Source organism: Dioscorea cayenensis, chromosome 6 (genome assembly GCF_009730915.1).
Source record: "Dioscorea cayenensis subsp. rotundata cultivar TDr96_F1 chromosome 6, TDr96_F1_v2_PseudoChromosome.rev07_lg8_w22 25.fasta, whole genome shotgun sequence".
NCBI classification, from domain to species: domain Eukaryota; kingdom Viridiplantae; phylum Streptophyta; class Magnoliopsida; order Dioscoreales; family Dioscoreaceae; genus Dioscorea; species Dioscorea cayenensis.
In genome coordinates, this window is record NC_052476.1 from 16,980,369 (window position 1) to 17,041,567 (window position 61,199).

General features: G+C 36.7%; 1 protein-coding gene and 1 pseudogene across 1 annotated transcript in view; both read left to right on the forward strand.

Moving 5' to 3' along the window:
* Positions 1–2,908, forward strand: part of LOC120263348 (UDP-glycosyltransferase 87A2-like) — a 5,538-nt gene extending 2,630 nt beyond the window's left edge. The window contains exon 2 of the mRNA XM_039271203.1: positions 1,939–2,908. Coding sequence (XP_039127137.1) covers positions 1,939–2,792 — 854 coding nt within the window. The 3' untranslated portion in view covers positions 2,793–2,908. The remainder of the gene's footprint in view (positions 1–1,938) is intronic.
* Positions 2,909–39,446: 36,538 nt separating this feature from the next.
* LOC120263183 lies at positions 39,447–40,287 on the forward strand (annotated as a pseudogene).
* Positions 40,288–61,199: the final 20,912 nt, after the last annotated feature.

Here is a 61,199-nt window from a genome sequence, read left to right on the forward strand (position 1 = left end):
ACGGCCCGCCAACCACCAAGGTCGGCCCAGCACGTGGTTCGGCCCAGTTATATTATATTTATATTTTTTATTTTAAACCCCAAAAATATAAAAAAATACTCTAAAATTGCTAAAAAATATAAAAAATATCCTAAAATTCAAAAACATTTAACTAAAAGCCTTATTGACTAAAAAAACAAAAAATATACGAAATTTTTTTTTTAAAAAAAAAGAAAAAACTTAGATTTGTCGTGCCGGGCCATGTTGGCCCGAAGCGGACCGCAAACCCCTCGCCCAGCAAGGCCCGGGGTTTGGGCCGTGCCTGGCCCGAGCACAGTACTGTAGCACCGTGCTTGGGCCAAGCACAGCCCAATTCATGTCAGGCCGAGACCGGCACTGCTAGTTTGACACCACTACTGTCACTCATACTTCAACAAAAGGTGTCCAGGAGAAAAACTAATATCTTACTATATTTTTTAAAAAAATCCACTCATCAACTAGTGATGACATGACTTGATTGATGGATCTGTGGAACAAAGAATATTATCAATGATTATAGCCTTCATACAATACAATGTCACAAGACAAGAGTTGGGCAAAATTGCATGATAAAATGAAAATTTCTCAAAGTTTGGGTTCCGGTCAATTATGTAATATATATATATATCCTTTTGGGTAATTATGAGGTATTTTGGGTTAAGAGCCATTTTTCAAAGGATCAATTAATTAATTAATTAATTAATTAATTAATTAATATCATTCATAAATAACATAGTTAACTTAAAAAGCTAACAATTTACGCCACTTGGGTATGGTGCTCATTTTTGGAAGCATCTGAGATCATATATTCTCAAATCTATATAAGGACACAATTGTGTCAAATTATTACTTCCATATTTGTGCATGTGTCTTAAATGGAGGTTGGAGGCACTTGTTTGTTATTTGTAAAAAAACAATAATTATAACAATTAACTTCAAAGATATAATTGTAGGCGTGGGGATTTGGGATATATATGGTTGATTGTTTGAAATTATTTTGAAGGAAAATTTTCATCTACTAAATTTGACTTATCTAATAAGATAATAATTTAAAAAATAATTTGCTTTTATAATTATTGGTAAAAGTTTGTAAATATTAGCAATCCAGTTTATATTTCAAGCTATAAAGATATTTATTTCCTCCTCTTTCAATTGGACAAGCCATAACCCTCAACCATTATTGTCACATTGTGGGAGTGAGGTGAACAGTCTCAACCTTTCACTCTAAAGAGAAATGAGTTATGGTTCATCTTGACACCCTCCATGAACTTTTCTACCCGCACTTGTTCAAAGTCATTGTTTTACGAATTACTCACCTTAACATGATATCTAAATTATCTTTTCGAAATTTCGAAGAACAAAAAAGATGTAGGTATATATAAAAGTTTATGGAATGATCATTATCTCAAGTGTTATGTGTGGAATATTAATAGAGTATACATGAAAATTTTATTTTAGTCTTGAAAAACAAAAAGAGTTCTTTTACAATAGCGAGTGTTTGGATTCAACATTGTAGGACATTGTAGGATGAATGCCCTTGATTTACTGAAAGTGATTTACAGAAGAATCAGATAAGAAAACACGCAGCCTTAAGAAGAGGGCATTCACTCTTATCTCTTAACCTTAGAATCCTCACCAATTGATGAGAATATATATACAGATATATATTATACTATATGTTTACAATTGGGCTTAAAGTTGGTTGTAGAGAATTGGGCCTGAGATGGGCCTATTATATTCTTAACAGCGATCAATAGTAGTTACTGTCTTCATAGTTTATGGGTCGCACCTGCAATTTCTTCTCAGTCTAAAGACCAAAATGAACCTGTTTTGCATTCACGAACAAAATAGACCATAGAAGTATAGTTTAATGACAAAAAATGCACTTTTACCTAGCAGAATGCTCTATGTATTTTGCAGAAATAGACAAGATATTGGAGCAGCATGTCAAGGGTCTAAATTTAGGTGATGTGAGTTTCGTAATCTGCTCAGCCACAATAAAGAAGTGGGTCTTAGACACTCTCTTTTGGGCAAGAGGAGCAAAAGGAGTCGTCTTCGCTTCAATATATGAGTTGGAGCCACACATCATAGACTCATTGAAATCAAAGCTCTCATGTCCTGTGTACACTGTTGGTCCTTGCATCCCTTACTTGACACTCAAAGATAAACCTTGCAATTCAGATTACATGCAATGGCTCGACTCTCAACCTATCAACTCTGTGCTCTACTTATCTTTAGGAAGCTTCTTGTCGGTCTCCGTTGCACAAATGGATGAGATTGTAACCGGGTTGCATGAAAGCGGCATTCGATTTTTAATGGTTGCACGAGGCGACACTTCGCATGTGCAGGCAAAGATGGGCAGCACAGGCCTTGTTGTGCAATGGTGTGATCAATTGAAGGTTTTGTGCCATCCTTCTATCGGCGGTTTTTTCACACATTGTGGTTGGAACTCAACTTTAGAATGCCTGTTTGCCGGTAAGCCAATGCTCACGTTTCCTTTGTTTTTGGACCAACCCCTTAATTGCAAGCTTATAGCAAATGTATGGAAGGTTGGCTTGAATGTGAAGGAAGAGATCGGAGACGGGTGTTTGGTTGGAGGAAAAGTGATTGCTAAGTTTGCAAAGAGGTTGATGGATGTGGAGGGGATGGAGGGTAAGGAGATGAGGAAAAAAGCTGTTGAACTTAGTGAAGTAGTTCATAGAGCTGTTGAAGAGGGTGGTTCTTCTTATTGCAGTATTAGTGCCTTTGTTGAAGATGTTTGTTCTAGTTTTTGATTTTTCATTAATTTTGAGAGTTTGTTTTGGCACTTTTTTCATTGTTTGTCATGGAACTAATTCATGGACTTGAGATGCATTTCCACGTATTGTAATAAATTTCTATTTGTCTTCAAGTTAGTACTTATTGTCCTTATGTTTGATAGTTTTTATTGTTTGTTGTTGGTTTTCTTTTTAAGTAAAATGTTCATTATGGCTTTAGTTTATGTGAAAGAAATAGGTTTTCTAAATAAAATGTGGACAAGCTAGATTAATCTTGACCTTTAAATGAAAAATTAATTTTATTCTAAGAAAATGCGGATATAACAAGGTTAAATCTTGACCATTGAACTTGGAGAGGAGTGAAGGTTAAAAATGATTTATTTTCTGTTTTAATACCATAATTTGTTTTCCTGAGCTTACACGGTGAGATAAGCTTTATATAATAATTTTATAAAGATTTTATTTTTTTTTTTCTCCATCTTTGGTGGATTTTTCAAAATTGGTTCTTTTATTTCCTTCCTTGTTGTCTATGTCAGTAAATGTATTATGTTTTTTTCCAGTTAAATATATATGGTTTATTCATTTTTATAATTTACAATAACTTCAATTGCTCTTCTTCTCGATCTTCATAACAACTTTAACAGTAATCCCAACTTCTATACTGTTAGTGTAAGCCATATCTCCAATACATTGTATGAACTCTTATTATTTGTATAATTATAATGAGGCATCGTTTTATCTATTATTATTTCTGTGCATAGTTAATAAGATAAAATATCCTTGAATATTGGTTCCGCTCAAGTTATCAAATGCGTGATTTTGATAGTAAAACCTTGAAAATAAATTATACAAATAAATCCCAGGTGAGTGGGGTATGTCTTTCGTGAGATGGCCTTGTTTTACGGGTCATAGGATATGGGATATCAATAAAAGGACATAGATACATGTTAAGGAATAGCATACCTGGATCGATCCGCTCTTGAGAACACTGCATGGTTGTAAAGTCATAAGTGTTTTTTTCAAGCAATTCTTGTACTCGAATCTTTCGACCTGAAATCACTATGGATCTTGGATGAATTCTTACATGCTTTAACTTACATCTAACATCATTTGTAAGTGAGTGGCAAGTACGGGTATGTTTGGGCATGTCGCGGTTCATGCTGAGAGACATGAGTGAAGTGAAGGGATTGTCCCTCTCTATAAAGTGAGTGAATATCACTGGCCACTTGATTAATGAGACTGAGTAGTGTGTGGCCACGCCCAAGGGAAATGATAAGAGTTATCATTTACTTGACCTAGTTAGTCCACTAAAACATCAAGAAATTAATTAGCATTAAAATAAGGGTGACTGGCTCCATGCCTTATGCTAATTAAGATATTCAGTGGCAAAGGATTGTATGAGATTGCAATAGGTTCCGTTAATTCTTGAAATTGACCTTAATTTAATATTGGATAATCGTATTATCTTGCTAGAGAATAATTATGATTTATGAGCGTTAAAATTATTTAAGCTCATTGCCAATGTTAAATAGACCTACAAGATCGTATACTAAGAATGCCGAGATCGAGATTCAGTATTTGTTACTTCTTGGACCACCTATTTAGGGTTTTGATGAAAACTCTAAATTAGGTGGAGCGAATAGCTTATTCGGGTTAAGTCTTATTAAGTGTTGATCCAATCTAATCGATTTGGTTAATTAAAATGGTTTAATTAATAAAGTAAAGAAGAGATTCCTAATTTGATTAGGAGTTAAGGGGGTTTTCGTAAATTTAATCCTAGTTCTGGCATGCGCTAGGGTTTTATCATGTTTACTTGCCCTTAAAAATTTTGTTATCCGCTTCATTTTGACATGTATTTTTCGCATGGTAATTCCCTTATTAGAGTGATAAGATCCCAACAGTGGTATCAGAGCCAGGTTTTGCATGCCTATAGGATTAGATGTTAGATCTATTCATAATGTTATTTTGATTGACATTGCATGTTAATAGAATCGGATGATAGATCCGTATTATGTTAATTTTGTTAATCCGATTAACTAGTTAATATTTCATTGGGAAATAATTGATCATGCTCGTTTTTAGAAAGATTTTATTTCCTATTTGCAAATCTTGATTTAATTAGGATTTTAAAATCTATTATATATATATATATATATTAAGCCATACGTCCATTTATAAGTTTTTTAAATTTTTTTGTTAGGCTTATTTTGCTATGTGCCATATATATATATATGTGTGTGTGTGTGTGTGTGTGTGTGTGTGTGCGTGTGTTCTTTTGGTATGATTGTTTTATTGTTTTTATTATAATTACTATGTCTTAAAGATTAAAATTCTATGTAAGGAATTGATTAGTTTGATTGATAGCACAAATCAACTAATAGTGAGTTTTAGGGGTTTTAAGAAAATTTCATTTAATGAAATAGATCAAAGGGTTTGATCGTTTGGGTTAACACCCAAGCTCGTCACTGGGTTAGTTCTTAAAACCTAAACCCACAATTGCTGTATAACTTAAATTAAAAGTTAATTAAAATTCGGATTTCATGTCTTTCTAGCTTGGTTTATTTAATATGCGTGTGATAAATGTTGGTTGGTGCGTTCATGGGCCTTAGCTGTTTAAACGGCATGCGTGTCATTTTATTTTTATACGGCCTACGAGTTGTTATATTTTTGTGTACGGCCTACGTGTCGTTGTTAGTTTTGTGACAACACCCCTTCCGTATATCCCGCAAGTGCACGGGTTTGTCGAAGTAATAAATCCCAGGTGAGTGGGGTATCGTATCCACAGTGAGTAGAGAATAAAAACACTTAAATTGTTTCTTAACTAAGTGAAAGATGAATAGTGATATGTGTGACAAGATGTGAAATAATAAAAGTAAAAGAACAAGAAAGAGAGCACAAATAAAGGAGAAGGTAAGGCAATCGATATAAATGGGGTACCCGGATATTGTTCCGCTTAGGACAATCGTTTCAAGTGCAAGAACCCTCTATTATACTTTCTAATTGATGCAATAATGAGTCGTGGAGATCTTTAAATACATGGTCCCAAATCTAAGATCAACCATGCCTAACTCTATACATGTCCCGGAGGAGAAATTTAATAACCTCTCAACCTCACACTCGTATAGAATTGCAATGAGTTCTAGGGATTCCAAGTGATAAATCCTCTTCCTAGATGTAGAACTAACCTTTTGGTCCATGTGGAAGGTCCCTAGCCACAATTAAGCCCTAGGTGCTAAAATCACTTCAACATTTCACTCCGTTGCACCTGCAACTAAGCCCCAGCGGAAGGTCATCCTTTAGCCCATTCACTCTACTATGACAGCAAAGAACTTGAGGAAATAGAGGAAGGATAAATCACATCGGAGGGGAAAGGGGGCGCTCCGCTACCTCTCGACTCAGCCTCTCAACCCTCTCCAATCTTTGTCTAACTCTCGTGGTGTGTCACTTACTCACAAGGGTTACCAACAAGAACTCTCAACCCTAGTGTTACTCTAAGGGAGTATTCAAACCATCAAGCGTTCAAGATTGGAACTCAAATAAAACATCAATTAATTGAAAGCATAATAAAGAGGTTCAATGAAACGAATACATCCTAGGGTTCACAAATACCCAAGTACCCACTAGGTGGTTTAGCTCTCCATGGAACTAATTACAATCAATAAAATCAAATGTAAAAGCAAATAATCCATTGAAAACCCGCTCGATAGTGGTGGTGATGGTCTTGTGGAGAGTCCTCTACTTGTCCAAGGGTCCCTTTGTCCGGCCTAGCATACACCTCGCCGGATCGGTGCTGACGAAAGCTCTCCCACTAACCTTCTTCCAAATGGAGCATGATGTTGGAGCCGTAGAACCTCTCCTAATCCCTAGCTAATACCTCTCAAAACCCTAGCCTCGCCCTCTCTCAAGTTGGGGAAAAGATGGAGATAAGAATTCTGAAATCGGGTCTGAAATTGGCCTTAAATAGGGCTGGAATCGGGAATCCACACGCCCATGTGGGCGCCCCTGTGGATTTTTCACACAGGCATGTGGAATTTCCACACACCGTTGTGGATTCTTTATTTTCATCCTTCTTCGGTCGGCTATAAACAGTACATACTGCAATGTTTTGCTACAGTATTTGCTACAGTACCCTGCTATAAACACTCCCGAATCCATGCTTTCATTGAGGTAACGTAAACGGGCACATGTTTACGTCGTGGATCGCTTTGCTTCTTCAATAACGGACATATTGGTGGAGATCTTGCTATACATGCACAAGCCGGAATGCTTGAATGTGACTGCCCTTGTGCCCCTCCAAATCGTTGTGCTAACTTGAATACGAGAAGGTTGGCACACATTCCCGCATTTCGAACCCGACTTATGTTTCGCGTTTGAACTTTCTCAATATTTCCTCCAAATGGTGCATTTACGATCCACATTGGCTCCTTTCTCTAATATTCGGACTCACAACCCTATCTGCATGAAAGTAACATAAATACACACATATTAGCGTTAAAACCCGATAAAAGTAATGCTCATCATAAGGAAAGAACACTTCGTATTGTTATCACACAAGCACTTATCATTTTTTTTTATTTTATATTGTATAAAAATTAAAGACAAGACGACTTGATGAAAACGGAGCCCCAAAGGTTGGTGGGAGAGCTTTTTGTGGTACAACCAGAAGAGGAACCTGCCAAAGATAGTCTCTAGCTTAGGATTTTTTTGGCCCATGAATGTCATATTTATTTTTGTTTTTTATTTATTCCTTACATATGTTTTGGATGAATGGAATTCTGCTATTGCCATGTAAGCCGTAATTAATCCCAACAATAGTAAGTCATGAAAATGCCTTCCCTTACTCGAAACTTGTCAAGGCATCTATCATCAAAACGCTGGTCATGCCAAAGCTGAGCACGCTAGATTATCTTTGTGAGGCAAGTGTTGGGATAATAGTTATGGCCAACACTCGAGTAAAGGTTTGACTTAACATGGGTAGTGGGGCGGTGCTAGCCCTAGGCACTGAAAAGATTGGGGTGTGCTTTAACACTAAATGTTAGTCCCATTATATTCAAGAATCACATGTGATGTGATTGGAAAGAGTGCCTACCTAAATAACCTAGTCTAAGGTATACAAGCTCAACTTGACCAACATGAAGTGAAATATGGATTTTGGCCCTCAAGAAATCACTAACAATGAATTATTTACATTGGGATATTAATTCGTAATTGTGGGAAAATTTTTTAAAGACCTCATAACTAAATCTTACTTTTAATTCTGTGTAGATCACAATGACAACCAATAATGCAAATCCACAAAATTTTTCGTTGCGATCTGTCCTTGAGAAAGACAAGCTCAATGGAACTAATTTCCTTGATTGGTCTTAAAATCGAGAATTGTTCTTAGGGCAAGAACGGAAATTAGAATCCATTGAGAAACCGTCTGCACGAAGCGGCAAGGAACTCTATAGCTATCTGTCAAAAAGGCATTCGACAAGTCAAAGAATGACTCTAATGATGTTACTACCTCATGCTGGCCACCATGAGTCTAGAATTGCAAAAGCAGTTCGTTGATATGGAGGCTTATGATATTATGGTGCATCTTAAGGAAATGTTCCAAGAACAAGTCATGCATGAAAGGTTCATGACCACAAAAGCGTTGACCTCTTGTAAGATGGCCATGGTACTTCCTTAATTGCCCATGTACTCAAGATGAAGGGGTATATTGATACGCTCAAGAAACTTGTCTAAAAGAAACTTGCGGTGGACCTTATCTTAGGGTCCTTGCCAGATAGTTATGATCAGTTTGTCATGAACTATAATATGCATGGTATGGATAAGACACTTACCGAGCCGCATGGGATGCTTGAAAATGCTGAGCAGAGTATCAAGAAATCCATCCCGATGCTTATGGTATGAAAGAACAAGGGAAAGAGAAAAATGGAAGGGTAAATCCAAGTCCAAGCCAAAGGAGATGGTTGGACCTTATTCCAAAAGGCAAGGATGCTAAGAAACCCAAGCCCAAACCTCGGAAGGAGGGTATGCGCTTTTCATTGCAATGAAGTCTGGTCATTGAAAGAGAAACCATCCACTCTACTTGGAAGAGTTAAATAAGGGAGGCAAGCCCTCTATTTCGGTATCTATATGATAGAATTCAATCTCTCTATTTCTATATCATGGGTATTTGATACGGATGTGGTTCTCACATTTGTTCAAATGTGTAGGGACTCAGAAATAGGAGACATTTGACTAAAGGCAAAGTTGATCTAAGAGTAGGAAACGGAGTAAAGGTTGCTGTAATAGAGATAGGAGACTATCCATTATCTCTGTCTTCTGGACTTGTTTTGAATTTAATAAATTGTTATTATGTGCTGTTATGAGCAGAAACATTATTTCCATTTCTTGTCTGGATAATGATGGTTATAACTTCATTATTAAGAATAATGAAGGGTTGGGCCAAAACCTAATATGACTTTTATACGAATTTAGGGTTGCGAGTCACATGTGAGAAGGTTAACATCGGACAATCTTGCATCCAAGACCGATAAATGCTTATTTGTGGGGTATCCCAAGGAAACTAAGGGATACTATTTCTACAACCCTAACAAGAACAAAGTGTTTGTTGCTCAGAATGCTGTTATCATGGAGAAGGAGTTTCTTCTCAAGAAGAACAGTGGGAGTAGATTATAACTTGAGGAGGTTCAAGTGCCACAAATTCCTATAGAGGACAGTTTGGAAATGGAAATGGATTCACAAAGAGTTGTGGAACCCGAAACCATTATACAAGAACTAAGAAGGTATGGTAGGATTCGTCACGAGCCTTAGAAATATGGTTTTCTCATTACTGACAATCAAATCTTAGAGCTATTGGATCAGGATGATCCTATCACCTGCCGAGAGGTAATTAAGAGTTCTAATTTGGTTAAATGGCTTGGAGCTATGAAATCTGAAATGCAATCGATGTATAATAACCAAATATGGACTTTGGTTGATCCACCGGGAGGTGCTAAGATCATTGAGTGCAAATGGATTTTCAAACATAAGGCTGATAACACCTTCAAAGGTAGACTAGTGGCGAAAGGTTTCAGACAGACTCATGGTATCGACTATGACGAAACCTTTTCACCAGTAGTCATGCTCAAATCCATTAGGATTCTTCTTGCCATAGCAGCGTATTATAACTATGAGATATGGAAAATGGATGTCAAAACGACTTTCTTTAATGGAAACCTCCTTGAGGATGTGTACATGACACAGCCTAAGGGTTTTGTCGATCTAAAGAACCCTAACAAGGTGTGCAAGCTACTGAGGTCCATTTATAGACTTAAGCAAGCATCCCAAAGTTGGAACCTTTGTTTCGATGAGGCAGTCTGTCACACCTACCCCTTCTACCGAGGTAAATGTGGCTCCCATTAGTGAAAATTCCCTTTTAACTGTAAATTGACACCCTGTTTTAAACAAAATCAGACCTACAAATCACAATTTACAATTTTTCACCAACTACAGGTTCAAATACATAAATACAATAAATATAATCACTCTAATTTGCGGGTACAACCGCTACAAGATCACAACACAAATAAATAGAAAGAAAGGAAGGGGGACCCACTGCAATCCTAGACTCATCCCTAACTAGCTCTATACTCATTCAGGCAATCTAGGGTCCTGCTCCTACAGCTACAGCACATTCAGTTGGTCGGTAGTGGCTTAATAATTTTAAATACTTAAATATAGTATATATAAAGTGTATAAATACCAACTTCTCAAATAATTTTCCAACTTTACCAAATACCAAAATTCTAGCAAAATACATCTTTAAAGAACTCTTGAAACATAAATTTATTATAAATCAATGTAAAAATAATAGATAATATAAAACCATTCTCAAATCCACAGCCTGAAAACTCTCCCCGACTTAGCCGTCGTTGCGACTAGGTTGGGAGCCGCTAAGGTCTTCGCACCCTTGATGTTGGCCCATCGGTCCCATGTGGTGACTCTGGGATCCCGATGTATAATCCAATCAGGGCTCTACGCTCCCACCTGATCTGGACAAATCAACACTCAGGTCCACCACGACACCTCTAAAGGCTGGCCCGTGGGAACCCACTACTGCAGTAGTTGGGCCTTAGCCCGCCGTCACCATCCAAACCAATTTGTAAATGCAGCAATAATACAAACTGTATAAATCATATCACAGTGTCCTTATCCAGGACAAGCATTAACAGTACAATACATGCATAATACTAGAAAAGTCCAAATCCAGGATACCATTCCTATACTAAGAATGAAAACCAGTTAAACAAATATTATCGGTAAAACATTTTAATACGCGCACATTTTTTCACAAATGATTGGGTGCCCGCAAGTGTACGTGATCGCCAAGTAATACCGTGTGAGTGACACAGGGGTCGTAGTATTCAACGGGGCTAAGGAGCTCCTATTACTCCTCCATCACTTATTTTCTAACCTTACAACTCAAACATGTTCTTACTCTAGTACGTGCAATAACGTAATTAAGAATACAAGTATAGCAGCCCCACAACAAGCAAGAAAATCACAAGAGCAATAATGATAAGAACAGACCTAGGGATGAGGATTTCCAAGAGGGATTCATCATGATGTACGGATGCATAAGAATAGATGACATGGGTGATTTAGGCCGACGGACCTCAACAATAGTTCAACCCCGATTTCTCGGTAGTCAAACCCTAATCCCATACAAATGATGACAAGGATTTCTCATTAGTTATATTCCTATTATTGCATTAAGCATATGGAGATCGCGAAATAAAGATGCACTTAACCTAAGTTCATCCTCATGGTTCGGAGGGGCAACCTACATCCAATTTCTCGGCATGTTGGTCAAGGATCTCCCCTTTTAGCTCAATGATGATCTAGTACACGTGAGTAGGTCACGTCTACGTATACAACTCAAATAAGAACTAAGGATTTCTCCATATTATAGTTCTAGGCATGAAACAACATGAGCTAAACCACAAATCACACCAATGCATTCCAAATAAAAGTGAAGCATCCAAAATACATGATGAACCCCCCAAGGTTCACCTACATCCAGTGGCCTTGGGGGTCTAGTGTGCCATCATACAAATAAATGTCTCAAACACAACAAAAGCAAGAAGTAAATGCATAACTGACACTCCCTAGTCCGAATAATGAAGAGGAAGGAGAATGCCGGCCGAATGACGCTTCTTCTAGCCCTAAAGGTGCCGAATGCTTCTCCTCCCTTGATGATGAAGCTTCCCCTTGAAGTTAGAGCCCTTGATCTTCCCAAGCTTCAAGCCAAATCTCCCAAGAATATGATGTCTTCGTTTTCTCTCCTCTCTCCCAAGTGGTGGCTGCCAAGAACCCTCAAAGTCTCTCCCCAAAAGTCCTCCTTTCTTTCCCCAAAAATGCCCTTTTTATCCCTCCTCATTACTCTAAGATCCATCAATCCCGAGGTGGTAAACTGGCTCAACGAGGACCTCATTGAGCTCCTCATTGACACTGTTCGGGGCAAGAAAACTCCTCATATGCACTCCAAATAGTATTCATACTGGCTCAATGAGTACCTCATTGAGCCAGTATACCTTCAATCAATTAATTTCCTTTGTGCTACAGTGATCATCCCGGGCTCTATACCGGGCAGCATTGAGGCCGTATGCCATGATTCGAATTCTGTCTTGAAAACTCTCCACGTGCTACAGTGGCAGCTACAGTGATTTTCTTCTCCTTTTCGCCCAAATTATATCTTCGTGCCCTCCATGGCGTTTTCGTGCCCTGCAAAGTAAATAATACACGATTAAGCACAAAACGGGCATCAATTCTTATACAAATATATGCTAGAAGCGACAAATACATATACAGAAATATGTACATTTAGACACTTATCAACAAATCATTCCAAATCAAAGCAAATGTAACCATCCAAAAATAAATACATGAACCGAATAATTAAATCACATATACATGTATTTTTTACTATTTATAAAATATGTATACTTATACAAAACTGATGTATCAATACGGTTATCATGAACATCAACGGCAAACAAATATACGTATATTTCAACAATATACGAAATCAAACATGATAAAATGAAATACTTAAACCATTATTTCTAAAATACTATCTATTAAATAATTATTTCAAAATAATAATAATTAATCAATTATTTAAAATAATAGCCACTACCAACTCACCTGGTGTCCTTGGGTTCTTAGCTAGACCTGGAACTCCCTCCCAAGATTGAACAACACCTAACAGAATAATATAATAAAAATAAATAACACATTTAAACCCAAAATAAAAATACAAAAACAATAATAGACTCTATTGGGCCCACTCACTCTAATCGGTTAAAACCGGACCTTGTATAGTCCAAATGGCCTTCAATTGCACTTAAACCAACTCAGTTTAAGGTAAACACTGCTGAATCAATCTTAACCAACCTTAATTCCACTGAACCAAGCTTAATTGCACTGAACCAAACTCAATTTCACTGAACCAGCTTGAACCAACCCAATTCTTATTTAAAATCCATTGAACCAACTTGATTCAGCCCAAACCCTTAACCCAAATCAACTAAACCAAACCCAAACCATCTCAACTTGATTTGATCAAGCCCAACTCAACCAAATCAAACCCAACTCAATCAATTCAATTCAACTCAACCAATTCAATTCCAACTTGGTTTGATCTAACCAAACTAACTCAACCCATTTCAATCCAATAATCATCATTAATACCTTAATCATCATCATCGTCAATTTAATTAACCAAACCAAACCAAACCCTAAACTCGGTGCTACAACAACTCAACCAATTCAATTCCAACTTGGTTTGATCTAACCAAACTAACTCAACCCATTTCAATCCAATAATCATCATTAACACCTTAATCATCATCATCATCAATTTAATTAACCAAACAAAACCAAAACCTAATACGGTTATCATGAACATCAACGGCAAACAAATATACGTATATTTCAACAATATATGAAATCAAACATGATAAAATGAAATACTTAAACCATTATTTCTAAAATACTATCTATTAAATAATTATTTCAAAATAATAATAATTAATCAATTATTTAAAATAATAGCCACTACCAACTCACATGGTGTCCTTGGGTTCTTAGCTAGACCTGGAACTCCCTCCCAAGATTGAACAACACCTAACAGAATAATATAATAAAAATAAATAACACATTTAAACCCAAAATAAAATACAAAAACAATAATAGACTCTCTATTGGGCCCACTCACTCTAATCGGTTAAAACCGGACCTTGTATAGTCCAAATGGCCTTCAATTGCACTTAAACCAACTCAGTTTAAGGTAAACACTGCTGAATCAATCTTAACCAACCTTAATTCCACTGAACCAAGCTTAATTGCACTGAACCAAACTCAATTTCACTGAACCAGCTTGAACCAACCCAATTCTTATTTAAAATCCATTGAACCAACTTGATTCAGCCCAAACCCTTAACCCAAATCAACTAAACCAAACCCAAACCATCTCAACTTGATTTGATCAAGCCCAACTCAACCAAATCAAACCCAACTCAATCAATTCAATTCAACTCAACCAATTCAATTCCAACTTGGTTTGATCTAACCAAACTAACTCAACCCATTTCAATCCAATAATCATCATTAATACCTTAATCATCATCATCGTCAATTTAATTAACCAAACCAAACCAAACCCTAAACTCGGTGCTACAACAACTCAACCAATTCAATTCCAACTTGGTTTGATCTAACCAAACTAACTCAACCCATTTCAATCCAATAATCATCATTAACACCTTAATCATCATCATCATCAATTTAATTAACCAAACCAAAACCTAACCTCGGCGCTACAGTAATGCTACAGTAAATCCACCAATCTCATCTCCATTTCACGCAAATTCCATCACAAATACAAGGTTTTTTCCAACCAAAATTGAAGCAACAACTCTTATTAAACTCATCATTTTCATCATAAATCCTTTTTCTTTCTCAAGAAAAAAAATTAGATTTCTCAATCCAAAATACACACACATACATTCAAGTATACCAACAAATAAATCATCAAAATACTTACCAAATAATACTTCATCCATTCTCCCCTCCAAATACCAAGCTATATATCTTCCAATTTCTCTCCAAATCTCTCACTCTTTTCTCTTTTTTCTTTTCTTTTTCTCTCGGGTACTGTAGCAGTTAGTTGAAGAAGATGAACAAACATCAAAAATCTAGATTTTTCTCTAACTTAAGCTTTCAGCCGAAATTCACTTTCAGTCCCTCAAAACATAATATTTTACAAAACAGTCCCTACAAAACGCACAAATGGTCCCTGAATTATGAAATAGTATTCTTAAAAGTACTTTTAAATTATCCAATGGTCCCTGTATTATAACACAACATTTCAAAAAGGTCCCTTCATCTTACCTTTCAGTCCTTAGTTTTCAGAAACATTTCATATCAATCCTTTTTCTATTACTCTAATCCAAAATCTTTTATAAACTTTCCTATTTAAGTCCTTAATTTTCCACTTAGGGTTTTTCAACAAGATTACCCTGTAGAAAAATCTTACTGCAACTGTAGTAATACCCTGAATATATTTTCCAACAGTATCCACTGGTTCAGGGTATTACATAGTCAGAGGGTTTCGCTTTCTCAAAAATGAGGATGAGCCTTGTGTGTATAAGAAGATTAGTGGGAGCGTAGTCGTTTTCCTTGTGTTATAGGTCGATCACATCTTGCTTATTGGAAATGACATCCCAACATTATTAAATGTTAAGTAATGGTTAGGGGAGTGTTTCTCAATGAAGGACTTAGGTGAAGCTAAGATTATACTTGGTATAAAGATCTATAGGGATAGATCACAACGGCTTTTGAGACTAAGTCAAGAAAAGTACATAGATACGATACTGAAATGGTTCAATATGTCTAACTCCAAGAAAGGATTTTTACCCATGTCTTAGGGAGTTGTTCTAAATAAAAGGAATTGTCCTCAGACTAAAAAACAAAGGGAACACATGAGTAAGATCCCTTACGAGTCTGCTATAGAATCTATCATGTATGCCATGCTATGTACTAGGATGGATGTTGCACATGCACTAAGCATAACTAGCAGATTCAAATAGGATCCAGGGGAACACCATTGGTCTGCTGTCAAGAGTATTCTTAAGTACTTACGAAGGACTAAAGATTACTTCTTAGTGTACGGTGGTGAGAATGAGCTCATTATAACAGGTTACAGTGATGCTGCATTTCAAATCAATGTCGACGATAGTAATCACAATCTGGTTATGTATTTTGCTTGAATGGAGGTGCTGTAAGCTAGAAGAGCTCAAACAAGACACTATCGCTGATTCTACCACAGAGTCTGAGTATATAGCTGTATCAAATGCTGCTAAGGAGACAGTTTGGCTTAAGAGGTTCCTTACTGGATTAAGAGTTGTGCCAAGCATCCTAGATCCAATAAACCTCTTTTGTAACAACAACGGGGCCATAGCACAGGCCAAGGAGCCCTAGTCACACTAAAAGTCCAAACACATACTAAGGAGATTCCATTTCATTTGGGAGATCGTCGATAAAGGAGATGTGAAAGTTTGCAAGATTACTGGAGAAGACTATGTAGCTGATCTGTTGACCAAGCAGTTGGCTAGGCCAAAACATGATTGTCATGTTAGGTCTTTTGGTCTTAGATTTATGCTTGATTAGGGCTAGTGCTAGTGGGAGATTGTAAGTGTAAGCCCTAGCCCCAATACATTGTATGAACTCTTATTATTTGGATAATTATTATGAGGCATCATTTTATCTATTACTATTTCTGTGCATAGCTAATAAGATAAAATATCCTTGAATATTGATTTTGATCAAGTTATCAAATGCCTGATTTTGGATAGTAAAACCTTGAAGCATAAACTAGAACAATATTCTAAATGTCCCTAGTCGATTATTTTCATGGGAATGAAAATAAATTAAGACTAGTATGTCTTTTGTGAGATGACCTTGTTTTATGGGTCATAGATATGGGATATCAATCAAAGGACATAGATACATGTTAAGGAACAGTGTACCTGGATCGATCCGCTCTTGAGAACACTACATGGTTGTAAAGTCATAAGTGTTTTTCTCAAGCAATTCTTATACTCAATTCCTTCGACCTGAAATCACTATGGATCTCGGATGAATTCTTACATGCTTTAACTTACGCCTAACGTCATTCGTAAGTGAGTGGCAAGTATGAGTATTTTTGGGCATGTCGCAGTTCATGCTGAGAGATATGAGTGAAGTGAAGGGATTGTCCCTCTCTGTAAAGTGAGTGAATATCACCGCCCACTTGATTAATGAGACTGAGTAGTGTGTGGCCAAGCCCAAGGGAAATAATAAGAGTTATCATTTACTTGACCTAGTCATTTCACTAAGAGATCAAGAGATTAATTAGCATTAAAATAAGGGTGACTGGCTCCATGCCTTATGCTAATTAAGATATTGAATGGCAAAAGATTGTATGAGGTTGCGATAGGTTCCGTTAATTTTCAAAATTGACCTTCATTTAATATTGGGTAATTGTATTATCTTGCTTGAGAATAACGTTAAAATTGTTTAAGCTCATTGCCAATGTTAAATGGACCTACAGGATTATACACTGAGAATGCCGGGATCAAGGTTCAGTATTTGTTACTTATTTGACCACCTATTTAGGGTTTCGGTGAAAAACTTAAATTAGGTGGAGCGAATAGCTTATTCGGGTTGGGTCTTATTCAGTGTTGATCCAATCTAATCGATTTGGTTAATTAAAATGGTTTAATTAATCAAGTAAAGAAGATATTCCTAATTTGATTAGGAGTGAAGGGTTTTTTCGTAAATTAGGGTTTTGGGTTTCCAATATAAATAAATGGTCTAACCCTAATGTGAAGAAGAGGGGGACAAAATAGAGTGATTGAGAGATTGTCTCTTAAAAAACCCTAGCCGCAACCACTCTTCTTCCTTGGCCGCCACCGTCGGATCCCGCCGCCGAAACCTGCCGGCACCGCCCTTGCAGCCCTTTTTTCTCTTAAATATCGGGTGGCTATTATTCAAACCAAGAAACAAGTGTTGTTTCTTGAAGTACTAGCATACCTGCTTGATTCCCAATGGCGTTCGTGTGTACGTGATAGCAGAGAGGAGTCGCGATTTGCAGTCCCTTTCTATTTCTGGAAAACAAGGGTGCATTCAGAATCGTCATCAAAAGATAGGTATAACTTTTATTTATCTATTTATTTAGAATTTAATCCTAGTTCTGGCATGCGCTAGAGTTTTATCATCTTTACTTGCTGTTAAAATTTTGTTATCCACTATGTTTTGGCATGTATTTTCGCATGGTAATTCCCCTATTAGAGTGATGACATCCCAACATATACCTCATTAAAGCTATATCTTCATCTTCTATTGTCAAAGCAGTTTTTAACAAAGATACATGAAATACAGCATGTATGGTAGAAGAGGTTGGAAGATCAAGTTTGTAAGCACACTTGCCAATTTTATCTATAATCTTGTAAGGACCATAGTATCTAGCTGCTAACTTGGGAAATTCTCTTGCAACTACTGAACATTGATTGTAAGGATATAACTTTAGGAATACCCTATCTCCTATTTGAAAATTTCTATCTGTCTCGTGGTTGTTGGCTTGCATTTCCATCCCTTGATGTATCTTTGTGGGTGGATGCTTAAGTAATTGAATAACAACTTCCTTATCTTTGAGTAACAAATCAACAGCTTTAACAGATGAATCTTTTGAAACATATGATAAGTGTATTGGTGGAGGAATCCCATACAATGCCTGAAAAGGGGTTAAATTTATTATTGTATGGAATAATGTGTTATAACAATACTCAGCTAGAGTCACCTAAGCACTATAACTCTTTGGTATATTACATGTTATACGAAGCAATAACTCTCCAAACACCTATTTACTACCTCGGTTTGTCCATCAATTTGTGGATGGAATGTTGAAAAATATTTGAGTTCCACCCTTTGAGTCTTAGTGTGTGTTTGGTTCACGAAATGAGAATGGGAAAGGGAATGGTAATGAGACTGTAAAAATAGGAATATATATGAAAACTGTGTTTGGTTGGAAGAATATTTCATTGGGAATTGAAAAATAAGTAAGAGAAATTAGTGACAAAATTACTTTTATACCCTTGATACACATAAATCTGATTACATGATAAATAAATTTTTTATTTAAAAAATATTTTGAACATTATTATTAAAATTAATGATTATAATTAAATATTTAAATTAAATATCTCATTTTATTTAGTATTAGTTTTAATTATTTTAATTAACTATTTAAATAATCGATTTTTATATAATTAAATCTCAATAAGAAAACGTTTTACTACACTTTAATTATTATAATTAATAACTTCACTAAATATACACAAATGCAAAAGAGTAATTTGAATAATTTAACTTAATTGAATCTCATTTATGTGCAAAAATGTCATTTTACTATTATTATTATAATCATATTATATAATAATTTTTATTTTAATTATTATTTAATTTAATTATTAAGGTTAATTATTTAATTTTATAAATTTTATTTAATTAAATATTCTAAGGGTCATAAGTATCAATTCAAAAGTTGGTACTATTCATTCCTCCCCAAACATTGTCATTCCTCTCAATTTTGGGCAGAATAAATATGCCTCTACAATACCACTATTCATTCTTTACACACTCCATTCTCATTCTAACAAATGTGCATTCAAACATGGGTATAAAGTACTATTGACAATAATACCCATTCTAATAGTGTTTATTACCTCCATCCAAAAACAAACTTAAAGAATTCCTTCCAAAATTTACTCATAATGATTGGATCCCGATCACCATTACTTTAACAAGAAATCCATGCAATTTGACTATATTCTCAAGGAAGAGTTGTGCCACACTTGTTGTTGTGTAAGGTTGAGATAAAATAATGAAATGTGCATACTTGGTTAGCCTGTCCACAACTACCATTATAACATTCTTCCCATTAGATCTTGGAAGTCCCTCAATAAAGTCTATAGAATATCTAAGAAATTAGTTTGAGGAATTAGTAGGGGTTGTAATAAACCAGGAGAAACTACTAATTTCGGTTTATGTATTTGGTAAATTCTACAAGTCCTCACCAATTCCCTTACATATTTCCATAAAATTTTCCAATAGAATACTGCAGAAATTCTTCTATATGTAGCGTTTATTCCTGAATGTCCCCCCAAAGCACTGTCATGATAGTGTTGTAAAATCTCCCGTCTTATTTTATCATCTTTCCCTACAACAAATTTTCTCTTCCTTTTTAGTTGGTCTTGAAACCAAGAGTAATGCTTGACTATTTGACCCCTCTTTAGTTGTTGAATTACAACCTACAAATGTGAATCTTTCTCCCAAGTTCCCCTAATTCTTTCCATTAAATCAGTAGTTATACTTGGAAACAGCTTGTAAATTCACCTCTAAAGCATTAATTCTTGACAATGTATCGGCTACTACATTTAATTTCCTATGCTTGTACTAAATTTTATAGTTATATGCCATCAATTTTGCTAACCATGTGTATTGATTGGGTGTAGATAGCTTCTTTTTCTCTATTAAGAATGACTTTGTATAGTATAGTTTCCAATGAACGTGTGTAATAACCAAGCCAACCCTAAAAACCATCTCAGTTGTTTAATAGTAGATAGTCCTAGCCATTCTTAAATACAACATATCATAAAAAAAACACTGGGTCAAACTCCCTCAAGTATGGTTTGAAAATCAGAATCATTAGATGATGAAATGTTGATGGTTCATTCACCATTCCAAATGGTATCACCAAATATTCATAATGTCCCATGTAGGTCTTGAAAACAGTCTTGTGTATATCCCTTGGATCCATCTTGATCTGGTGATAATCATCTCTCAAATCCAATTTTGTAAACATTGCTGCTCCATGCAATTCCTCAAACAACTCTTTAATAATAGGCATTGGAAACTTATCCTTTACTATAATGTGATTTAACCCACTGTAATCTATACACGTCCTCTAAGAATTATCCTTCTTTCTTACTGCAGAATGTGGTGAATGACTATGGTGTACTACACATGAACCCAAAAGCTCTTAAGTCAATTTTTCTATGACATCTTTTTGTAATGCCCCATACATGTATAGTCTTAAGCAGATAGGTTGTGCACCCTCTTTCAAATTAATTTGATGATCAAATTGCCTATGTGGAGGTAATTCCTTAGGTTTACCAAAAATATGAGCAAATGGATATAAAACTTTTGCAATTCCTATAGGCATAGTTTTAGTTAACACAGTCAATTCTTCTTCAATTGTTTTGTTCGAAGAACCTGAAATCATAGATTGAACAGTTATAGTAAAACATTATGTCAAAAATAATTGAGTCTCTTTGACCAACAACATATGCATGTTTGCTTGACTAACAAGCTTTAAATCTTGCCTATTATTTCTGTGTAACAGACATTCCTGACTCCCTATGTGAAACTTCATTTACAATCTCTTAAAATTCCACATAATATCTCTAAGTTTGAATTCCTAAAATCATATCAAAGTTGTCCAAAGGTAGAATCAGAAAATTAGCTTGGAATTGGTTTTCCTGCATGGCCTTTTGAAAATGTTTATAAATTTCTTTGGAGACTAACTCATTTCCATTAGTTGCAGAAACTTTCACTACAAGGATTGGTTCCAACACACACCCAAGTTTCTTAGCAATTCTATTGTCAATGAAATTGTATGAGCTTTCAGAGTCAGTTAATAAAAGCAAAATCCTAGTACTTTAACTCTATCTGACTCTCATAGTTTAAAAACTAGCAATACCTATCAGAGCATGTACAGAAAATTGAGGTATCTCTAAATTCTCCATCAATAGTTCCTGTCCAGTTTCCTATTCCTCTGCCACTTCCATATCTTTATTCCCATCATTTTCTATTGACAATGAATGCAACTGCCTCTTGTTACATCTATGCCCCTGAACAAACTTATCTTCACACCAAAAATATAAATCCTTTTGTCTTTGTTCATCCAACTCCCTCAATGCTAACATCTTGGTCAATTTGGAAGGAACATTGTCAGCATTAATTAGAGCCATGAAAACCTAGTACTCTATTTCTTGGTTTATTGGAATCCAAATTGGTATTTACTACTATTCTTGCCATAGTTTTCTACAACACTCCACCATCCGATGCATTAATTCTATTCATTGTCCAAGAACCATTCTTAATCCATAATGCATAAGTTGACTATAGTATAGTGCGATTGAATGACCTCACGAGGGGGCAAATAAAAAAATAATAATGATATAAGAAAGAAGAGGAAAGAGAATATATATATATATATATTTGAAGATGTCGTTTGAAATTTAAAAAAAAAATATTAATGAAAAAATAAAAAAAGTGGGAAATTCAAAAAATAAATACTAATAATAAAATAATAAAAAATATATGTAAAAAATATATAAAAAAAAAGAAAAAAAGAAGGAGATTAAGGATAAAAATCAGAAAATTATGAATTCAAATTTTCTTTGAAAAAAGTCACCTGGAGTTGAGTATTTTGTGGGGGGAGTTCGTGATTTGGTGGAACGAAAAAAAACCAAGAGGAGAGACAGAAGAAAGAGAGGGAAAAAAAAGAAGATACTAAAAAAAAATATAGAGAGTGTTTGAAAAAAAAAGTGAGGAGGAAAAAAGAAGAGAAGAGGACGAAGAGTAGAAGAGGCCTTGGTTCTTTACGGGGAAGGAGAAAGAAAATTTGGAGAAGGATCATCGGACGGCCAAAATTTCTCCCACAGTGTTCAACAAAGTATTGCACCCATCTTTCATCCAAGAAATACACAATAAGGGAAATAGATATATATATATATATATGGTAAGAGAAAGTCTTTATGTATGCATGATGAACATGATGCCTCCATGCCTCTACACACACCGGGTCCCACCTTTTAATGATTTTTTTTTTTGTGAAATTGAGTGCATATAATGCATATTTCATGCCCATGATGCTTTTCTCATGCATTAAAAAGGAGAATACAATGAGTCCCACAGGCCCATGATTTATTTTTCCAAAATTAATGCATGCATGTATGTTGATGCTCTTAATAATTTAAATGCATGGATATGCTTCTCTCTCTCGTTGTGAGCTTCGAACCATGCATATATATCTGCTTTTCTCTCTCTCTCTCTTCGTTTGCATGCCGATCAAAGCCTGGTCGTCTTCTCTCTCAAAAGCATCATCATCGTCATCACCAGCGACATGGGTGGTGGTGGTCGGATGAGATCTCGCTTCGACGAGGACCACAATTCAATCCGACTCAACGACGCCACCGTCCGCACCGGAGCTAAGTCCGCCGATCAGAACCTTAACTCCAACACTGTTGCTGTCGGTGGCAATGGAGATCCTACCCAAGCCATATCACGACCAACCCGCATAATTACAGCTTGAAATCCATTTTAAGGCAAGTCAAATTTGTCAAGTTAATGACCTAACCATGATAAGGGTCACAACTTAAAGATCTAATGGTCAAGGCTCAAAAGCATTGAAGAGTGAAGACCTAAATGCATCATGCAAACGACAAATGCAACTCTGAAGTTTTAAGACAACAAGAAGTCAAAGACTTAAAGAGTTTCACAAGTCAGAAAGCTGAAGATTTTACAAGCACAAAAGGCCAAAGTTTTCAGTGATAAAAGAAACAAAGATGACCAAGTGGGAAAAGAGAAGAAAAGAGAAGAAACCGAGGAGGGCCACATTCATAGAGCTAAAAAGGGTCTTCCGACATATGTTTAGTAAAGGAGTTAAGAGCAGCCAAGCAAAAAAGTTTGAAGGGCATGATTAAAATAGCTCTCTCTTTAAAAAAAACTCTCTTGTTAAACTCTCTTAGAGAATAGCTTTCTTACTTTTGTATTCTCGCCTATGATTATGTGTTCATATGCATCTTTGAAATAAATAAAAAAAATTATTATGTTTACTCAGTTACTTCTCATTCACACTCATTTCTTAATAGGAAGTTCCCGTGACATTGTCTGGGGTAATTAATATTAGGGGCTTGCCCCTAATAGAAGTCATGAACCTGCAATCATCTGAAATATAAAAAAAATTAAAAATTTGATTTGTGAGCCATGCTCTTCAACTGGTCAATCCTAATCAAAGGTCGAGTTAAAAGAAAAGGAGTTCACAAAGTCTAGCACGCCTGGTGGGGACCGACTTCTCCTCCCATTTTTGAAACAAAGTGTGAATGAAAAAAAAAGTAGATAAAAAAAGAAGAATTATCCAGTGTTGTTAACGTATGGGTTTTCCTTTTCAGGTTTTTGCAATGGCACCAACAAACAACACCAACAATGCAACTGCATCATTCACCATTTTCCTTGGAGAGGGTACACAAGTGAAGTTCCCTATGCTTCCGTTTACACAGGCGTTGTGGGAGCTGAGGAATATGTCCACTTCGTGCCAAGCACACCGTCATCACCAACTGAGGTTCAAGTCCCACGCTTGCTATCAAGAGGACGTCGCCTGAATGTGGTTCTACCTGCTGAGATTGAAGAGGACGTCATTGTTGCTAAAGCATCTATTTTTGACCGACTCCCCTTCCCAAAGAAAGTCATAAACATTAAGGAAGGAGACGATAAAGAGGAGCCTTCATTCAGAATTACTGCTAGAGGGAAGAAAAGTGGTATCTTCAAGAAGCCCAAGACTACCCAAAGCAAATCCTTTATAATGGGGTGCCCAAGATTGACCAAGAGGAAGACATCCTCACCTAAAGAGAGGCGAGCTTTGTCTCATTCCAAGACTCAGGGAATGGTTCTTCAAGTTCATTTACTAACTCTTTCACACCGCTGAGAATGGTGAAGGAGAACTCCACAACTGGAGAGCTTCGATCTTCACAAAATAGCATGATAAAAAGTGGCAGGCCATTGAAATCCTACAATTCCAAGGGCACTTTTTCCAAGAAGATTTATAACAACTACACCTCCTACAAGAAGCTACAAAATGAAAAGATGACACCGAGGGAGTTTTACCTAAGAAAAAGGAACTTACTCTCAGAATCACGAGCTTCCGTGTTTGATAGGCTTGCACTGCCGAAGAAGCAAGCTTACAAGAAGACCACACCTTTCGTTTCTCATTCAAAGTTCCAATGGATAAGGAAACGAGATGAGGAGATGAAAGACCTTGAAGTACACACCGTAAGGGTAATTACTGAAGGGTCTGAACACCCGCCTAAGCCTGAGTGTCCCTTCACTAGGCTGATCAAGAACACAACAGTTGGCACAAGTGGCATACAACAAGAAGATTTTGATCAAGTATTACAAGAAAGGGCATAAGAAAAGGCAAAATCCTTCTCCCAAGTAGCTGGGTTTCAAACAACTCCTAGGAGGAATAATGATTCAAGTGAAGAAGAAGATGACAACCTTATTTTTACATCGAACAAAGATCCAGTATTTGTAAGATTAAAGAAGCAATTGGATCAACGAGAGAAAGATCACAAATCTATGATGCAGACTGTTACATCTCTACCTGGTGTGATATCTTGTTTAAGTGATCAGGTCCAAAACCTACTCCATGATAATTCAAGGGTTCATATGCAAGCACCATCTGTACAAGTTATTCAAGAGGAAGAAGATGATGAAGAAGAAGTACTTGGGTTACATGAGCAAGCTGGAAATATCGTCAGGTGCTCGAGCTAGCTGGTTTCTTGAGAAGAAATAGAAAAGATAGTTGCTGCACAATTAAAGCAAGCCAAGAGTGCTACTCTAAAAATTGATGGTGATAAGCCCTACTCAAGCTTTCAAGATCAAGTGGCTTATCCTAAAGGATACAATGTTCCTAAGTTCAAGCAGTTTAATGGCTTAGGGAACCCTGATCAACATTTAGTTCATTTCATAACAGCATGTGGGGACACAAGCAACAATCCGTCGTTGTTGTTAAGACAATTTGCTGCTAGTCTAACTGGTGTGGCTTTTGAGTGGTATGCAATCCTACAACCTGAATCTATTTAGACATGGCTGCAAATGAAAGACTCCTTTAGGGCCAGGTTCAGCGGAGTTACTGATAAAATCACCATAGCTGATCTGGCCAACATATGATAGAACAAGGATGAGAAGGTCATAGATTATGTGATGAGATGGCGTAACTTGAGCATCAAGTGTGAGTAGCCACTCGATCAGGTGCAAGCAGTGGCTATTGGTGGGGAATATTGATAATTAGATGGCTCCATTCCTCAGCTCATCCAATATTCATACCTTCCAAGACTTGATCTCTCAAGTCAAAAAATTGGAAAGAACTAGTCCAAGGGTAGTATCCACAATGCAACCCACCAAAGTGGACAAAGAAAAACCAAGAAAACCAGAAGGTGTTAAGCATGTGGCCTTTGTAATTGATAAAGTAAAGGAGGGCATTACATCAGCAAATTATGATAAGCCAAAACCACCATCACTCGGGAGTGGAAGTGAACCACCCAAGTCTGTAAGTTCTCTTCAAGAGAATGAGCAAAAAGTATTCCTTTAGAAGAGATAAAGTGATGAAGATATTCAAAGATGCATTGAAGATGGGTTTTGCAAACTGCTATGTATTCAAAGATTAGATCGGCGATGATCGGGAAGGAAAGATCACCCAAATTTCTGTCCATATCATAGAATATTGGGCCATTCGATTAAGAACTGTTATGTATTTAAAGATTGGATCAAGCGGCAGTATCAGGAAGGAAAGATCACTTTATCTAAAAAATATTACTCGATCAACCAGTAGAGCATACCAATTATGTGTCAGTCATACTTGGAGAAGAAGCTTCATGGAGGCAAGATGCATGGAGCATATCAGAAGGCATGCAAGTTTATGGAGGTTTTCAAATTCCCAAGGAGTTTGCTCCTCTTGGAGTTCCAGAAGGCTTATGGGAAATTTTCATCTCAAAAAAGTCAAGAAAGATGTTGAAGAAGTTGAGAGAGCTCCCTGGTATCAAGTGGCGGAGAGCTCAAGAACCAGATGAGAAGCCCATGCAAAAAACTAAGAAGAATAGAAAGATCAAGAACAAGAAAAAGAAACATAAGCAAATAAAGCCAGCTGAATTCCATCATAAGAAGTCATTTATTGAGGAATATATTGACTCCTTGGAAGATTATCAGCAAAAAGAGAGAGCCCTAATTACATTAGGTGATTATTACCCTGATGAGGTTAAGGAGCTACTCTCAAACTTAGATGAGTCTCAAGATGAAAGGCCCATAGTTGAGACTTGTCGAGTTATTACCATATATGAAGAAGCATGGGATGATGTTGATGATGAAGATGAACTTGAGCTCTACTACCCAGATGAGGATGATTCTCTACCTGAGCAGTTATATGATCAACATGGGAGACCATATGTGAGTAAAAAACAGGAAAAGAAACAAGCTTTTAAAGAAAGGGTTCGAATGGCAAATGCGAGGTTACAGGAAGCTTCAACACAATCTTATCAAGCAAACCAGCATTATCCAAACAAGAAGGCAAGAAGAGCGCCTAAATATAAAATACTCAGAAAGGTGATGCCATATGAAGAGATTCGGTCCTTCATCCAAGAGGTGACATATGATCTCACTCATTGAAAGCCACATGTTCCAGATAGTGATGCTCCTTGGAATGAGTCTGGAATCATGAAACCTGTGAATCCTTCCTTTTTTCCAAGAGGAGATACATCCTCAATATAGTGAAGATCAAAGAGTTAACATGGAATAAGGAAGAGCAACTCAACTTTTAAGTAATGTAAGAGGTGGGAGCTTTTCCATAAGAAGAAACAAAATTCAAGAATTGTTTCAGAAGATGGTAGAGAAAGGAGTATTGCTTCTAAAGAAGAGAAGGGATGCTACAAAAAAAATATGAAGAATCATCCTAAGTATTGTCCTTTTCATTATTTAATAGGGCATGTACTAGAAGATTGTAATGGTTTCAAGAGCTAGTTACATAAATTACTCAAGTCGGGTACCATAAACCTACCTGAGGAGTATTTTGAGATGTCAGGTACATGTTATGCCTTGACAATCAAAGAAAGGCATGATAATGAGTGCATACATCAAGATGAGAAGGAGGATCCTCGAATGATTAATAACGTGCGAAGGCTTCTCGAGCAAGCACGTGGTACTAAAGATAAGGGAAGGAGAAGGTGATTGACGTAAATGAAGACATTGTACAACCACGCAAGACTTCTACTTCGAAGACACAAGATTACAATATTACTACCCACTTGAAGAAAATTCCAGCTTAACTAAGTGTTTTTGACGCGTTGATGATGTCATAGGAGCTCAGAGACACATTGATCCATGGCTTGCAAAACCCAGAAGAGCACCAAGCTTATTTTGCTGAAGCTCATATGACGGAAGCTCTCTATGCATTTGGTTCTTTGGCGATTAACTTCTCAGAGAAGGACTTGTTGTTGGGGACAAAGGAGCACAATAGACCCTTATATGTTACCGGGTCTTGTAATGGGACAAGAGTCAATCGAATCCTCATTGATCAAGGCTCATCAGTAAATCTGATGACACTAAAGACTTTGCATGCCTTGGCGTTGGAGACATATCACCTATCAGCTGAAAAGATTGTTGTCCAAGGCTTTAACCAGCATAGTCAAAAAGCCCTTGGGTCAATTACTCTCCCTTTTAAGATTTGGAAGCTGACATCAGATGTGAAGTTTCATGTTATCAACACTGATGTTTCCTATAGAGCATTGTTGGGAAGACCATGGCTACATGAAAACTATGTGGTTCCTTCCACTTTGCACCAATGTTAGAAGCATATAAAAGATGATGATGTATACCTCATAGATGGGGAGATTCAACCATTTGGTGTGCATAAAATCAACTATGAGGATGCAAGGCATTTTGTGGATACACCAAAACAGAACAAGCTTTCTGCAGCCAAAGATGATGCCCTTATGAAAGTCACTAAAACTACCAAGCTCACTCAGAAGAAGGCTTTGTTTTTGCCTTTGAAACCGCACTTTGGATGTGACACAGAGTCTTCAGAAGAAGAAAAAGATCATGAAGATATACAAATCATTCACTCACCTGCTCATCGTCACAAGAGTAAATTTCATTCCTACCAATTAAAAAAGAAGATGATGATGATTAAGTTCGGTTGAAAGCTCTCTTCATGTTACAAGAATACCGGAGGGCCTTTACAAAGCTCTTGATGAGTTACATGTTAACTCAATATAATGGCTCATTATCTTCTATGTGCCTTCTCGCCATCAAGAGGAGAGAGGGATTCTCTTCTATAAGTCTGATCCCAATAAATCTAAGGATGAAGATATTTTGATGAGTAAAGCAATGCAAGATGAAGAACCTTGGCCTTTGAGTGTTCCAGATTATTATCCTTCTAAGCTAAGAAAATTAATAAAGCAAGCCGGAATTAATTTGAAGCATTCAAAAGACAGACATATTCTCTTTGAGAGACTCTGGCACCCTTTTAAGATTGCTATGCAAGGTCAAGGCTTAAGCAAAAAGGGACTTGGGTTTCAAGATGAATAAATATGTGAATGTCGCATGGTGTCAGCTATTGAAGGGTCGGATACAAAAGATGAAGATCCACTTGAAGTAACATTAAATGATCATCTCGTAAAAGATATAAAGTTGAAAGATGCACCCCCTGAGCTCGAAGACGGAGGGAAAGCGAAAATTGATGAGTTGGTGGAAATCAACTTGGGAAGTGAGAGTGATCCTAAACCCACTTTCTTAAGTGCACAACTAGCTCAAGAAGAGAAAGAAGCCATTCAAAGCATCCTTGCAGAGTATATTGATTGTTTTGCATGGAGTTATAAGGAGATGCCAGGGCTTGACACAAAAATAGCAGTGCACAAGCTCGCCATTGACCCAAGTTTTCCACAAGTAAAACAAGCACTAAGAAAGATGAAGTTTGATCTGGAGGAGAGCGTCATTAAAGAAACAAAGAAACTAATGGAGGCTAGTTTCATAAGGGAAGAAAAGTACCCTAATTGGATTGCCAGCATAGTTCATGTCAAGAAGAAGAATGGGCAAATCAGAATATGTGTGGACTTTAGGGACTTAAACAAAGCATGTCCCAAAGATGATTTTCCACTACACTATGGAGATCATGATTGATAATACTTCCTCTTATGAGATGTTTTTCTTTCATGGATGGTTTCTCTAGGGTACAACCAAAATCAAGATGGACCTAGAGGATGAAAAACATATCTGTGTTACGGACACCAATAGGCATCTCGCTATCAAAGTTATGCCGTTTGGACTAAAGAATGTGGGGCAACATATCAAAAGAGCCATGACGAAAATTTTTGATGATTTGATTCACCAAGTCATGGAGTGCTATGTAGACGATTTGGTGGTGAAGACACAATCAAGAGATTGACATCTCAATGACTTGAGAATGGTGTTCAACCGTATTAGAAAATACAACTTGAAGATGAACCCTATGAAATGTGCATTTGGGGTGCTATCTGGAAAATTCCTTGGATTCATCGTGAGGCACCGAGGAATAAAGATTGACCCCTCCAAAATTAAAGCGATCATAGAAATGCCACCTCCAAAGACATTGAAGCAGATGAGGTCCTTCCAAGGATGTCTTGCCTATATTCGAAGGTTCATCGCCAATCTTTTGGGCAGGTGTAAACTGTTCTCAAAGCTGGTGAAAAAGAATGCTCCCTTCAAGTAGGACGATGAATGCCCAACTGCTTTTGAAGAAATCAAGCGCTACTTACTGAATCCCCCAATGTTAACGACACCAATTGCAGGAAAGCTATTGATTTTATACACAACAACCTTGGATGGATTCCTTGGAGCTCTACTAGCCCAAAAGAATGAAGAAGGGAAGGAGAATGCACTATAATACCTTAGTAGAATGTTGGTCGATGCTGAAAACAAATATGCACCAATAATGAAGCACTGTCTCTCCTTGGTGTTTGCAGTAAAGAAGTTTCGGCATTATTTGCTCTCACATAAAGTTATTCTTATCTCAAGAATAGAACCACTCAAGTACTTGATGACCAGACCACTACTTACTGGAAGATTAGCAAAATGGGCATTGATACTCATGGAGTTTGACATAACTTATACTCCACAAAAAACAATCAAAGGTCAAGCATTGGCAGATTTTCTCGCGGAGTATCCTTTACCTGATGAATATCCTTTGAGGTATGATCTCCTTGATGAAGAGACTTTGGGAATTGAAGAGGGAAAACAATGTTGGAAGATGTACTTTGATGGAGCTTCTTTTATCCAACCAGCTGTTAGAACTAAAATTCCTCAAGTTAAAGCTGGTATTGGACTCATCCTCATTTCTCCTGAAGGTGGGAACCTGAGATACTCTCTTTCTTTGTTGAAGCCATGCACTAACAATGAAGCAGAATATGAAGCTCTTATTACTGGATTGGAGCTAGCAGTCAATATGGGGGTTCAAAGCTTGCATATATATCTAGCGATTCACAACTCATTATAAATCAAGTTGAAGGAAGTTTCAAGACTCATAAGCAAAAACTCCTTCAGTATCATCAGAGAGTTATTGAATAATTGAAGCAAATTCCTGATGTTAAGCTGGAGAGAGTTTCCATGTCGATTAATGGAAAAGCAGATAGTTTAGCCAAATTGGCAAAAGAGTTGGCTGATCCAGATCAAGAGGAGACCCAAGTCACCATTCAAAATAGGCGAGTGTTGAGTTCATGCTTTGACAAAGAATTAGAAAACAAGAAGCTCAGAAAAGAAGAAGTTCTGAAAGTGTTTGAAGATGATTGGAGGGAGCCTTTCATTAAATATTTGAAGTATGGCGAACTCCCAGATGAAAAGTCTCGGGGGACGCAGTTAAAGAAAAAGGCGATGAGGTTTACCCTTGTTAATGATGTTCTCTATCGAAGATCATATGATCAACTCCTGCTAAGATGTCTCTCGAAGGAGGAGTCTGAAGAAGTCATACATGAAGTCCATTTTGGTATTTGTGGAGCTCACCAGTCAGGACCAAAGATGCGGTTGAAGATTAAACATATTGGGTACTATTGGCAAAGTATGATCAATAATTGCCAACAATATGCAAGACGGTGCAAATTGTGACAAGCTCATGGGGATTTTATTCATCAACATCCCAATCCTTTACACCCTACAATCTCTTCATGGCCTTTTGAGATATGTGGGACTGATGTGATAGACCCTATTGAGCCTTCATCATCAAGAGGGCATCGCTTTATATTAGCGGCCACTGACTATTTTTCTCGATGGGCAGAAGACATTCCTTTAAAGGAAGTAAAGGCAGAAAACATCATCAAATTCTTCAAAGACCACATGCTATATAAATTTGGAATGCCTCAAAGGATCATCTCTGACAACGGGCAAGCATTCAAAAGCTTCAAGGTTGGAAGGTTTGCTCAGTATCACAAAATAGATTGGAGGTATTACTCTATCTATAATGCTAGAACAAATGGTCTTGCTGAAGCATTCAATAAAACATTATCCAAATTGTTGAAGAAAGCAGTTTCGAAAAGTCAAAGGGATTGTCACGAAAGGCTTCCTGAAGTTTTATGGGAATACCGAACAACATATCGAACACCAACTCAATCAACACCATACTCGTTGGTTTTTGGTACAGAAGCTGTCCTTCCACTTGAAGTCCAAATTCCATCTCTAAGAATTGCCTTAAAAAATGAACTCACAAATGAAGATAGAGTTCGCTTGCGGTTGGATGAGCATGATGCTTTAGATGAAAGAAGGCTAGAGGCCCAACAGAATCTTGAAGTCTACAAAGCAAGGGTGGCTCGAGCTTACAATAAGATGGCTCGCATTCGAACTTTCGACAAAGGAGAGATGGTGTGGGTGTTAAGAAGACCAATCATCACCAACAAGCATGCTGGGGGCAAATTCAAGTCAAATTGGGAAGGCCCATACATTATAGAGGTTGTCTACAAAGATGGAGCTTATCAGGTGGTTGATGCCGATGGAAGAAGACCTATGCCACCCATCAATGAGCGTTTTTTGAAAAAATATTATCCATGATGTACATGTAATGCATGATATGAAAATGCTTAAAAAACAAACAAAAGCAAAAGTAAAAAAATAAAAAGAAGGAAGAACTTTTGTTTGTCTATGACGGAATGTCCAGTGCTCTTGTCTGAGCAAGTTGGTCAAGCATGACATATGCTTCTCAAGACAAATTACAAGTTCTATTATCTTGTTTCTTTTCTCCATTTGAATGAAGGCATATTGTAAAATAAAAAAAATTGTGTTTGCCTATGACGGAATGTCCAGTGCTCTTGTTTGAGCAAGTTGGTCAAGCATGATATATGCTTCTTAAGGCAAAACACAAATTCTATCATGTTATTTCTCTGTGTCAAATTGAAAAAAGATATGATTCCATGAATTTTGAAATTGATTCTTATGAATTTCGCTCTAAGAGATTACATGCAAATCTTATAAGAAGCTATAAGATCAAGTAAGGGAAGAAAAATAAGAAAATAAAAAGTAAAAAAAAAAAAAAGAACAATCAAAGAAATAAAGAAGTTGGAAGGCAAAATCTGCAGTTTTTCATAGAAGAGCTATTTTGATCAAGTAGCTAATCGGGTATTGAAATCAGCTCTGATCATTATGAAATTTTAACCACATCATAAACACATGATAGTAGTTAATATGAACGGTTGAAATTAAATTTTGAGTTCCGATGATTTTCAAAGAATTCTAAACTTCAAGCTAAGATTCAGAAAATTTGTCCTCCAAAAACCTGAGTTGATGAAAGCTTAATCGGACTATGATAACTTCTCTGATTAATCTGAAAATTTTATTAAAGCTTTGAGACATTGTGATTTTTCATGTGAATGGTCATGATTATATTTTAAGTTTGGAAATTTTCAAAACAAATTCGTGACTCAACAATGAAATCCATTGATAATTATCATGGAAATTATTTGTAATCAAGTTGATGATCGAATGGTTAAATATTTTGGGATATTTTTGGAAATATTTGTACATGTTCATAACGTTATCATCTTCAATATGGACGGTGGAGATTAAGTTTAGAGTTCATTTTACTTCTTACAAAAAATTCATAATTTTAAATCAGATTTTGTTAAGTATGGTGGTCTCTATTGTTGATTTTTTTTAAGTTGACGATTAGGTGGTTGAATCTTTCCTAATAGTCATAAAATTTATTTGGGTTGAATGGTCGAAGTCATGTTTGGAGTTTGATCAATCGTAAAGAAAAGAAGAAAAGGAAGAAACGAAAAAAGTGGTCGAAAAGAAAATTTTTATTACTAAGGAGAAAAGTTGAGAAGACATGGGCTACATCAAGTTAAAGTTGAATGAATAAAATAGCTATGGCCTAAAACTAAGCAGTGGAAGTAAGCTAAGCTAGATTCAAAGATAAAAAAATAAGCTAAGCCTAAAGTTGAGATTTTGCTCTCTCAAAGTTGGCAAGAGCCTCCTTATATGACAATGAGGGTTGTGATTTATCGCCGCCACCTTCAAGTGCTTCAATTTGTTGATGAATATCATCGAGGGACTTGTTCACTTCTTCAATGGGAGGAGTATCTAGTAAGAGACTCATTCCAGAGGAGATGATTTGTTCTTTTTCTTTTTCTTGCGCTTTTAATTCTTCCTCTAGGGCTCTCAATTCTTGCAATTTCTTTCTTATCTGTACGAGCTCCATATTAGCCTCATCCATATGTTGAGACATTGTTGTGAGAGACAATTTGGTCTTCCTTAGCCTTTCCTCTTTTGCCATCAATTCCTCCTTTTCTTCCAAGCTTAGGTTACTTCCTCCATTATTTGTGCCATGGGCAATCTTGGCCATATCAAGTACTTCATATATCTTGTTTCTTGTGTTTGAAATGTCGGCTCCATGTGTCATCAAGTTTTTGTGCAATTTTGTGGTTTCCTCCCTCAAAGATTCATGTTCATGAGGACGCGATGATTTCACCTTTTCAATGAGCTTATTTACCCAAAAAGACTCCAAGCCTATGTCTTTTCTCACAAGTTGAGGAAGAGATGAGCTCATAGATGCAACCTCCATAGCTTTTGGAGTAGAGTCTTCCTTTGCATGTTGAGGAGAAGGGTTGACTTGCGGTGACTTTGAAGCTTCTTTTGAGAAAGGTCTTTCTATGGGAGGATTAGCATCAAGGATGGGCGTGTAGTTGTCGTCGTGTGCAAAATCTGAAGAGAATGAGTCATGTGCGTAGGGGCTCGTCTTTGGAGAAGAAGCTTCATGAGGACATGCAATAAAAGGGAACAAAAGGTTAAAATAAAAAAGAATGACAATTGAGAAGAAATGGGGTGAGAAAAGTTTGTTAAGTGGCATACCTATTGGGTTGGATTCCAGTTTGGAGACGCTAGCTTGATCTTCTCCATGTTCACTTATGTTAGGAATGTCACCTAAATGGAAGAAAAACCACATATTTAATAAGCTCATAATATAAAAAAAAAATAGAGAGAGTTTGAGATCTACTCAAAGTAGAGTTTGAGATATACTCAAAGACAAGATTTGAAATCAATTAAAAAAAAAAGAGAGAGTTTGAGATCTACTCAAAATAGAGTTCGAGATCTACTCAAAGATAAAGTTTGAAATCAACTAAAAAAAGAGAGTTTGAGATCTACTCAAAGTAGAGTTTGAGATCTACTCAAAGACAAGATTTGAAATCAATTCAAAAAAAAAAGAGAGAATTTGAGATCTACTTAAAGTAGGGTTTGCGATATACTCAAAGACAAGATTTTAAATCAATTAAAAAAAAAGAAGAGAGTTTGAGATCTACTCAAGATAGAGTTCGAGATCTACTCAAAGATAAAGTTTGAAATCAACTAAAAGAAAGTAGTTTGAGATCTACTCAAAATAGAGTTTAAGATCTACTCAAAGAAGAGTTTGAGATCTACTCAAAAAGGAGTTTAAGATCTACTCAGAATAAGGAAAAAGAGATAAAGAGTTCACGATCCATTCAAAAAAAGTTTGAGTAAAAAAAAAGGAAGTTTGGGCCCCATTCAAAAAGATGAGGGATTGAGATGTAAAAATAAATAAATAATTGAGAAATAAATTAACAAAATAAGTAAATAAAAATAATAATAAAATAAGAATTGCACTTGAAGTACGAACCTTGAGGTGGCAATTGATGAGGTTCATGTAAAGGCGCCGAATGAATTTGTGATGATGAAGTAATTTGAACCCTTTTAGGAGAAATTCTTGACTCTGCCGGAGAAGACACATGAGGCTCAGAAGATCTGACTTGGCGTTTTCCAAGTTGGATGTCATGGCTACCTCACTTTCTTTTTTGAGGAGGAGTTTCTTTTTCAATTGGGGCTTTGTCTTTGAGAGTTTGTGCCGATCGACCTTGTTCATTAAGGAGGTGATAAATTGACTTCAAGGTTGTATGTACCCTAACCGACCAGAAGTGCGCATACAGATATAGAAGTTGTCCCTGGCACTTGTGAGATGGGATATGAAATTGTTCTCCTGTTTTTCTCCTACTATGGTGGTGCCAATAGCCTACCAAGAGGCCGGTAGATCGGGGATGTTTTGATACCTGGATCTCTGTGGGAAATTCTTAGTCATAGCCAAATTGTCTAGCGAATCGGTGAGGGTTGTATTGCTGAGCGTGAAGGTTATTACCTAGACGTAGAGGAATAATGCTCTATCGGAGTGAGATGAAATACTCCACTTGAGCTGTCCCTAACTTATGGTTGTCACTTGGCTCTTTATGATCTTCATACCAATCCTCGTTCTTGAAATCGGAACAAGTAAACGGGCACCACTTCAAATATTCTTCCTTCCTCAATATGATGCGTGCTCTTTTAAGAGCGAAGGTGGAAGCTTTTACACCTGATATGTAAGCCAAGCTTGGAATTTCTCGCAACCCATTTATATTTCTTATATGATCATTTGGCTTGTTGAGTCGAGAATAGGTTCCTTCAAAGTGTGCGTCGATCCAACCATAAAAGAAATGATACAGTAAATAAGCCGAGGCATAGCATGGCCCCTTGGGATGAAAAGCCATTGCATCTAAACTGGTGTTGATATATCCCAATACAGCGGGGGCTAAAGCAACCTTCATCCCGCTAGCTAATTTGGTCGCCATTAGGAAAGTTTCTGAGCGAATGAGAGATCCTTTGCGTGGCATTATGAAACAGCATAACCATAAGGATAAAAAAGCGGTAAGTTTGCATTCATCTAAAGCATGTGGTATGGGATGAGCTTCATCCTCTACAAACTTACCTTTTTCGTGTGACTCTTTAAAGAAGAATTCTACCCACAAGGAGAAAGGGACTTTTTTAATCTTTCCTGAAGCATAAAAGTGAATCAATTGGTAGATTTTAAGCAAATCTCGCAAAGTGGTAGAGTAAGTGTCCTTAAAATAAAGATCATTGTTCGGTGGGATATATTCTTCATAAAGATCCCCCATGATTGGCAATCCCCCAATGCACCTTAGATCCCATAAAGAGATCCCAATTTCCCCAAAAGGGGTGATGAACGTGTTGGTGTTTGGACACCACGCTTCAATAAGCCCCTTTACGATTGATGGGTTGAAATTATATGATCCGGTGGAAACTACAACTTCCCTGAGAATACTGACTCACTTTAGTGCATATGATGACTTCTTTATAACTTCGAATGCCCATTGTTCATAACCTATTGGATGGGGGGCATATTTGTAGAATGGAATCAGCCTTGTCCATATAATAGTTGTGGGGTCGGCATTGATCTGGTAGCCAAGTGTGTTTAAGTTTAGATTCGTTGCAACGGATTCGCATGGGTTTAATAATATCACTTGGTTTTCTCTGTTCCTCTCGAAACCAGTTGGTGTGAGTTTACCAAGGTCGTAGAACGCCTTTGGTACACTAGTCCATTCATTGAAGTTGCTTCCATTATACCGAATTGGATTTTCTATATCCTTAGAGTTGATGGGTTAATGTTGCGGAATTGGTAGTCCATCCGGAGCCTTGTCATGATCATCATATGGTCTGTAAAGGGGCTCTACTAGTTTGTCTTTGGTGGTGGGAGCCATTAAAAAAAACTGAAAAAAAGAGAAAATAATTAATGATAAGTATTTGCAAAGAAATTTGTCCCAAAATTATTATTAAAAAAAAACAAAGAAATTATTGCTATAAAAAAATTTGGAAAAAAAAGGATTGTGATAACCTAGGGAAGCTTATACGATCAAAGCAAGCCGCCCATGATAAAAAAAATCTAAATGAAATAAAATAATAATAATAATGATAATAATAATAATAATAATAATAATAATAATAATAATAATAATAATAATAATAATAAAAGGGGGACGGCTTTATTGCAAACTAATGGGAATATTCAAAGAGAAGTGGCATGCTACTCATGGGATGAGTTAGCATATAATCATGATTTCAAGAAAAAGAAGACTAGAAAAAAGTGAGGCCCTATGCATAGAGCTATTTAGGAGTTTCTGTTGCATAAAAAAAAGAGAAGAAGGAAATTCTATAAAAGAAAATACAAGGAAGGCACACATGGAGTGAGAATTTTCGTTGGAAGAGAGAAGGAGAAGAGAAAAGCTCCCGAATCATGTAAGGTGAAAAGAACCAGTCATTATGGGTAAAAAAAAACGAACAAAATTATTACCTCAAGTAGGTTGAAGGCTTTTGGAGCTTGAAAGTACTTGTACCTTCCTCTCCCAACTATTGTGTGTGAGAAAGCTACAAGGGGGGCACTTGTTTATATAGAAAATTTTCATTTCTAATACCCTTAGGAACTTGGTGTCCTACTTTGAATTAATAATGATATAAGAAAGAAGAGGAGAGAGAATATATATATATATATATTTGAAGATATATATATTGATTGAAAATGTCGTTTGAAATTTAAAAAAAATATATTAATGAAAAAAATAAAAAAATAAAGAGGGAACTTCAAAAAATAATAAAAATAAATACTAATAAGAAAATAATAAAAAATATATGTAAAAAATATAAAAAAAAAAAAGAAAAAAAAGGAGGAGATTAAGGACAAAAATCATAAAATTTTGAACTCAAATTTTCTTTTAAAAAAGTCACCCGGAGTTGAGGATTTTCTGGGGGGAGTTGGTGATTTGGTGGAACGAAAAAAAAAACCAAGAGGAGAGACAGAAGAAAGAGGGGAAAAAAAGAAGAGACTAGAAAAAAAATACAGAGAGTGTTTGAAAAAAAGTGAGGAGGAAAAAAGAAGAGTAGAAGTGGCCTTGGTTCTTTACGGGGAAGCAGAAAGAAAATTTGTAGAAGGATCATCGGACGGCCAAAATTTCTCCCACGGTGTTCAACAAGGTACTGCACCCATCTTTCATCCAAGAAATACACAATAAGGGAAATATATATATATATGGCAAGAGAAAAGTCTTTATGTATGCATGATGAACATGATGCCTCCATGCCTCTACATACACCTGGTCCCACCTTTTAATGATTTTTGTGAAATTGAGGTGCATATCATGCATATTTCATGCCCATGATGCTTCTCTCATGCATTAAAAAGGAGAATGCAATCGGTCCCACAAGCCCATGATTTTTTTTTCCAAAATTAATGCATGCATGTACGTTGATGTTCTTAATAATTTAAATGCATGGACATGCTTCTCTCTCTCGTTGTGAGCTCCGAACCATGCATATATATGCCTCTCTCTCTCTCTCTCTCTTCATTTGCCCGTCGATCGAAGCCTGTTCGTCTTCTCTCTCAAGAGCATCATCATCATCATCATCAACAGCGACATGGGCGGTGGTGGTCGGATGAGATCTCACTCCGACGAGGACCACAATTCAACTCGACTCAACGACGCCACTGTCTGCACCGGAGCTAAGTCCGCCGATCAGAACTTTAACTCCAACACTGTTGCCGTCACTAGCAATGGGGATCCTGCCCAAGCCGTATCACTGCCAACCCACACATCGTTCACCAACCTCAGCCAAGTGGATGTCGATCTTGCCCTTGCGGGCATTCTCCGAGAACAAGAGGTGGCGTACCCGATGTTGATGAGTGGCCATGGAATAAGTAGTGACTATTTGAGTTCAATGAGGAGCTATGAGGACGATGGGGGGTTTTGATGTTCATGATCATGAGGAGGGGAGTGAGTATGAAGAAGAGTATGAGGAGGATGAGTTCGTTGAAGATGGGCATCTTATCGATCCGGCGGAGTTGGATAACGATGAAGCATATGTTAAGGCGCTGTAGGACTCGGAGAAGCAGGAGATCGCTGCTCGGTTGATGGCCTTTGTCGGCTTGAATGATTGGGAAGTGGAACATCACAGGGCCCATCATGCTGGAAATTCCTGAGGTGCTTGGCAAGATGTTGACCCAGATGAGTTATCATATGAGGAACTTATTGCATTAGGTTAAGTAGTTGGAACTGAGAGCAGAACCCTTTCTGCTGATACAATTGCTTCTTTGTTTTTTGTTGGTTACAAAGCTGAAAGTGTTCAAGATAGAGATACTAATCCATGCATCATTTGCCGAATGGATTATGAAGATGGTGATTCTTTGGTAGTGCTTTCATCACTGAAGTTTCTACATCAAAGAATGAGCAACAAGCATGACCACTTTATTTTGGATTGAAGAACATTCCTCGTTTTATTAAGAAAACGTGCACCTGTTGTCCCTTTTTGCCTTTGACCTTATAAAAGTTTGTTGTTTGGGGGTTAGATGTTCTTCTCGATGCTTCAAAAAAAATTAATGATGAGTAGGAAAAAAAATGAATGAAAGATGAGTAAGAAAAAGAGAAGAGGTAAAAAATGGACAAAAAAAAGAGAATGAAAAACTTAAGGGCAAGTAAAAAGAAAAGAGGGGGAAAATGAAAAATGAATGATGGATGAATTCATCGAGGGTATTTTGGTAATTTTCTTTGTAGGGCCTCCTCTAGAAAAATCTTATGAAAATTCTCTAATTCCACCTTGAAGTCTTGACTTTCTTGGGGTAACGAGAAATTTTCATATTTTCTCTAATTCCACCTTGAGGTCTTAACTTTCTTGGGGTAACGAGAATTTTTTTATATAAATTTCTCTAATTCCACGTTGAAGTCTTAACTTTTTTGGGGTAATGAGAAATTTTCAAATTTTCTTTAATTCCACCTTGAAGTCTTGACTTTCTTGGGGTAACGAGAATTTTTTTTAATTTTCTCTAATTCCACCTTGAAGTCTTGACTTTCTTGGGATAACGAGAAATTTTCATATTTTCTCTAATTCCACCTTGAGATCTTGACTTTCTTGGGGTAACGAGAATTTTTTTATATAAATTTTTCTAATTCCACCTTGAAGTCTTGACTTTCTTGGGGTAACGAGAAATTTTCATATTTTCTCTAATTCCACCTTGAAGTCTTGACTTTCTTGGGGTAGTGAGAAATTTTTTATATTTTCTCTAATTCCACCTCGAGGTCTTGACTTTCTTGGGGTAACGAGAAATTTTCAAATTTTCTCTAATTCCACCTTGAAGTGTTGACTTTCTTGGGGTAACGAGAAATTTTCATATTTTCTACACTAAAATCCTCTCTGAACTCATGTTGAGGTCTTTTGACACTCGCTGGGATGAAAAATTAAATTTTAAAAAAAATCTCTTTACAAACTCATTCTGAGGTCTTTTGACACTTGTTGGAGTAAAAAGAGGTGAAATGAAAAAAAAAAGAATGAAAGAAAAAAATCCTTTCTTGAAGTGGAAGGAAGAGTAAAAAAGAAAAAAAATGGAGAGTTCACAAAAAAAAATATCTCTTGTCAACACTCACTAAGAAAAAAGAAGAGTTGACAGAGATTTTATTGAAGCCCATTATGATATCTCTTTTAAGAAAATGAATTAGAGAACTCAATTGGTGGCTTAACTAACGAAAATCAAGTTCATAATTACAGCTTGAAATCCATTTTAAAAGCAAGTCAAAATTGTCAAGTTAATGACCTAACCATGTTAAGGGTCATAACTTAAAGATCTAATGTCAAGGCTCAAAAGCATTGAAGAGTCAAGACCTAAATGCATCATGCAAAGGACAAATGCAACTCTGAAGTTTTAAGACACCCAGAAGTCAAAGACTTAAAGAGTTTCACAAGTCAGGAAGCTGAAGATTTTACAAGCACAAAGAGCCAAAGTTTTCAGTGATAAAAGAAACAAAGATGACCAAGTGGGCAACTCATAAATATAGAGTGGCAACAGTTTGAGAGCTAAGCTATGTGTCAAGACATAACCCTACATGAAGAAAAGAGAAGAAACCGAGGAGGGCCACATTCACAGAGCTAAAAAGGGTCTTCCGACATACCTTTAGTAAAGGAGTTAAGAGCAGCCAAGCAAAAAAGTTTGAAGGGCATGATTAAAATAGCTCTCTCTTTAAAATAAAAAACTCTCTTGTTAACCTCTCTTAGAGAATAGCTTTCTTACTTTTGCATTCTCGCCTATGATTTTGTGTTCATATGCATCTTTGAGATAAATAAAAAATTTATTATGTTTACTCAGTTACTTCTCATTCACACTCGTTTCTTAATCGGAGGTTCCCATGACATTGTCTGGGGTAATTAATATTAGGGACTTTCCCCTAATAGAAGACATGAACCTGCAATCATATGAAATATAAAAAAATTAAAAATTTGATTTGTGATCCATGCTTTTCGACCGGTCAATCCTAATCAAAGGCTGGGTGAAAAAAAAAGGAGTCCACAATATGCTTCCCATACCTAGCAAATAAAGCTTCTACAAACTCATTTCACTTTAGTAACCTACCTTTCTCTCTCTTGTCTTCAAGAAAGATTGAAACCAGTACAGTGGCTTCCCTTTAAAGTAGATCAATGCCAACTTCACTTTGGTCCCTTCTATAATATGATCAATCTTAAAAAATTGCTCCACCTTGTACAACATTCCTTGTCTTTCACGCCATCAAACCTTGGGAATTCCAACTTGGTATAATGGCTTGTGCCATTATAATTCAAAGCAAGACCCAAGATTCCAACTCCACCATTTGGAACTTGCTGTGAAGATGGTGTTGCATCTCTAATGAATGAATTGCTATTCTAGCTATCAATAACTTTGATTCCTTTAAAGCTTTAGCATTATGATCTTGCATCTTCTCCATAGCCTTGTTGTGCCTCTCATCAGACTCCTTGATGAGATTTTCAAGATCAAAAATGTCTTGTTTCCTCCCATTATTGGGCGCAACACTTGAAAAGGGTCAAGTCTCTTATACCAATGATATGGAGAAAATCACTGTGGGATCGAAAATACGCGTCTAGCATCATGAAAAAGACACCAGACTATATATCGAAGCACAAATATCATATTTATTTTGTGTGGGGTCTTTCATTTCTAATAGAGGCAAGCCTCTATTATTAATTACCCTAGATTAGAAATCTTACGAACCTCCGATTAAGGGTAAAAGTACAAGTAGAAGAACAAGAGGATTTGTGAATTATAAATCATGTTATTTATATCATTGTCGCTGCTTGCGCGCTGCCACTACATTGGCTGCATGATTGCCATCTTAAAATTATAAATTTTATTTTATTTTATTTATTATTTATTTATTTTTATTTTTATTTTATTTTATTTTTATTTATATATATATATATATATTGCCGTCTCGAAATAAGTCGCCACTGCCTATGCTTTATCATCGCGTGGCAATATATATCTCATTGCTGCCTTGAGATACTTTTAGCTACTGCCTCGAGATAAGTACCCTTATCGTTGCTTTGAAATTAGCAGTGCATATTTTTCTGCTATTCATTTGCTTGCATATTATTTCCATATATTCTTTTTAAATTTATTCATTTGAACCCACACTTATCATAGTGGGTTTTATTATTATTATTATTATTATTATTATTATTATTATTTAGAGGGCATGTGGGCATATAGCATGCACACTTCACACTTTTCATTTATTTTTTTTTTTTTTTTTATTTCTCAACTCTTATCTCATGCACATGTGCATGCTTCTCATTTTTCATTCATTTTTCTCAATTTTTTTTGATATATATTTTTTTTCATGGTGGGCAGACATGCATGCTTCCCATTATCTTATTTTTTACATGCTGCCAAAATAGAAGAAGAAATCTTATTGACCTAATTTCTACCCACCTTATTTTCTCATGATTCTCAAGTATTATTATTATTATTATTATTATTATTATTATTATTATTATTATTATTATTGAGAGAGAGAGAAACATTATTTCAAACAACTCTCTAACATCAGCTTCAATCAGCATTTTTTCGTTATGTGAAAATAATGTATTTATAGAGAGGTTTTGATCATCAACATGTCCTGATATATCTGTGATATATGTTATGGCTCTCATCAAGTTTGAACTCAATCTCCGGTTCCCAGACAACAAAATCAGCATGATTTCTAATTTGGATAGCCCCCTTTTTTTTGTCTTGATCTATAAGTTTTTTTTTTAATGATTTTATTTTATTTTATTTTATTACTATTATTTTTTTTATTTTTTTTATTAATTTTTTTAGTGGCACACGTGGGTAGATATGTATATGCATGCTTTTCTCCTTTTTTTTTTTTAATTATTATTTGCATGCTTCACGCAATCTTTTTTTTTACCTTTGAATACGTAGAACAAATGTTTTAATCTTCAACATGACACAAAATTTATAGAGAAATAAATAGCGATAGTCATAACATCTATCCAAAGATCATATTGAGACTTAATATTGAAAGTTTTACTTAAACTACTTCAAAGGAGTGGCATCAGCATGGTAAGCCCATAACATCTTCATTTACTTTGATAATCGGCATTTCCTTGGTTTACTTTTGATAATGGCCGATATACTCAAAATATCCTCCTAAGTTCTAACACGATTGCATGCATCCAAAGTCTGGCCAAGTTGGGAGAAGCTAGGATGCCTTCCCACTCTTCGCTAGCATGCATATATATATTTCTTCTCACGTGAGCAGTTTTGATAAATGAGTACAAAGATTGATTATATTTGATAATGTACTAGAAATGAACGAGCTTGATATATATATATATACACATGGATGAATTCGTGATTTCAGTTGTTGGTAACGATGATGAAGGCTCGAGCGGTGCTATTAACCGACCACGCGGTGTGCACGGTCGTGAACACATCTTCCAAATAGTGCAGCAATCATCCAACCATGGTGACGTCCTCTAGTGCACCACTCCGCACATTATGCATGACCTCATCCAATCCATCTTGTTAATGGGGATCTATGTTGAGATGACCTTCTCCTTAAAGGAGTGGGTGATTTCGGTCTTGCAAAAGGAGACCTGCTTCTTGATAACAAAGGTTTGTGTTGAGATGATCTCCTTCTTTTCTTCATGCCCTGGCGATTATACTCATCATCAAGCCTTCTCCTCTCATGGTGATCCGGCTGCAAGCTACAAAACTGTGAGAAAACTGACTGCTGCGACGGTGGAGGTGACAGCAACAATGACATTAGGTAGTAGTAGTAGCAGGCAGCGATAGTGAGCTCTAGCATCAGCAGGCAGCGATGACGAGCGGCAACAGCGACATTATCTCAGCCATCAAACATGCCGCGGCGATGAATGATGGCAACGGCGACGAGCGGCAAGCGATTTTTTTTTTCTTTTTTTCTCTTTCTCTGAATTTTTTCAAACTTCTTCTCCAATCCCCCAACTTTGCCGGTCCCTTCTCTCTTTAAAAAAAAAAAAATTGGACCTTATCCTCTCCACCCAACTCCCCCATCAAATCTCCATCAAATCACACCTAAATGATAAGGATAACAAACTTTAAAATTCGAATTTAAAATTTTTTTAATTAATTAATTTTTTTAATCAACTTTTTTTTAATTTATTATTATTATTTATTTATTTTTTTGAAAATCAATAAAAATTCGGTTTGCCTCGGGATGTGTGTTTAGGTACCCTAAGATTTGCACCACTCAAAACGCCTCGAGATCCGTTCTCATGTAATATGAAATTTAGGATTGCCTCGGGATATGTGTTTGGGCTATCCTAAGATTTGAGATTGCCTCTAGATACGTGTTCTCAGGGGTAATCTTGTAAATTTTTTTCATTTATGCCTCCAGATATGTCCTCAAGGGCAATTTTGTAATTTTTATTTTTTGCCTCGAGATATGTTCTCGAGGGGAATTTTGTAATTTTGCATTTATGCCTCGAGATATGTTCTCAAGGGCAATTTTGTAATTTGCATTTTGTATTTACCTCGGAATTTGCATTCTAGTCCAAGACAACCAAATAATCAATTAAGATTAAGATTAGGACATTTAAATTTTAATTCTAAATATATCTATGATTAGGATATATTAGAATTTAAATTAAATTAGAATTTGGTATACATTAGGACATTTATTAGGACATGCGTTATATTATTTATATATAAACAAATGCCCCCTTCCTACTTGTCTCACGAAATTCTCTTTGGTGAGTTTGAGTGAGAGAACCCCAATCTTTTCTTTTGTTATGGCCAATACATCTCAACCTTTTTGGGATATGAACCAAAATTACAATGAAGTTCCCCAAGGTCAAGCCTTCATGCGCCACACTCCTATGTTTGATTATGAAGCCGAACCCGCAGTCATATATGAAGGAGGATAACAATCAGAGTGGGTGAAGCGCTATCCAAATCGTATGGCTATTGCCAAATTGTCCACAAACCGTTGGTTTGAAGACGGCCTAACTGATGCAATTTGCTTGAAACCTGAAGGAGAAAAGAAAGATTTGAAGACATTCGAAACCCTTGGATCTAGAATCATCAACCACCGCCCGGGATGGAAGGGTAGGGAACCTATCCAAAATAGTCTAATCGATCTTCCATATTATGCAGAGTGGGCCAAATTCATAGTCAATAACTACTCCAACGAGTTATCTGAAGCAGAATTGATAGGCGGGATTGTGGCTTCAGTCGGCCGCTATGATTTTGATATAAATTTTTATAAAGCATTAGTGGAACTATGGTGTCCAGAAACTAATACTTTCCACTTCTTACACGGAGAAGTTGGGATTTCTTTATGGGACATCAAGGAATTGGGAGGAATTCCAATTATTGGAGACATCTATGATGAAGTCATACCTCCTAATGACACAATCTGCCGAAGATATGACCCTGAACTTTCTATTTTAAGAAATCTTTCTTTTCGATATCTTTCAATGGCTCTCAAGACAAAGTGTCGACGAAAATGTATTCTTTGAGGATTGGGTGGAATTCTTTAGGAGATCAAGACATAGCTCCCGTTATAGATGGGCGTCTAATCCCCCTCCAAAACCTGTTTTCAAAGTAGATTTAGTTGCTTTTATAGCACTCTGGATTTGCTTTTTTTATCATGCCCGGGTGATCGCTGATGTGATTAGACCAAGAGTTTTTATGATGGTATGCAACATCGCGCATGGGAGGAGAGTAGCTTTCGCCCCTGCAGTTCTACCGCGCTTATACTTGGGCTTTAATGCCATGGCTAAACACAGAAGAGGACCCGGATATCCCACTACAGTGTTCCCTGCTCATTTCTTGTATGCTTGGGCGGGTTATTATTTTCGGAGCATATATCTCAAAAGGAGAATAGATGACAATACCTCAAGTATCCTTGGGTTACTGAGAATATCGAAGATGCTGCAATTTATGAATTCCACCGTGACTCCGTTTACCAATCCTATATATGTGAGGAACTTTATCCGACGTGAAAGCAATTTCATATCTCACCCTTTCTCGTTCATGCATCATAATGACGAGGTGGTACGAGATTCCAGATACCCGACTAGACCATATGTATTGGATTCATATACCATGTAATATGTGATGAACCTTCGTTGTGGAATTCTTCCGCTTCGGTGTGCAGGAGATTTTTTTGCAGAACCTTATAATCCGCACCGATTTGGGCTCCAATTTGGATACGATCAGCATACTCCGGCGTTCATTGATATTCCAAGGAGGACTCCTTCTCTCGGGATTCTTGCGGGGTATTGGCTCCATTCTTCTCGCCAAAGGACATCTAGCTCATTCTACATCCCGATGCATGACAGAGAAGGGTGACTTATACTTGTTTATGCACAGAAATGGTTGAGGGACTCTGAAGTTTTTCCAATGAGACATTTATTGTTGATCCAAGATGACTTCGGAGACAAGAGAAACATTAATAGGGGAGCAAGGACAATCTTGAAGGGGCCACGAGTTTATTAACGAAAAGTATATTCATTGATGACACTGGATCTTTACTCAGCGACCCAATTGTCTCATCAAAGCTGACAAAGAACCGAAGGTATGTCAATTTTATTTATTCAATTATTTGTTTATTTATTTCTCCAAAAAGAAAAAAATCAATTTTTTTCCTTTACCACTTTTTCTTTTCACAAAGAAAAATTTTCCAAAAATCCTCGGGAATCTTTTTCTTTTCTTTTTAAAAAATTTTTCAACCTTCTCTTTTTGAAATAACGATTAATCAACGATTTTTCCTTCTTTTTCCTTCACAAAATTTTTTCAAAAATCCCGTGAATCTCCTTTACGCCCTTTTTCTTTTTCTTCTTAATTTAATTTGAATTTAAATTTAAATTTTTTAAAATATTTAATAATTTAATTTTTCCAACGCTTTTTCTTTGATTAAAAATTTATTCAAAATCAAACTTTATAGTTTTCACAATTTTTATTTGACTCAAAATCCAAATTTTGACTCAAAGTCAAACTCTGTAACTTCACACTTTTTATTTGACTCAAGTCCAAATTTTGACTCAAAGTCTATTTTCAATATAGGGATACAAATTCATGACACCCCATTAGACAATGTTAGGGCTATTCAAAATCCTCCAAGAATTGATGATGTTCCCCCATCAGATCTAGAGATGCACATGAGCTCCCATGGTAAGAAATATCTTTTTCTCCTTCTTTTTCATCTACGCATCTTTAATTAATCTTGATGACGTCTTATATCTATATCAAATAAACGCACAAGATTTAAGTGTCGGCGCCGGAGAAAACATTGGAGTTGGCGATGATGTTGGGATGGAAGACAATATTGGAGTAGAGGAAACTACTGAGTTTGAAGAGGCTCTTCCTAATCCACTACAAGGTATTGCAGTCATGTCATTTTTGCACCTTAACCCTTTGAATTCTTTTGAATTTAAAAATTATGCCACTAGGTCCTCTAACTTTTTTTTTATTTCTTCAAAATTTGCAAGTAACTCCCAAACTTCCAGATTTTCTTATTTTTCATTGTTTCTTGCAATTAAACCCTTTAACTTTCATATTTTCACTTATTTTCATAATTTTTACGCAACTAACCCCTTTAACTTTTCCCTTTTTCCACACTTCTTCAATATTTGCAAATAACCCCCCAACTTCCATATTTTCATATTATTCATGGTTTTTTGCAATTAAACCCCCTCTTTTTATTATTATTTTTTTATTATATATTTTTTTTTTGCAGATTCTCCCAAACATTTTCTTTTCACTTCTCATCATCATTTATTCTTTTTTTCTTTAATTTTCCAATAACTTTTTGGTTTTTTTTGGGTCCCAATCAAGGCAAACATTAATATTTTTTTTTTTAAAAAAATATGAATAGGCCTATATACCTATTTTATCACTAACTCATTATATGATTTGAATCATATGCACATAACATGGCTAACATGCATCATGCATTTGAATGACATGAAACCCATGATGGGGCCCACCAAGAATGCTAGTATAAATTCAATATCCATCTAATTCATGTATCCATGCATGGGATTTGAGAAGTCATGTATTATATTTCAATAAGGAAGACAATCATTCTTCAACATTTTCTTCTTTTTTTTTATCTTATTATTTTTTTTTGGCCCCTTATTTATTTTAAATTTTCTTTCTGTTAGGGGATACACCCGTTGCCTTGGAAAATGAGCTCTTGCAGAACCTGCCAATAATCCAAGAAGGTTTTTTTTAATATATATATATATATATATATTATTTGTTTATATATATTTTTTATTTTCCTTTTCTTTTCATTCCATAACGATTTTATTATTATTATTATTATTATATTTTTTTAGCGATTCAAGAGGATGAAAGTATTTAATCTCTTGGTCAAACTCCTTCGGCAAGTTTTATAAAAGATGCCCCCTCTTCAATGGAGAGTGATGGCGGGAATACTCATGTTGAAGGTGTACCTTGCGATAGCAAAAACGCTAACATTGAAAACACGCCTCAGAATAGTGATAACGTCAATGTTGATACCACACCTCTAGGAATGCAGAACGAAGGTATTATTTATTTATTTATTTTCTTTCGTGAACCGCCGTGATATATGTATATATATATATATATATTATTTTCTTTTTTTTTCTTTCGTTTTTTAGACGTCCAAGAAATTGCCAAGGACGTTCATACTCCCACCGAGGAATTGGAAAGTGATGGCTCTAATGCCGACGTCGGGATTACCAATTTGCCTGATCAAGGCCAAGGTTTTTTTTTAAATCTTCTTTTTTTTTATTATTATTATTTATTGAAGGTCAAAATTTATTTGTATATTTTCTTTGTAGGTTCAAAGAATATACCGAATGTAGTTTTACGCCTGCGAGACGAGATGATCAACAACATCAAATCCCTTAACTATCACAACTACCAAGACATCATCAACAAAGTGAAGGAGTCAAAATTACTCTTTCAACCTTTCGACGTTGATTTGAACAATCTAGAGCCTTTCATAGAGAAGGTCGCTCGATGTGCATCCTATGCTACAGAAGCCTCAGAGGATCCTAATGTTCAAGCTTGCATCTGTAGTCAACAAGACAAAGCATGCATACACGAAAGAACTTTGGCACTTGAGCATCTTAACAATCTCAGGACAGACTGGACCAATGACATAAATGTGAACAAGGAGGAGTATCAGAAACTTGCTGAAAGGGAACATCAACTTCAGGCTGAACTTTGTGAGATTCAAGACACAATGAAGACTTTGGGTGAAAAGATAGCGAATTCGACGGACCTATTTGAAGCTTTCGAGCCTACACAAGTGAATCTTCAAGTTGCATTGGATGAGGCCAAGACACAACTTACTGAGAATCAAGGAGAGAACTTAGATACTCCTCTTATGGCTATTTTCACTAAATGGCTCGATGAGTTAGAGGAAGCAAAAGAATCGTTGTTGAAATTTACTGGGCATTAAAGAGCCCTCTCTCTTTCTTTCCTTTCCTAGTTTGTTTTCTTAATTTGCTTTTCTAGTTTGTTTATGCTCTAGCAATTTGATTTTAAAACATCGATCATGAACATTTGATTTGAATAAGCCTTAGCTTTTTTCATGCATCTTTGTTTTTAATAGAATACTTGGAGAATTGAAATCATGATTGATTTTTTTTTCCTTGTTTTGTTTTCTTCCTTCTTCTTTCTTTTTTTTTTGTTATTATTCATTTTGAATGAGGGGCTTATATTTGTCAATATTTTCAGCCACATTTGAACTGATTTTATAAGGCATTCATCCACTTAATAGCGTCCTAGGCAAATAGGGAAATAGACCAACAAGGTCTGTGAACTCAATTTTTTATGATAATCAAATGAGCTCAAATTCCAATCTCCATCATTCATTTTAAAGATAAGGACCTTATAAATGACTGTAAAAATTTTCACTAAAATTGAATATGATTTGATATGGTGATACTTGACTTGATGATGAGGTAGTCAGGCAGGGAATTTGGGCAAATCTCGCTTCTAGATGTCCGAATTTTTTTATAATAGTCATATGAACTTAGAATTTCAATCGTGACCGTTCATATTGAAGATCAGAACGCCTTGATCATATAGAAAATATTTCAAGAGGATTGAAACTATTTTGACTATCTGATATTAAGCTAGAATTTGAATATAGTGTAATGACAATCATTAATGAATTTCATGCTTGATTTGTGATTTTATTTTGATAATTGATGAACTTGAGGCTCAATCATAACCGTTCACATTGAGCATTATCAAGGCTAGAGTTTTCATTAAAAATTTCAGACAGATCTGAATTTTTGGCATAGTCCGATTAATACATTGATCAACATTGAATGTAGAGAAGCAGTGTCCTGCATCATGGCCCACAACCCTACTCTCTTCAATAAATCATGTAATCTTCAAATCAAATTTCAACCATTCAGATTGAAGACTAAACATGTATTTACAATTTGAAAGAAATTTTAAGGCAATCAAAGATAATTTAGTCACCCGATGAAGACCTTGATTGGAATAATACCATCAAAGAAGCTTTTAGCTTTCAACACCTTTAACATGCATAAGTTTTTATTATTATTTTTTTGTTTTTTTTTTGTTTTTATGATTTTTTTATTTTATTATTTTATTATTATTATTATTATTTTTATTATTATCGGGGAAAAATCACGAGGGGACCGATGTATTTGCCTCAGGATGCACACTTAACTGTGCATGACCAGTCTACATGGAGCCGGACGTTCCTTCATAGACAAACACATGTCTCCTTATTTCATTGAACTAATTTTTAGTACATGAATGCATGAAAATAAATATTTTGCCTCGAGAAGCACATTTAATTGTACATGACTAGTCAACCCTTGAGAGGGACCAGACGTTCCGTCATAGGCAAACATTTTTACATTAGACATAATATTTCTTTAAGAAACGGCCGTTGATGGGTGGCATCGGTCTTTCTCCATTGGCATCAATAAGTTGATATGCACCTCCTTCGTAGACGATCTCCACAACATAAGGGCCTTCCCAATTTGCTTTGAATTTGCCCCCGGCCTTTTTGTTGGTGATGATGGGTCTTCTGAGGACAAGGACCATCTCTCCTTTGGTGAAAGTCTGAAAATGAGCCATCTTGTTGTATGCTTGAGACATTTGTGCTTTGTAAACTTCGAGATTTTGTTGCACCCCTAATCTTTTTTCATCAAGAGAGTCCAACTCAACCAAGAGGAGCCGAACATTATCTTCATTAGAAATTTCATTTTGCAATGCCATTCTCAGAGAGGGTATCTGGATTTCGAGAGGTAAGACCGCTTCAGTTGCAAACACCAAAGAATATGGCGTGTACCGTGGTCTGAGTCCTATAGGTAGTGCGATATGCCTATAGCATCTCCGGGAGTCTTTCATGCCAATCTCTCTTGTTTTTTTAGACACTACTTTCTTTACATGACTTTTGAGAGGGTTTTATTGAATGCTACGCCAATCCATTTTGCTCTAGCATTATAGATGGAGGTATATCTCCAATCTATTTTTATGATGCTCGCATAAATCTCCCAACCTTGAAGCTTACAGGCGGGACCATTGTCCGAAATAATTCTTCTTGGAGTCCCTAAATCTATATAAGATGTTCTGCCTGAAGAATTTGAGGATATTCTCAATCTTGACTTCTCTAAGTGGGATTGCTTCCGCCCATCTGGAAAAGTAATCTGTTGCAGCCAATATGAATCGATGTCCCAAAGATGATGGTGATTCAATAGGACTGATTACATCCGTTCCCCATATCTCAAAGGGCCATGAAGAGGCTGTCGGGTGTAAAGGATTTGGATGTTGATGAATAAAGTTTCCATGTATCTGACATAGATGACATTTTCTAGCATAATTAATGCAATCTCCGACCATGGTTGGCCAGTAATACCCCAAGCGCTTGATTTTGATTCGCATCTTGGGTCCGGATTGGTGCGCACCACATATCCCGAAATGCACATCATGCATAACTTCTTGGGCTTCTTCATTTGAGAGGCACCGCAGGAGCAATTGATCATAGGACCTGCGGTATAATATATCATTTATGAGGGTGAATCTTAGGGCTCTTCGCTTTATCTGAAGACCTTTTGATTTATCCTCAGGAAGTTTATCATATTTCAAATATTCCATGAACGGTTGCCTCCAATCTTCCTTTGGCATTTCGAGAGTGAAAACTTCCGCATGGCCCCTAGCACTTTCCTCTTCGACTTCATCGGGGATCGTACTAATGGGTCTTCTATTTCTTATGGTTATATGGATTTCTTCATAATTTGGATTCGCCAGCTCCTTTGCTACTTTCACCAAAGAATCAGCTTATCCATTTTCTGATCTTGAAACCCTCCTCAATTGCACTTGGGGAATTTTCTTCATCAGATTTTTGACATTCTTATAATATTTAAGAAGTTCAGGTTTGTATATCTTGTAGTCTCCTTCGACTTGCATGATATTGAGTTGTGAGTCTCCAAAGATGTGTATGTCTTGGATCCCCATTTTGATTACCAGTTCCAAACCAGCTATAAGAGCTTCATATTCTGCCTCATTGTTTGTACATGGTCCCGTGAGGAAGAGAGCATATCTTAGGATTCCCCCTTCCAGTGTAACGAATACAAGTCCTATTCCAGCTTTGATTTGTGGCATTTGGGATATGAGTGCCGGTTTTATAGATGACGCTCCATCAAAGTATAGTCACCACCTTGCTTCTTCCACTATTAATGTCTCTTCATCAGGGAGTTCAAGATTAAGTGGTGAATCATCAGGGAGAGGATGTGCTGCTAGAAAGTCTGCCAGCGCTTGCTCTTTAATTGCCTTCTATGGAGTATACATTATATCAAATTCCATTAGAATCAATGCCCATTTTGCTAGTCTTCCTGTAAGCAACGGCCTCATCATAAGGTATTTGAGTGGGTCTATTTTTGATATGAGTATTACTTTATGCACTAGCAAGTAGTGTCTCAACTTCTTGACTACAAACACTAAAGCTAGGCAATGCTTTTCAATTGGCGTATATTTACTCTCAGCTCCTACCAACATCCTGCTAAGGTAATATAACGCATTTTCTTTGCCTTCTTCATTATTCTGAGCTAACATAGCCCCCAAAGATCCTTCCAATGCGGCCGTATATAAGATCAGAGGCTTTCCATGAATCAGAGCTGCCAACACTGGTGGATTCAACAAGTACTGTTTAATGTCATCGAAAGCTCTCTGACATTCATCATCCCATTTGAAAGGAGCATTTTTCTTGACCAATTTAGATAAGGGCTTGCATCTTCCAGAGAGGTTGGAGATAAATCTCCTGATATATGCTAAACGACCTTGGAAGGAGCGCAGCTGCTTCAATGTCCGAGGAGGTGTCATTTCCAGGATGGCCTTTATCTTGGACGGATCTATCTCTATTCATAGGGACTATGCTAGCTATCCCATCAGGGTATGTTTCTTCTCTGATAAAATTTGCTTCAATTAGCTTCTTGGTCTCTTCTATAACCTTTTCTTTTAGGTCAAACTTCATCTTTCTTGGTGCCTGTTTGACTTGAGTAGCATTAGGATCAATGGCCAGTCTATGAACAGCTACCTCATCATCCAATCCTGGCATTTCATTATAGTTCCAAGCAAAGCAGTCAATATGCTCCTTCAAGAGAGCCTTGAATGATGATTTTTCTTCTTCTGATAGTTGTGCACTTAGGAAAGCCGACGTTGGGTCATCATCGCTTCCTAAGTCGATTTCAACCAACTCATCAATTGTTGCTTGCCCCCATCTTCTAGTTTGAGTGGTGCATTCTGTATCTTTATTTCCTCTTCTTCTTCTTGCAATGTTACCATGTAACATGAGTGCCTGGAAAACTCAGAATAGCCTATCCCTTTCTTGTCTATCTGTGTAGGATGCCATAATTGACGAAAGCTTTGATGTGACTTCCTTGACCACTTGATTCTGCTCCCAAACCTCTCAACTATTGTCCTGAGCTTGTTGGGGTAATGGCTTGGGAAGTTTATGGGTTGAGCTTCATCATCTTCTATTTCTTCAATATTTATGATATCATCATTTAAGGTTTTCTTGCTCTTGTCCTTGTAAAAGAGAATACCTCTCTCCTTTTCATGCCGAGCTGGCACATAAAATGTCTTTAGATGCTCGACTGTATTTACATTCAAGTCATCCAGGGATTTGTGTAAACCATCAGGAATCCTCATAATGTATAATGCGTTTTCTTCAATAGATCTTTCAATTTGACCCTTACTTTGGTGTATATCTGCATCGCTCTCATCTTCGCTCTCATCTTCTGATGACTTAGTGTCACTATCAAAGTGAGGTGGCACTGGTTCTCTTTTCTGGAGCACAGGAGTAGTTTTGACCGTCTTCATCACAGACTCTTCTTCTTGGCATGGCAATTTGCCCCCTTTGGTTGACTTGGATGCGTTAAGATAATACCTCGCATCCTCATAGTGTATTTCATGGATGCCAAAGGGTTGGATCTCTCCATCAATTCTAAACTCTTCCCCATCCACCAAATACTTTGCACATTGATGCAGTGTTGAAGGAACCAACTGGTTTCATGAATCCATGGCCTTCCTAAGAAGGCTTTATAGGAAGTATCAGCATCAATTACATGGAATTTCACGTTAGATGATATTTTTCCAAATTTGAGGGGGAGAGTGATTGATCCCAATGCCTTTTGGCTGTGCTGATTGAAACCCTAGATGATGATCTTCTCCGAAGATAAGTGGCATACTTCAAGAGCCAATGCTCGAAGAGTGTTGAGGGTCATTAAATTCAAAGAAGACCCTGGATCAATCAAAACCGGTTGATCTTTACTCCATCACAAAATCCTGTCACATATAATGGTCTGTTGTGTGCCGTAGTCCCAAGTAATAGGTCCTCATTTGTGAAGGATACTGAAGATGTATGAGATGGATATAGGCCTTCTTTTATGTTGACCTCGGCAAAGTATGCTTGATACTCCTCAGGATTTTGTAGGGCATGTATTAAAGACTCCCTGACTTCAGCTGACATCATCAATGCATCATACATACTGAGGACTGCTGGGACTTTCTTCAAGTGTGACAAAATGTTGTAGTTTGGCTTTTTCAAGGGTTTCTTGGGGGAGACATTCTCTTCTTTAATCATCTTCCATTTATCTTGGTTATTTGAACTAGGAACCTGTCTTGGCTGAAGTGTCTTCCCAGTTCTAAGATGCATCTGATGTACATGTTGTGGTGCCTCATCTTCCTCCTCAGGGAAGTTTAGCTCATCTTCTGAATCATCATGAGCAACTATAGCATAACATTCGCTTTTTTCTTTGAAGTAATCCTCAGTGAGTTTCAAATTTCCCAGAGAAACCTGTCCTTGCAACCATTTTTGGAAAGCGTGACATTCTTCTATGGTGTGTCCCATAAGCCGGTGATATTGGCAGTAGTTTGGATGTCTATCAAGATACATCAGGCGCCTCCTTTTGGGTTTAGGAAAATCCAATTCATTTTCTATAGCTTGATCAAAAAGCTCTTTCCTTTTATCTTTTCTGATAAATCTTTCTTTAGTATTTGTTGCTTTAGCAGGGGCTGGAGAATCCACGACTTTTGAAATAAAATTTTGTCCTGATAATTCTGGAGGATATGTCCCAGATTCATCCCACTCAGCATCTTCAATATGTAACTGTCGTAGCCTATTAGCTAACTTATCTGTCACCCTTTGAATGAAAGCAGGGATGTCTTCAGCAGGCATGACTTTCTTCAAGACCTTATATTTTGTTGTCTTCGGGGTGTAATATGGTTCTTTGGACTTTACTTGTGGGTAAGGCTCCAAGAGCTTGGGGTTCGCATTCTTTACTCTCTCCCTGAATGCTATCTTCTTTCTCTACTTCTTACTGACATAGGGCCGGCCGTAACGATCATATGACTCTTTTGGCTCAGAGAAGCTATCATATTCGTCATCATCTTCTGGGTTATATAGAGGTTCCCCTCCTGAAATAACCCTGCAAGTCTCCACTTGCACATCTTCTTCATTTTCATCAATTTTCTCAGCGAATTCCCCGAGTAATTCTTCGACTTCTTCAGGAAAATAATCTCTGAGGGTTATCGAAACCCTTTCCTTCTGCTCATACTCTTCAAGGGCCTCTATATACTCCTCAATAATGGATTTCTTGCGCTTTTGCTTTCTTTTCTTGTTCTTCTTTTTTGACTGTTTTGTCTGGTGACCTTTATGAGGTTGCTGAGAGCATTTCCAAATGATCCCTGGCAGTTCAGCCAACTTCTTCAACATCTTCTTTGATCTTTTGGATATAAATACTTCCCATAACTCTTCTGGAACAGCACAAGGTTTGTCATTCTCTGTTGATGTAAATATCACTTTGTTACCAACCACTTTGACTTCCCTTTGGGATGACCCTTCAGGATTTAGGGCAGTCACGTAGCATATATGTTCAACTGGTTGCTCAGACAAAACATTCTTTGAGAGTGTGATTTTGCCCTCATGGTATTGTCGCTCGACCCAATCCTTGTAAACATAACAATCTTCTATTGTATGTCCCAACACCCTATGATATGGACAGTAATTAGGATGATCTATCTTGCTTTGCTCTTCAGGTCTTTTGCATTCAGGGAGCTACAGACCCTCTCTCACAGCATCTTTGAAGATTTTATGTACTTTATCTCTTCTGATGGAATACTTCTTATTCATCTTATCCTTCAAGGAAGGAAGAGGTTTTGACTCTTTGTCAGTAGGACCTAAACTAGGAACCTTAGCTTGTTCCAGTTTATGGGACTCTGCTACACCTATCCCCTTCTAAATATTGAAGGTAGTAGCAGTGTACTTGACACCTTCTGTTTTCTTAGATTTGTCTTTGTCACTCCTTGAAGTGGTCTGGAAATTGGACAACACCTTCGGGTTGGTCCTTTCCAATTTTTTAGCTTGTGAGATTAAGCCTTGGAATGTAGTGGTGCTAGATGTACTCAAGAAGGGCAACATCCAACTATCAATGTTCGTGACAATAAACCCATTTGCACTGCTGGCGATCAAGTGGTTGTTCACATTTAATGCTCAAGTTCCTCCACCTCATGATTTAATCGACCACTTTTTCATCTTTGTTTTGGCGAGTGGCTACGAGGTCAGCAATTGTGATTTTGTCACTTATGCCCCCAAAACGTACTCGAAAGGCATCTTTCGTGTCTTGCCATGTTTGGATTGACTCAGGTTCGATTTGCATACCATTCAAATGCTACTCTCTGCAAGACTTGCGAGAATTGTTTGAGGAGGAGTGATGGCTTCACACTTGTATCTCCAAAAAGCCGTGACAAAAATGAGCCAAGTGTTGGTCGGGGATTGCCAATCGATGAAATTGCTTGAATTTAGGAGCGTTATATCCCTTGGGGTAGGGGCACCAAGTCGTGGTAGCTGGGATAGGGCTTGTCTCCATCGCCCTTGACTCAATTCCTTTGGCTTGATTTAATTCGACAAGCTACCCATTCATTTGTATCTCTTCCCGAGTCATTACGAGTGATTGTTCTGAGCAGGGAGCATAAGAGGTTCCCCCATGTTCTGCTGGCATGAAGGTTTCCTTTCGATGTGGTGTTGGACTTCCGACCTCCGCATTCTCTATAGGAAACCAGTAGGGGTTACCCCTGCTAAAGCGGCCTTAGGGGCTTCTCTCGACCCGTCGGGTTGGACTTCTCAATCTTCTCGGTTGTTCGGGTTGATTTTTCCATGAGGATGTTAATTTGTTTTCGCATTTGTAACATTGAGCGCCATCAACATTGCCATGTTGTCATTGAGTCTTTGATATTCGATATCACGGTGTCCCTTTTGAGGAATAAAGACGAGGTTCATCCTCTTCATCTTCATTTAGTTCTCTGTACTTCTTTGTGTTTCCTTGGTACATGGAGCGGTGGAAGGCTAATCCCTATCCCTTGCTCCTCATGTGGTGGCACATGACTAGAACCTTCTTCTCCATTCAGGGAGTCTGTTGCTCTTCTACGGGATCTTATAACAGGTCCCGGTTGTTCTTGTTCGGGTGCAGGATCTCCTCTTGCTTTAGTAACCATCCGACAAGTGTGTACTTCTACATCTGCATCAGACATTTCTTCATCTTTTATTTCTCTCCTCCATTGAAATTTAGACCTGTTAACCTTGGGTTGATTTCTTGTAGGAGCTAAACGGTCAAACACCGTCTTCTACGTTGTTGAAATCAATTGCGTCTTCTTTTGATAGAATTCTTTTGGTCTTATCTTCTCTGACTGCAGTTTCCTTGATGCTGTGTACGTCTTGTAAAGGTTTTGACCAAACGAATTCCTGTGATAGGACTTTGGAGGTCTACCAACCTTGCTTTCACTCAGTTGGGGGCACAGGTTTGCAGTGGTTGCGTTCTTCTTCACCAGGTTAAGAGGTTCAAATGAGTTGTTGAAGTTACTCATTTAATCATTCTTAAGTCCTTGGAATGACACAAAATCCAACTTTTGTCTTGGAATTTTGACTTTCTTTTGTGTGAGCCTTGAAAACACACTTTTCTTCTTTGGTGTGTCTTCCTCATATGAGTGAAAAATTCCGCTTTCCCGCCCCTTTGCTGTAATAGTAAAAGCGGGTTCATCATCATCATTCATAGAAATTACCCTTTTAGGGTTGGATAGCCTCTCAAATGCAGATACTCTTGGTGCTCCCCTGACATCAGCATCCTCGCTAGTTGAAGGAACAATCACATTGGGGCGACGACCTTTGGATGGAAGCCGCGGGGCTGTCGAGGGTTCTCCTTGAGTGCGGGTCTCCTTACGAGTCGCACGATCTCGGATATGGTGCCAAAGGTCAGTTCGACTCACGCGGCTCCGATGTTGAAGGTGCGGTTAGGGCGATTGAACCTCAGTTCCTTCGCCAAGGAAAATTGTGAGTTTCGGGCTTCTAGAGGTGGTTGAGTTTTTGAATGCCATTTGTTCTTCGTTTCCTGCAAAATAAATAAAAAAAAACATTATTAGGTATCTTTCATAGGATGTAGGAATAACGCCTTTACTTGTACTTTTGCCTCAAAGATGGGGGGAGAAATGGGGTTCCCACCGGGCTTGCCAGAATTTGTGGGATCGAAAATACGCGTCTAGCATCATGAAAAAGACACCAGACAGTATATCGAAGCAAAAATATCATATTTATTTTGTGTGGGTTCTTTCATTTCTAATAGAGGCAAGCCTCTATTATTAATTACCCTAGATTAGAAATCTTCTGAACCTCCTATTAAGAGGCAAAAGTACAAGTAGAAGAACAAGAGGATTTGTGAATTATAAATCATGTTATTTATATCATTCTTAGCCGCTATGCTATGTTTGACGCATTGATTTGTATGATTGCCATCTTAAAATAATAAATTTTATTTTATTTTATTTATTATTTATTTATTTTTATTTTTATTTTATTTTATTTTTATTTATATATATATATATATATATTTTTTGCTGATCTCGAAAATAAGTCATCACTTGCTTATGCCTTTATCATCGGCGTGGCAATATATATCTCATTCTTTGCCTTGAGATACTTTTTAGCTCTTGCCTCGAGATAAGTCACCCTTATCGTTGCTTTTGAAATGTGATGCTATATTTTTTTACGCTATTCATTTGCTTGCATATTATTTCCATATATTCTTTTTAATTTATTCATTTTGAACCCACACTTATCATAGTGGGTTTTTTTTTATTATTATTATTATTATTTAGAGGGCATGTGGGCATATAGCATGCACACTTCACACTTTTCATTTATTTATTTTTATTTCTCAACTCTTATCTCATGCACATGTGCATGCTTCTCATTTTTCATTCATTTTTCATTCATTAACTCAAAACTCCGTATTGCTGGGTGATGATATACATGTTGAATAATCAATTCT